Source organism: Mya arenaria, chromosome 6 (assembly GCF_026914265.1).
Source record: "Mya arenaria isolate MELC-2E11 chromosome 6, ASM2691426v1".
Taxonomy (NCBI): domain Eukaryota; kingdom Metazoa; phylum Mollusca; class Bivalvia; order Myida; family Myidae; genus Mya; species Mya arenaria.
Genome location: NC_069127.1, coordinates 10,702,364 through 10,774,452, shown reverse-complemented (window position 1 = coordinate 10,774,452; position 72,089 = coordinate 10,702,364). Strand labels below are relative to the sequence as shown.

Here is a 72,089-nt window from a genome sequence, read left to right as displayed (position 1 = left end):
ATGCTTATACAAGGCTCTCACTCAATTTCAAATGTTAAATTGACAGTTGTGCACCTTACCACGTAAACAGCGCATGATAGTTAAAGCTTACTTTTGATGAGTGTACAGATTAGTTTGTATATTTTAAATATTTCAACACATTCAAGTATACTTTTAAAATAATATTTATTTTTTTAAAGTCGTTGTTATTTTAAGGCTACGTGATATATGAGGAAGAAAAACGACGTATATCTAGTTATGACAAAAAAGTCTATAAAAAAGAACGTCACAGAAAGGGGCGTTCAGTGATACGCTTGCTAACAGCTGGCTAACGTTCCAATGATGCAGAGCCAGATATGGCTCAAGACCACAGTTATCTGCCCCCCGTTGATCCGGATGTGAATACAGAAAAAAGAGTGCTTGTGTTCTAGTATCAATATTTTATTAAAATTGAATTAAAAAGAAGCAAAAAATGTTCTTTTTGCAGATAATTTGACTGAATTTGACACTCTATTGCAGAAATTGATAGTCTTCAGTGTAAATATTGGGAAAATCGTAGCTTGTGGAAGTCTGAAAAATAGTTGTTTGTAGCCGATTGACTCCTTGGCGGAAGGGTTATGTATTTGAACTTAATTTTGACAGTCGGGTCAATGGTCAACATGGTGTTTTCTTGTGATTATATTTTGTGTCTTGAATTGTTCTAGAAATGCCATGTCCTTGTTTTTCAATTGGGATGTGTATAAAGTCAAAAGCCAGGTTAGTGTCTATATGAAACATAAAGTAAAAATAACTGTGGTCTCACGCCATATATCTGAAATAGTTCGTCTCTGTCATATTAATCAATCGCTAATTGAATATTGTTAACACTGTAGCGGATACATTTTGTTTTTTATCACTTCCGCGCACAGTTTAATACGGTGTTTTGTATAACAACATAGCTCGATTGATATTGATCGTTCTATGCAATATGCCAGTCAACATGTTCGTAAACGATTCCCGTTATGTAAAAACCATGCGAAAAAGGCGAGCTATGCCCTGGGCGAGGGTTTGGATGAACCTATCTTACACTCTTTGCAATAGAAGGCACTTATTTTTCAAATACGGTTATTTTTTATCTTTGCCTGTGGACAAGATAAGGTTTTCAAGCACGGCCAAATACTGGGATCTACTTATATTAGGTGGGAGAAAAAGTATCTACTATGGTTGCCCGCTAAACACCCTACGCTCGGGTAGGGTTGAACCTATATTACACTCATGGCCATGGAATATACTTAGTATTAGTCGGCCCTAGTATATGCTTTTTCTTCCACCTAAGTGAAACAAAATATAGTAAAATTAGTGTGTGTTTTTTTTCACATCCGTGTTTTTCTTTATTATAGCCCTTGGGCAAGCTATGCATTTCCAGCATGGCCAAATATTTAGATCTACATATCTGGTGTGGGAAAAAAGGAACGCAAGTAAAAAGAGAAGGACGAAGAAACGCGCTTTCTTCGCATATTGTCGCAACAAAATGATCAAATGGAAATCGGTTTTGAATGACTGCAATTTGCAATATTGCTTTTTATTTTTACTTGTTCTCGCTGATTGTTGTATTCATTTGGTTGTTAAAATTAACGCATGTCATTCACAAACTTTGTGGACTATAGTCAATTTTTTTATCATTTTTATGAAAACACGCGTTCTATAAATAGGTATGAAGGCCACAAAACTCCCACATCTAAGTATACTTTAACATTTTAGAAATGAGGCTACTGTCAACAGTTTTTAATCATCCAATTTAATGTCCCTACGGCCGTCGACTTTTGTGGAAATGAACTACTAATTACGTCATGAAAATGAATTAAATAGCTTGTTTATTCTTCTGTTTTTGCTATCTTGAGAACACAGGATGATGAATGCCAACGACGTAAGCATCGGGAATACATCATTCAGTTTACTGTCATGCGTATTTAGTTTGCCTCGCAATCAATCAGTTCATTTTAAACAGTGGGAACAGAACGAGAAAAAATCCTAAACGCCACATTTGAACATTTTTTAACGCTAAATCCAGGTACACAAGACAACACACATTTCACACAAATATCAGTGTCGATGGCTACCACATTTGAACGGAAAATGGAAACAAAAGAACTCACTCACAATTAAACCGGTTTTTTATCAATCAAAAACACCCACCTAATAAATGTTTAAAACTATGCACCGTTAAAAGGGCAAAAAGTCGGATAACAATTGCATCAAAGAGCACAATAAGAGGGGGACAAGCCCCCGCATACGTTTGTGACTGGAAAAAAACACCCATGCGATAAACACGTGATGAGAAATTGACGTGTCCAATACTGTGTTTTCCAGGCGAAGCGCTGAGTGGAACGCTATCCCACTTTCTAGTAATGCGAATCCAGGAGGTCTTAAATAGTTTGTATGTGTTCAATTCAGCAGTCGCTAAGTGAATATTATGAAAAAATGTTGGTATTTAATTCCATGTTTTATCACAGAATACACCCATTTATATACAAATATAGTCATGTTCTGTATTACACTTGATTTTCAACGTTGTCACATTTCTATTGGTAGTTTTGTAACTCAACTTATTGGTCAACCGTTCCTGTAATTCAAAATAGATGTTAGAGCACACATGCGAACTGTTCAACGCTAATAAAGAAGGGTGAGAAACATATGACAGAATCAGCATCAGAGTAAACAAGCTAATAATAATAATAATAATAATAATAATAATAACAAAAATGATAAGAAAATATTTTCAAGGCCAAACATGAATGGAATATGATCATAAATCCCAAAAACTTAAATATAAACCAAAGTTTCTACACAAAAAAGCCCAATTTATTGTATTTACAAAATTATTGACAAATACTTATACATGAATGAAAAAATGAGGCTTTTCCCCATTAATTACTGATGTGTTATTGACCCGAATCAAACAAATATCAAACAAATATTGCGCATACAGCATCATTCAACAGTAGCAAACATTTTATTTAAGGTTCACTTACATAGTTTTATTTACTTATTACACTTGGCGTAAGCTTCGTTAATTCATGTTCAGTAGTGAAGTATTAGTAGTAGCTCCGGACGGGCAGGCGGACGGACGGACGGACGGACAACTCTAAATCTATATCCCTCTGTAGGAACCTACGGTACTCTGGGCCCTATTTCGATATGAATTATTTAAATCGTCAACCTTACGCTGCCTGTGAATGCTCGTTGACAACCGTAAAGTTTAAAACGTCACACTTAATTGGCTGTAAATATGTATGACGGCTCCTACACAGCTTAATATTTTCTCATGGAACGTCCGCGGTATAATGTCATCAGCTTTCTCGCTCTCATGCATGCTTGACGAGCACAATGTTGACATCGCTATAATATCTGAGCACAAGCTAAAGCCTGGTAACAAGCTGTTCTTAGACAGTATTCATGCTGATTTTAGTTATCTGTCTATGGAACATAATGATACACCTTGCGAAACTAATGCAGTATCCTGCGGGAGAGCTGGCATCGCTTTCATGTTTCGTAAAAGACTGCTTGTTAATATATCGCAAGTGCATGCGTGCCTCAATAACAGAGTAATTGGTATCGAGGTATGCAATGTTCTAGATATACCAACGTACATTTTTGGTGTATATTTACCGGCTGAAAACGACAGAACATTTTATTGTGAAGTTATTGGCGAATTAGAAGCTGTACCCAGGGCCATCTAATAGTTGCTGGTGATTTTAATGCTAAATTATACGACTATAGCCCAAAATCTGTGGCATTGACAAGAATCGTAAAAAGCTATAACCTTATACCTGTTAACCTTCGCCCATATAGCAACTCACACGACTATAGCTACGTAACTAACCGAACAATGATGGATCATATGTTGGTATCCTCCTATTTATATATACGTGTTACATCGTTTGAAGTCATTGACGAAAGTAAAATACTTACGTCTGATCACTTGCCATTTGTCATGACCCTTACGGCAGATACTCAAAGTCGAAATGCCGTTAACGATACAAATGTAAGGTGAACTCATGTCGCTTGGGATAAAATTACACCTGACGACATTTGCATGTATCAAACAATGTAAGATAAAGCGTTTATAAACGAGGAGTTATCTATACTCCCAGACGTTAATACATTAAATGAGACCATTGTATCAGTACTAGTATCAACGTGTGGCAAATATCTACCAACACACAGACCGATACACAAACCAAAGACTTACTGGAATGATGAAATAAAACAATTATATCTAACTGCTAAACACGAACGATTACAATGGATGCGAAATGGTCGTCCGCGCAATCCAAGCGATGATTCATTTAAAAGATTTAAGCGAGCAAAATTCCTTTTTAGAGCTACACAGCGGAGGCTCGCCGAAACATATGTGCATAATGTTTTTGATAAAATCGATAACGTGGCAGGAACAGATGACAAGTTATTCTGGCGCCTTCTTAGAAAGTTAAAAAATAAAAACCCTAACAGTGTTTCAAAACTTGAGGTTGATGGCGTAAAGTACGAGGGTGAGATGATAAATGATGGTTTTGCTAGTTTTTACCGTTCCGTATTTGATGTTAGCTATAATGTGCCGCTTTCAGAATTTGAGCGCGAAGTTAAAGACAGAATTAATGAAAAGATTCGCGAATCTTTACCAGATAACACTACATTTAAAGAAATCTCAGAACATGAAATTAGGATCGCGATTAAAAGATTAAAACGTAAAAAAGCACCCGGTCCAGACTCGGTTTTAAATGAACACGTTTTATACGGTGGGCAACCAGTTATTATGGCCCTTAAGGTTCTGTTCAATGATATAGTACGCTACGAAGAGTATCCAGCGTCATGGAAACGTAGTTACATAATCCCTATTTACAAAGGAAATGGCAAGCCACGGTCAAGTCCTAGTAGCTACAGGCCGATTTCACTTATTTCTACGTTTTGCAAAATATTCGAGCGTGTTATCGTAAATAGATTTGATAAAATGTCATTTTCCAAATTTCCGAATAAACAACAACAAGGATTCCAAAAAGGACTGAGTTGTATAACTGCAGCCTTTAATCTACAGGAAGTAATTACACATAATCTCGATAGTGGAAGTAATGTATATGTAGCTCAGTTAGATATGAAAGGCGCCTTTGATGTTGTCTGGCACGACTCCCTATTTTTGAAATTGCACGATCTTGGCACTCAAGGGAAGCTATGGAAACTCTACTTAATGGTTACCAAAACCTTACCACATACGTGAGGTGGTCTGGTTCAACGTCTGACTCTATAAATGTACGTAGATCTGTCCGCCAAGGTGGCGTATTATCAGGTTTTTATTATTTAGTGCACATTAACGACCTGCTGAATCGATTAGAAACATCCGGATATTGCACCAAAGTTGGTACAATTGCTGCAGGTAATCCTACTCTCGCAGATGACATTACACTCGTTGCTTTAACGCCCTCCGGTCTTCAACATATGCTTGATATCGTACAAGACTATGCAGTTCTTCAAAAATTTGAAATCAATACTACAAAATCTTGTTGCTTGTCGTTCTCCACAAAACGCTTGTCAGTTCCACTAATAGTAACATTTGCCGGACAACCGCTTAGTAACGTCGAATCGTCCACTCATTTAGGAATACTAGTTAACTCTAAGTATGGGATGCGGTCTATAACACGTATTGAAGAACGGTGCCAAAAGGGCAAAAACTCATTCCATGCTATGAAAGGTTATGGACTACATGGCGAAGGTCTTAGTCCATTAACTGCCACTAGCATATATAAAAAAGTCATTATTCCAACTATTTTGTATGGAAGCGAATTGTGGAATAACCTCAAGTCATCGGATCTCGATATTATCAATAGGACTCAACATTATGTTGTTAAAATGATTCAAGGCTTTAATAAATACACTCGTTCCGACATGTGTGAGTCAATGGTGGGACTTTATCGTCTAATAAGCTTAGTCGAGATCCGCAAATTATCTTTTCTGCAAAAGATAATGACGTTGCCTTCCGATAGTTTAACGCGACAACTTTTTATAAGGAAATATATAACATTTCTTAATCGCCGAACAAGTAATCCAATGCTTGGCTTTATACCTGACATATGCGCTTTGGTAAACAAATACCGCTTACAAGATAGCCTTAACAATTTCATATTGCATAATGTCGCGCTTTCAAAGTCGAGCTGGAAAAGCTCTATTCATAAAACCGTGAAACAGACAGAACTTACTTTATGGCGTGAAAGACTTATTAGCGACAGGGATTTTTTACTATTCAAAAATCTCCATAAACAAATTGAGCCATGTGTTGTGTGGCAGTCCGCAAATAATCGCTCGGACTTAAAACTTGCGCATTTTATTGCTAACTTGTGGCTAGACAAGCCATCTTTACTGCACTCCGTCTGCTTAATTTGCAAACGCGTGTTCTTTAACAAAACCGAGCATATCGTGTTTGCTTGTCCGTGTACAGCAGCTGTACGCGATAGTTTTTATTATGATATAAACATGGTATTTTGTCAATATGTCGGATCCGACTTAGCTAAAAAAGATTCGACAAATTTCAGAGATTTTGTTTTAGGGAGCAAGTACATACAAAATGAAGACTATAATCAATTGCTGTTATGCAAGCTCAGTTTTCGTTATGTACAAGATGCGTTCAATGTATACAATATTTTCGATAGTGTTTAAATAATACTGAAACAGTGGCATTTGTGCATATATTGCGTAATGTGATTATGTCTATATTGTATGATCATACAATTGCTGTTAGTATGTCATAAATATTGTGTTTGACTTGAACCCATTGTATACATGTATGTATTACTCTCATGCTACTTCTTGCATGAATTAACTTTTTTTACTGACATATTTAAACATGCTTATATATATTACATTGTGTTCTAATCTCCCACGCGGAGGATATATTGAAATAAATGAATGAATGAATTATCACTCTAAAGCTTTTTTAATTTTTTTTTCAAAAAAGTTGATCGAGCACTTCAGCGGCCTAGCGGCCTAGCGGCGTGAAGTTAGCGGCCTAGCGGCCTAAAATGGTTTCCTATTTCAAAGCATGTATACATGCATTTTCTTCTAAAGCAATGACATATTAACTGTTTTTATGCACAAATTAACACTTTGAAGCTATTAGCGATAATCAACATCTTTTTTTTTCAAAAAAGTCGATTAAGCAGTCAGCTATTTCAAAGCATTAAACATGCCTGATCTTCTTAATCAATGATATATTTACTGTTTATATGCACAAATTATCACTCTGAAGCGTTTTTCAACTTTTTTTCAAAAAAGTCGATCGAGCACTTCAGCGGCCTAGCGGCCTAGCGGCCTAGCGGCGTGAAGTTAGCGGCCTGGCGGCCTAGCGGCCTAAAATGGTATCCTATTTCAAAGCATGTATACATGCATTTTCTTCTAAAACAATGACATATTAACTGTTTTTATGCACAAATTAACACTTTAAAGCTCTGAGCGATTATCAACATTTTTTTTTTAAAAGCGTCGATAAAGCAGTTAGCTATTTCAAAGCATTAAACATGCCTGATCTTCTAAAACAATGATATATTTACTGTTGATATGCACAAATTATAACTCTGAAGCGTTTTTCAACTTTTTTTCAAAAAAGTCGATCGAGCACTTCAGCGGCCTAGCGGCCTAGCGGCGTGAAGTTAGCGGCCTGGCGGCCTAGCGGCCTGGCGGCCTAGCGGCCTGGCGGCCTAAAATGGTATCCTATTTCAAAGCATGTATACATGCATTTTCTTCTAAAACAATGACATATTAACTGTTTTTATGCACAAATTAATACTTTGAAGCAATTAGCGATTATCAACATCTTTTTTTTTAAAAGCGTCGATAAAGCAGTCAGCTATTTCAAAGCATTAAACATGCCTGATCTTCTAAAACAATGATATATTTACTGTTTTATGCACAAATTATCACTCTAAAGCTTTTTTTATTTTTTTTCAAAAAAGTTGATCGAGCACTTCAGCGGCCTAGCGGCCTAGCGGCCTAGCGGCCTAGCGGCGTGAAAAACGCTTCAGAGTGATAACTTGTGCATAAAAACAATAAATACATCATTGTTTTAGAAGAACAGGCATGTTTAATGCTTTGAAATAGCTGACTGCTTTATCGACGCTTTTAAAAAAAAAGTTGATAATCGCTTATAGCTTCAAAGTGTTAATTTGTGCATAAAAACAGTTAATATGTCATTGTTTTAGAAGAAAATGCATGTATACATGCTTTGAAATAGGATACCATTTTAGGCCGCTAGGCCGCTAGGCCGCCAGGCCGCTAACTTCACGCCGCTAGGCCGCTAGGCCGCTAGGCCGCTGAAGTGCTCGATCGACTTTTTTTGAAAAAAAGTTGAAAAACGCTTCAGAGTGATAATTTGTGCATATAAACAGTTAATATATCATTGATTAAGAAGAACAGGTATGTTTAATGCTTTGAAATAGCTGACTGCTTTATCGACGTTTTTGGAAAAAAACTGTTGATAATCGCTTCAATGTGCTAATTTGTGCATAAAAACAGTTAAAATGTTATTGTTTTAGAAGAAAATGCATGTATACATGCTTTGAAATAGGATTCAATTGAGGCCGCAGGCCGCTTGGCCGCTAATTTCAGGCTTCTATGCCGCTAAGTCGCTGAAGTGCTTGATCGACTTTTTTGAAAAAAGTTTGAAAAACGCTTCAGAGTGATAATTTGTGCATAAAACAGTTAATTTAAAATTGTTTTAGAATAAAAGGTAAAGAAAAATATTCTGAATATATAACAATTTAAGGCCGCTATGTAACTATATGAATAAAAAAACCTTGATTTATCATTGTTTTAAAAAAAACGCATTAACAATTGCTTGGAAATAGAAAAAATAATTAGGCCGCCAGGCCGCTAGGCCGCCAACTTCACGCCGCTAGGCCGCTAGGCCGCCAGGCCGCTAACTTCACGCCGCTAGGCCGCTAGGCCGCTAGGCCGCTAACTTCACGCCGCTAGGCCGCTAGGCCGCTAGGCCGCTAGGCCGCTAACTTCACGTACATCCATTCTTGCAAACATTTTATTGACTGTCTAAGGGGATAACTCTTCTATACTTTCCAGCACTTACTTCTTATAGTGATGTCCCTTTCACTCTAGACCGCTTCTTTAAGAAAATTGTTGACATCTTCGTAATGGTTAGACTGTAAGGCAAGCTGTTCTCAATTCTATAAAATAGTTTGCCTTGCTGACGAGGTTAAGTGCAAAACCGCAGTTTCTAATGAGGCACCCAAATTTCATTTATTTTGATAATAACCTTTATTTCCACCCAATGAAATCAGTCGCCGATCAAGTACCACACTTAATCGTTAAGATTGGTAACGTTGTCACTTAAAACATGATGTCATTATTTAGTTTAACCAGTATTTATTGAGACTGGAACAATAACACAAAACACATATATGCAAGTGGAAACACAAACATACCATATAAACGCGAAAGCATTAAGGCGTACTGCAATTTAGAATTTTAGATTACAGAATTAAGAAGTCAGAATAATTAAGATAATTCTCTCTTATGCGGTCATAATATGGTAAAACACGTTACAATCTAATTCGCTGTGAATATGCACCGAAACAAGAACGATACATTTCAATCAATCATTTGAATATCAGAACAGAACAGAACATTTATTGTTAACTTAAACATATACAGTTCATCGTTGTTACAATAACATAACACATGGCATGGCAATAGTTGATAAATGCGAGAGTGCATTATATACATATACATGTATAAACTATCAATGATTTCAACGTTAAAAGTTAAACATTATTATTCAAAGCAGCATTTCGTACCTTAAAAGCATGTTTGCAATACAAAGCTAGTTTTCGTAGACACGCAGCATTTTCCGAGTTTAATAATTGAATGAATTTAAACATGCTTGGTCTTGCATAGTAAAATTTAGTTATGTATTGTTTCCTAATGTTATTATATTTCGGACAAATCAAAACAAAGTGATATTGATCTTCGATATCATTATGAACACATAAAACACATTTACGTTGATTTCTTTCAATATTAACATATCTGCCATTTTCAACATGTAACATATGAGAGGACAATCTTAATCTAGCAATAATATTCCTAAGTCTATAGCTATACAATTTATCTATATACGATGGCATATGAATATTACATTTTAGTTCTCTGTATAACACTAGTGAACTTAATGAGTTTATATCATTTTTCCAATGAAAGATATATTTGAAAAAAACACACACACTATTTTGCAGTTTATTTTAGATACACCCATTCTGTACTCAACGTTGCAATCATTGCCCTGATGCTGGTGGTCTCTATGGCGTAAAAGTAAAAGTATGAGTTTACGATCCGTTAAAATCCGATGACACATAGTCAAATTCCTCAATGTTGTATTTCAAATTTCCTTCTTCATGTATTCTGTCAGATATTTGCAAACTATCGGTATTCAACTACACACAAAAAATATGTATAATTTCTAAATCAAACGGACCAATTGTAAATGCAAGTTGTCTGATTATCTCCCTTAGATTTTTCTCAACATGAACGTGATTTTAATGAATAGGTTGACATATCGGTATTCATCCTACACGATCACAGTTTTTGTACAAATATTGCAAAAATGAACGCGTTAAAAGTTAAAATACATTGCATCAGTCTGACGTTATGTCATCATTTTTAAAAGCATTTGTTCTATATGTTGTCCGGCGTCAACGTCAGCGTATTTACCGTTATATTTGGCGCCAATCTGACGTCAGCGTTTGAGATAAACAACTTTGACGCTACGTCAATACACAAGCTACGACAAATGATATATTACCAGAAACAGAGAAAATGGCGAATAAGGGCGAAACATTGTTGAAGTCTTCAAACCAGGTTATACAAGTAATTGTTCTTGGCAAGGGAGAGTCTGAAACTGTCATTCAGAGCGCAAACGCCTTCGAGAACGAACCAGCAATGCCTGCAAAAGCTGTACTGGATGTACCAAAAAAACTGTTGATGAATTGTTCATCGCTTCAGACTCCGCTTCTTGGACCGAGTTTGGGCGAAGGCGACTTCCAAAATTCCGCTGATAACAATAGTGGTTCACATGTAATATATAGACAGTGTCGTCCTGCGATGAGCTCGGCTACACAAACCGGAGGTATTGCAGTGTCACAAGGAAGACAAACTGGCACTATATCCATACCTCTACCTAGAAGTGGACATCAAGTAGTGTCGTCGGGCGCAGTGGCCGTGCAGCCGGCGGCAGCTGCCCCCGGTCCTGACGTGTTGGCGGAAATGAAACGGCGCCTGTCAATGACTTTCCTGAAGGAGGTGATGGCACGTCGAAAGAGGGAGGAAGAGCAGAAGTCGCAGCTGGTTCCCGGTACGATATGCATTAATTCAGAATGTCTGGGACCTTTACTTCAGCATTAGTGCAAATGGAATTCTAGAAAGTGTACTTCTGTGTATTTTTCTCGAATTAATAATTGAAATGACAATTGATTGATAATACTCAAAAATAGAATTTTAAAAGCAAAGTGATTCAAGCAGTTTCTTTTAATAAATATTTTATGAAAGAACCACATGACATGAACGTGCAATATCATGAATATGCTGAGTTTTTCATATATCTCAGATCCAAGTTTCTAATTTTTTCTGGATTATTGAATACTATAAATTTAAAATAACTGAGTATTTTGGATCTCGCTACTGAATCTGTATGAATTTTAAAATTAAAATAGTTTCAATCCTAAAAGGCTTTCAGGTAAACATTTCAAAGTAATGCAGTTATTAAAAGATGCACTATTATTCCTGAATAAGATTCACCACAATTGATAAAATTGTTAAAATATATTAGAAAAGATGAATAAATGTCCAAATCAATGGCTTTTATGAAATATTCCGAGTTTAGTTTGAAAGAATTATGCAGATAACACCTTATGAGACTATAGTAGATTACTGTAAATCTTTAGCATTCACCAATCATTTCATAGTTTTGGGTTTTCAATTATTAAATACACTATTACAATCTTGTTATCGGTATTTAATATTTTCCATAAATGCATTATTTAGTAAGTAGTTCAAGATTTATCACTCAAAATGTATGTTTGTTATACATGTGTATGTGTTGATTTTGAATAAGAGTGTCACTTTAACAAGAAATGTTTGGCGCGAGAAAACAAAACGACAGTTTTCACCGGATGTATATACAATTATTTTTTTAAAAGTCGTCACATTTAATGGTTATTTTATGTTTACCAAAATGCAAAAACAAAATATTTTCTTCGTTAAAATAATTGCAATCATTTGAATATCCAGGAACGAATGAGGAGTACCGGACGCCCGGCGCCAACTACCGGAACAAAAGTGGCAGGGTCAAGCGTCCAATGAACGCATTCATGGTATGGGCACGTGAGTTCCGGGGAAAACTAGCGGCGTCCATGCCACACGCAACGAACGCTGAAATTAGCGTGACACTCGGGCGCGTCTGGGCGTCTCTACCGCCGGAACAGAAGCAGGGCTACTACAATATGGCAGAGAGAATCAAGCAGAAACACAGGCAAGACTTCCCGAGTAAGGCCACTGTTATTGTTTGTAATGATTTCATTTATTTCTGTACAACGATTAAGAAATAAGAAAGAAATATTATCTGCCCTGTATTGTGTAAAATTTAGGACAAATAATAACGAAATTGCTTCAAATTCGGGATTGATTTTGGGTAAAATACGGTTTAAAAACCCTTTGGGAATTTTGCCTTTTTATAATGTTGACGATTTGGTTGTTTTAAGACTGGGTATACCAGCCGACATTTCGCCCAAGAGAGGAGATCCCACAATTTAAACCACGAGATAGCATTTCCTTGACAGGCGTCCATACTGTAACCTCGGCAACGACGAACTGTTCTCAAACAAAACAGACATCAACACAAACTAAGGAACAAGTGATAACTTTAGAGCAAGTGGTTGTGAATGACGCTCAAGCTCAGAAGAAGCCGCTAAACAAACAGGAAAATCTTACTGACAACGCCACAGTTGTTGAAGAAATGAAAAATACTCAACTTGCAAACGAGTCTCAAAACAGGCAATGTTTAGCCACAGTTGAGCGAATTCCTGTAGTGCTACATCGAGTTGCCTATCCGCCGCCAAAAACGCCCGCCATTGGACACGAGATGCGCCCGGTCTCCTCCCACACAAAGGAACTCCTTGCTAGTAAGATATCCGGCAACCGACCGAACCAGCCCACCGGAATTTTCCTGACCCCGACAATCCAGAATGCAATAGCGCGACATCATGTGACGTCAGAAGAAGTGGGTCCACTTCGGAGACATGCACACATCATCACCACCCACCCTCACTTTACAGACATCCGCCCTGCTCTGCGCCCCAGTCAACACGCTATGGTCCGTCCCGCTTCAGGTAAGTTAACTGACAACTGAACTGAATTACCATTCGGACGCACGATGGACTGAAGTACTGCCAAAATGACATACACAATTATCAGTGATTTTTTTTATTAATTTTACCGCCTGTGCCTTTTAAATTGGGAAAAAATCGACTTTGGGAAAAATACAAAATCAGGCCAAATCAGCTAATATAATGGTAAGTATACATGTTTGAACTTTTTATGTATACATTATGCTCTGAAACAGTAAGTCTTGTCAAGATTTTGTTTATATTTCAAGAAATACATTGCTTTTTATTCAGTAATGTAATCTGCATTTATCATTTTGGGGAAAAATATAACATTTTGGGAAGAATGGACAGTTCTTCGCAAGGTGAAACAGCCTTTAGAAGGCAGTAAATTGCACCAAATAAATCACTGATTATGAAAGTTTTATGTTAAATAATAAGAAGGCAAAGATGTGGTTTCTCACCGTTGATTGGTGATATATTGCAGGTTATGGTCACAGTCACATACAAGGTCATGTTCCAGTCGTCCGCTCACAATTAAGCCGCTCAACTACACCGCAATATACCATGCTCGGCAGTCCAGTCCTGCCAAAATCTGAATCAGAAGGTTCCAATAGAATCAACAGTAATGTGTCTATCACGGGAGCAGATAGCAGTTCGCCGATATCGTCAAGCTGTACGACAAAGAGCTCAAGTAAATCGGTCGTAGTCTATTCCAAGTTGGAAAACGGCGCTGGTACAGACAAAGTCGTGGATGAAACTGATCTCACTGCAAAGGGAAGCGACCAATCCCATGACGACCCGGATGAAGACGACATGGAAAAAATAATGGCCGAAGCGCGCGCGTGCGTAAGTGCGATTTTTCGGCCCATGCTAGCGAAGCTGTCGGTCTTGGACAAATTTGAACCGATAGCGGATGTATCATCACCATTATTGACAGCAACAGCAACAAAAGCAGGACAAATATCTGCATCTGAACTTGTAATACCAGACGATGACGACAACTGGCCGTTTCCGTTCTCTCAGAATCCACAGGATTGGAGTTTCGAAGGTAATACAAACTAATTATTAAGTGCAACTGGTCGTATGGAAATGTTTCGATTTAAATATAATGCACACACCCCTATCCACATTTTGAAATACAAAATATTTGCTATTTCTGCGTTTAGGAGGGGGCGGAGGTCGTGACACCACCCCCACAACCTATAACCGTCCGTTAAATGTTTATTAAGAAATTATAATGCACTGAAACCAATTAACGATTATGAATCCTTTCTTCATGAAATTTAATCCGAAATGTCAGGACGCCGATACTATAGCATTTATAGACAGCATTTTAAGTACTACATGTGCATGTATATCGCTTTACTAAGTATATAATGCGGAATATCAATTTAATAATAACGGCTGTTCACCAGATTCGAGTTCCGGAGGACGTTTTCTGGAGCTGGTTGACCCTTGTGACCCCTTCCTGGTGGAGGACACGCCCCTCGAGGACGTTTTCCCCGGTGCACTCAGCCTTGACATGCAGAGGTACAGCTGGGTTTAGTTACTAATTCACTTATTTATATCCATAATCGATCAAGCTTTAGGACGTTTGCTTGGTATGAAACAGTCTGGGCGTCTATTAAAAGAGGTATTCTGAAAGTGCTTATTCCGAGGATATGACCCGGTACATCTTGTATGAGAGTCAGACACAGTCGATGCCATTTAGACTAACGCACCGTACAGACATTAGTACCATTGAATAGTGTTTTCTCCAACCCAGATAATAGGATCCAAAGTTATGACCATGCTCGTAATTCTTATCTTGCACAAGGGCAAAGGTAAAAAGCACCTATGTCTAAAAAATAGTTCAAGATACATTTGTACTATATTTTGTTTGACTGAGGTGGGATCTACTCTGGCCGCTCGGTCAACCTCGCATGGGCACGTAGCGTCACAGCCATAAAATATACATATATCTAACGTAGCTCTGCCTTATGTGTACTAGTATTGCATTTCTGCTATCTGACATACGCGTAACATGCGATACCATTATGAATACTTCATGGTTTCAGATGGAATAAATACCTCTACGAAGATGACGACAATTCAGATGAGCCCCTCTCACAACTGGTGCCGCCTGTGACTGACCAGGACGTCACAATCAGCCCACTTCCGCTCAAGGGCACCCTGAAGCGTCTTTTGGGGGCAAGTGTACACGAGAGTGATAGCGGTGACGTCATAACAGGTGACTTGGTTATAGAAAGCGGATATCACGTGGAAAAACACGTTGCCGGAACGTGCGAAGAAAATCCAGATGCAGAGGTTATCTGCACCAAGGCCAAAACAACTGACACAGATGGACCTGAAAAGACTGGAGAAAGTGTCGCAATAAACTCTCGTACGGAGACAAACGTTGGTGAATTTAGTAATACAAGTGAACATAGTAAGGAGCTTTTCCACGATTCAAAAGCACAAAGCGTTTCTCTGTATCTCAGTGGCGGATTAAAACCGGAACATTGTGAACAAACTGGTGTTGGTGAACAAGCTGGTGAATGCGACCAAGCTGGCCAAGAAGCTGATGGTGATGAAGAAGTACTCTCTGTGAGAACGCAGAAAAGTACAGAGCCGTCTCCATCTCTAGCAGGAACTGACGGTGTGTCCATAACCACCACCCAGGACTCTTTGAATGAACCACGTGTCACGCGATCTCGTGTTAAGCAAATGATATGTGACACATGACTGGAATAGACAATAACCGACACAGGTTTACCATATAGCCTAACAGTACATGTTGTGATTATTTTATTCCGCAAATTGGTATTTCCTGCAATATAACCATTATACGGTAAATAACGAAACATTCACGATTTCATCTCCCGAAAAACACGCATTTAAAACATGTGTTTCATAATAGTGTTATGTTTTTATATGTCTTGTTGAGTTCTGATCCTAGACAGCATGATGATCATTATTATACAAATATTGTGTCTTTTGCGCTTATTTTTACAAGGAAACCGACGCTGTCGTGTTCCGTTGATCAAATATTGTATGTAAACTCTAGCGGAAATGGCCTTTGACAGTGGCGCAAGGCATTGACGTCAGCCGATACACATCCCACGTCCCTGCCTAACACGCCTGCTCCATAGAGCTGCTTCCCGGCCTAGCCGCGCATAATTTATTCCTGGGAAACCTATAATCAACATCGCTGCGTTAATGTATTAAATATGGCGTGGTAGGAACTACTGTATTGGAATTAAACAACTGTGAAATGTTTCTGAAATAATTTTCGGTTCTAAGGAAAGTATGGGACAGTTTTAGCTTGTAACATACACTCTTCGTGAACTACTCAATGAAGAAACAAGACATGATATCTTTACAGCGGCCCATCGACAGTGGTGTGACTTTAAGGTAAATCCCATAAACTCCATTACGTCATTTAAATATTCACGTAAGAATCGGCGTATGTTATGTCTAATCATTCATCATATATCCATCTGTTTTAAATTTTAAGACATTTGTTGTTTCACAATTGGTAAAACATCGATGGATGTACCGAAGTATATATTGTATTGTATATTTGATTAACAGCCAAATAGCAGCAACCATGGTTCATAGATAATTTATATGTGGAAATAATAAATGAGAACAGTTGCTTACAAATAAATACATATATTTATTTATGTATTTATTTCAAGGTTTTTTTATTTGCCTGTTTTTGCCCAACCCCATACAAAGTACCCTAATTATGATATATGATATAACAGAGGGTTTATGTCGGAATACGTTTTGTCTGGTTTTCAAGAAATTACCCATTGAATAATTTATGAACCTATGTTTACATCGCAGAAAACCATTAGGAAATGATTATGTGAACAGATCTTGATGCGGAAGGAAGACTAAATGAATCAGTAATATGTCAAAATAAAGGCTAACATGCCGTGTATTTGATATTCAATATGCAACCACTGAATAAAGACAACATAACATGGTATTTTCCTGTTAACATTAGTAAAGACGTCTGCTTCCCGTTGTTATAAGAAGACGTAACCATCTGCTAATGCACATCCTGCACTGAGATGCGTAGTTCAATACTGCAACATGCAGTCAATATTGGAATGTAACTGAATTTGAAAAGAAAAGCGGCGCTCTATGTGTCATCAGGTATCCTTGGTACAATGATGTGATATTTTGATGTAAGCCCCTTTGTAGTTTGGTTTTATTTGATGTAAAGGAAACAAATGTAAATAAACACGCTTTTTGGCATCATTTAACGTCGGATTTCAGTTAAAATGAAGAACAAATATACAACATCAATAACTTTTTCTTCCGCCCCAGATAAGTAGATCCATATTTGGCCATGCTGGAAATCCTTATCTTGCTCACGGGCAAATATAGAAATAATGTATTTTTAGCATAAGGGTACTTTTTTATATTTTGTTTAACTGAGGTGAGAGAAAACAAATCGTCCATGGCCGCTCGGTAAACCTCGTTTCCGCAAGACACCCTTCGCTCGGGTCGGGCTGAACGTATCTTACACGCTCGGCCACGAACAATAACTTATAATATCGTATGTATTTTCGGTCACTTAATACTTGTTAAACGTGTCAGTAATATTAGCAATACTGTTTCAAATGATACCAGGCTTACATGGGGTCATTAGGCACCGTACGTTAAAGATGCACTCTCACTCCCAAATAAGATTTACCACAATTAATACACTTATTTAAATATAACGAAAGGGATGAATATATGTCAAAAACAATGGTTATTATGAAGGATACCGAGTTTAATTTGAAAGAAAGCTAACACGGTATTCCTACATTATGAGACGATAGTAGATAGCACTAAATATTTTAGCACTCACCAATCTTTTTTTTGCGTTTTCTATTATTAAATACACGGTTACAATCTTGTTAGCGGTAATAAATGTTTTCCATAGTTGCATTATTTAATTAGTAGATAAAGGTTTATCTGTCAAAATTAATGGGGGGGGGGGGGGGGGTATACATGTGTATGTATTGACTTTGAATAAGAGTGCCACTCTATCATTAACGCCAATTGAATGTCAAGCTTCTTTGTACAGCTGATGCCTTTTAAAAGTACTCACGCTTTAGATCTATTACACTTGTATGTATGTCTGCTTCTTTAAAGCCCAGATGCCAGCTGTGTATCATAGAATAGAATTATAAATACCACTAAAATGTAGAATTGTCCTTGTAGAAATCTCTGACCAGTGGGTCCGTGTTTGCAGATAAGTTTGTGTGTTCGTACATGTATAAGTTTGAAATTCCTACGTGTTGGAATTTCTGCAGACTGGTGTTCCCATATGAAATCAGACAATAAAGCTCAATTTGTATTGAGTATGGCAGGATATTAGTCTAAACTTAGAACCAGAATTGATTTTGTATTATAACTGGAGAGGCAATAAGATCAGTACGGCAAAACTCTCTGGCCTATTTGATGTATATCGCCACACGAAATATACGAAATACGAACTTTAAACAAACTACAAGAACGTCATGTGCGTATTATATAACGCCCAAATTAGTATTTATGTAGGTATCTAAAGAATAGGATTCTTACAATTGGAGAGTTAAGTTTCTCAAAGGGTTCCGCAACAGCCGTTATGATGGAGGTCCAAAGGAGCCTTATTTGTTATTTGGACAATTTTATACTGACTGATGATGATGATGATGATGATGATGATGATGATGATGATGATGATGATGACAACGACGACGACGATGACGACGATGATGACGATGATGATGATGATGATGATGATGATGATGATGATGATTGATAATGATGATGATGGTCAGTGTGTCCAATTCAACCGAGTTGTTTTGGTAATAAACTACTAGTTTCGTAGGGTGTTATTCGTTGCCAAAAGTCGTCGCTACCACAATACGGCGTAACAAAGCACCCAGAGTTGTGCTCAAATTATATTTGAAATCACGTATATTTGAGCCATGGGTTTATTTTCAGGCTGATGCACGATCTGAGCCCGGATTCCGACGAGTCTGCAGAGGAAGATGACGAGAGTCTCGCGGTTCAACGCGAGAGGTTCTTAATATCATGCCTCGCCCAATCAGCGATCAACAATAACAACAGTATTAGTCACGTTTCACAGACCACGTGTGACTCCTTCTGTGACAGGACTGAAAATATTACAGAAACATTTACGAAACTCGAATGGAAGCAAAACCAGTTTGAGCGTATAAACAATCACATTAACGAGCAACATCTGACCAAAGTACTTGAACGGCCTCTACACAACATAAATTTAATAAACAACAACTTTTTACAGGTAAGATGGTTTCAGAAACTAACTGGAAATAATAAGCATGCACATGGACACGTCTCTCTGCTTTAATGCAAATTAAAACTAACCTGAATAAAATATTAAATGCATTTTAAGTGTGTCAGATTAATATTGTGGCTGATTTCTGCATGCCAGTTCGTGTTTCCGCCTTTTGAGGACAGAAGGTGATAAACATGAAATGGGATAAATCAGCTACCATACATATAAACTTTAACTTTGAGTTTGACTTTATATCACGCGTCTCTTGGATGGAAAGCGGTGGTTGTTACAGGTATTTATAACCAGTACTAAGTCACGGTTCACATACAAGGTACATGTGTAGGTATAGGAATGTATGTACACACGGTTATGTATAACATGTGTGTATTTTGTGAATATCAGTCCCCGGATGACTGTGAGTCAAGTGACAAAGAGAACGTGTGTCCCAGCTCCCAGACTGCCTCCCGGACCGGCCCCATCCCCGGGACCCGGGCCCACAGGAGACCAAGGAAACTCCCCGATATACCAAAGAAAAACACATCAGGTGAGTCCCTTAAATGCCGGTTTTGTAACGAAATTTTAATAAGTAACAGATTGGACACCTATTTGATTTATCTTTATTTCTGCTTATAGCTACAGTATTGGTTGTTTCGAGCGCAAATTAAAATGATCTGTGTCCAAATGGCTTTACTTTCGTATTCCAACAGCATTAATACTCTTTCCGTACATAGTTAAGCAACATCTAAAAGGGTTTTGGTCTTTTACTGCACAATCGTTAATTGCACATGGGCAGCGATGAAGAAAAAAACATCTCACCAGACAAGAAAATTGCTTACAGTAAAAATAAATCGATTTTAAAACCACTGAACGTTTGTTTTCTGCAAGAAACTGTTCCTATCTGTCTAGCTCAGTCTTGCATAAAACATTGAAGGCATCGCAACGTAAACAAATACTACAACTGTCTCTGTGTGCGTATTTCGAAGGTCGATAAATCACATATTCATGTTGCACATTCGCTAATGAATTCAACTTGCATCTGCCTCACCATGCATGTCTATATACAGCGGCGAGCACCCCACTGAAGCCCCGGGCGGAGTACAATGAAAAATGTCTGGCGGATGAGTTACAAGAGGCGCTGGTCAGGAGTGAGCATGACCTTGACCTTGAACACGCTGACGGAGCCGCAAGAACGCCCAAGGCCTACCCGAAATACAGCCGGAAGTTCCTAGAGGAGTTATCATGTGTCAAATTTAATTCTGTGTCAAAAAATACAAGAGCCTACCTGGGCTCTGACAATATGTACTTAAAAGAGGACTCGAGTAATCAGACCGAGCAATGTGACCTTAAGGATCGGACACGTGATATACACGACAAGTCCCGTGATTTTCAAGATCGGACACGTGACCATCACGATGAGTCACCTGATTTTCAAGAGCAACCACGTGTTGCTGCAGTAGCGTGTGGAGGAAAAAGACACAGGGATGGCGGCGATGGTAAGTCCAGCTTGGCCTGTTAAATAGTAGTCATATTTTTGTGAGTTAATATTGTAATTGATTCAATTAAAAAAAGTAGCTGTAAAATAATGTAATCGTTATGTAATCGTTAGATGACATGAAGTAAGGTTTTAATGATTAAGAATGGGCGGAGTGAGCGTAGCGAACGAGCCCTTTTTTAATTTAAATATTACTTCATGTCATCTAGCTGACCTCGAATACAACCTCATTGGATGACACATTGTAAACGCAAAATATGACGAATGGAGTATGTATCGGATGAGTGGCAGGACTTTTGAACAACCGCGAAAGTTCGAAGCGTTAATTATTAAGCGTAGTACTTAATGAGTGCCTACAATGGCTGAGAATGTAGGTTGTATAGACCATTTACCAAATATATACACGAGGCTAAACGATGTAAGTATTCTACAGTAATATTTCTAAATAATATTGATAAAAAGTTATAGCCGCCTGAAAACCCAAATCTCCATCCCCCTTCTCCCGCCGTTTTAGAACCCCACCGCACCAACACGTGCGCAGCGGCAGCGCGCTATTCCGACCTGGTGGTGACGCACAGGGGAATGCACCGGTTCGTGCCTCGCCACGAGGACGAAATCGCCATAGAGATTGGTGACCCCATACACGTGTTCAGCACCGACGATGACCTCTGGTGTGAAGGTAACAGGTCAACTGAAAAAGAATTTAATTTAAAACATATAAAGATTTTTCTTACATTACACAGGTAACATTTGAAAAGTTACATAAAGGTCAATGAGTATAAATAGTAAATTGTGAATAACCTTTTTTTAATGTTTCAGGAATTTTTGACACAAATGGAGTCAATAAAATATTAAAACAGTTGAAATCAATAACAGCTACTACACAATATAGGTTTAATTACCAGGATTTTAATTTTATCATATCTAACATTGTTCCAATTACAATGAGATTTTCAATGGCGGAATCAATTACTAGAGTAACTAGATATTGTCTGTTGAACTGAACTATTAGAGTGGCTGAATGCATCCATCACCTCGATATATGTCAAGTATGGTTTCTAAAGATAAATGGGTTGAACTTTGTTTTCTAAACTTCTACTGTTTAAAACTTTACATTACTTTCCAAACGTGCGTATTGATACTACAGTCATGAACGTTTTCCCTGTAGGAGTCAATATGAGGACCAGCCAGCGGGGCGTGTTCCCCTCCATGTATGCGACTGATCTGGGCTTCCTGGAAGAGGAGGAAGGTAGGTCGCATTGGATTTAATGTTTGTGCTTATAGTTTGTTTTTATGAGGGGGGGGAGGGGGGGGGGGGTGAAGCCAAGGGGTTACCACAGACATGTGATAATAGAAAGAAAGTGTGTGACTTTACGCTGTCAATGAGTTGATGTTGTTGTAGTTATTGTTATACTTGCTCTTGTTGGGGTTATGGTGATAGTGATGATGGTGGTGGTGGTGACGATGATGATGATGATGATGATGGCGTCTACGACGACGACGATGAGGATGATGAGGATGAGGATGTTTGTTTGTTTGGTTTTTCACGGCAACCGGAATATGGGCGAAAAAATCGATGTCCAGTTTTCTTCATAGAAGTTCTTTATAACAACAAACACGCGATTGCGCAATTGTGCACACTTAATAGATAACACTTGTGTTTCTCTCGTCTCTTGTTATCAAGATGTTACCCAATGAGATATATATTTGCCTCTACAGTCCAATTTCACTTAACAAGTACATGGTAGAGGAACGCGACGATGCCGAGGGTTCTGATGAAAGTGCCCGAACGTTCTGATGAGAGTGTACCGATTGATCTGAAGAGATCGTCTTAAAATTTCGGATGAGAGTGCCCAAAAGTTCTGATGAGAATGTCCCTAAAGTTCTGATGAGAATGTCCCCAAAGTCTGGATGAGAATGTTCCCAAAGTTCTAATGAGAATGTTCCCAAAGTTCTAATGAGAATGTTCCCAAAGTTCTTGTGATAATGTCCCCTAAGTGATGAGAATGTCTCCCAAATTCTAATGAGAATGTCCCCAAAGTTCTAATGAGAATGCCCCAAAATTTCTGATGAAAATGTCCCCAAAGTTCTGATGAGAATGTCCCCATAGTTCTGATGATAATGTTCCCAAAGTTTTAATGCGAATGTCCCCAAAGTTCTAATGAGAATGTCCCCAAAGTTCTAATGCGAATGTCCCCAAAGTTCTAATGAGAATGTCCCCAAAGTCTGGATGAGAATGCTCGGAAAGTTCTGATGAGAATGTCCCCAAAGTTCTGATGAGAATGTCCCAAAGTTCTAATGAGAATGTCCCCAAAGTTCTAATGAGAATGTCCCCAAAGTTCTGATGAGAATGTCCCAAAGTTCTAATGAGAATGTCCCCGAAGTTCTGATGAGAATGTCCCCAAAGTTTTGATGAGAATGTCCCCCAAATTCTAATGAGAATGTCCCCAAAGTTCTTATGATAATGACCCCAAAGTTACAATGAGAATGTTTCCATAGTTCTAGTGAGAATGTCCCCAAAGTTTCGATGAGAATGTCCCCAAAGTTTTAATGCGAATGTCTCCCAAATTCTAATGAGAATGTCCCCAAAATTCTAATGAGAATGTCCCCAAAGTTCTGATGAGAATGTCCCCATAGTTCTGATGATAATGTCCCCATAGTTCTGATGATAATGTCCCGAAGTTCAAATGAGAATGTTCTCAAAGTTCTAATGCGAATGTCCCCAAATTTCTAATGAGAATGTCCCCATAGTTCTAATGAGAATGTCCCCAAAGTTCTGATGAGAATGTCCCTAAAGTTCTGATGAGAATGTCCCTAAAGTTCTGATGAGAATGTCCCAAAGTTCTGATGAGAATGTCCCCAAAGTTTTGATGAGAATGTCCCCAAAATTCTAATGAGAATGTCCCCAAAGTTCTGATGAGAATGTCCCCATAGTTCTGATGATAATGTCCCCATAGTTCTGATGATAATGTCCCGAAGTTCAAATGAGAATGTTCTCAAAGTTCTAATGCGAATGTCCCCAAATTTCTAATGAGAATGTCCCCATAGTTCTGATGAGAATGTCCCAAAAGTTCTAATGCGAATGTCCCCAAAGTTCTAATGAGAATGTCCCAAAAGTTCTGATGAGAATGTCCCTAAAGTTCTGATGAGAATGTCCCAAAGTTCTGATGAGAATGACCCCAAAGTTCTAATGAAAATGTCCCCAAAGTTCTGATCTATTTAATTTACCATAGTATGCACGACACTATAATGTTTTTATTGTATGAATATTTCAGAGGAGAACGGTTGTTCGAAGTTCTTCCTGCGGTTCCTGGGCTCGGTTGAAGTGAACTACCACAAGGGGGACGAGGTTCTTTGTCAGGCTATAAATAAGGTATAATAGTATATCATGTCCGAGAGGCATTTAATTTAATATTTGAGATACATTGTAAAGACAGCCATAACCTGATAGGAATCTAGCACGTGTCTGTTTACTGGGTAGACTCAGTAGTAATGCCCTATATAGTGCGGAAAAAAGAGTATGCCCCTGGTTGGGCTCGAAACCACGAATACATGGGTAGGGCTCGAACCCACGAATCCACGGGTGGGGCTCGAACCCACAAATCTTCGGTGGGTCTCGACTCAATGAATCCATGGATGGGCCATGAATCCACAAGTAGGGCTCAAACCCACGAATCTTCGGATGGGATTCGAACCCACAAATCCACTAGTTGGGCTTGAACCCACGAATCTTCGGGTGGGACTCGAAACCACGAATCCACGGCTGGGGCTCGAACCCACGAGTTCACGAGTGGGGCTCGAACCCACGAATTCTTGGGTTAGATACGAACATGTTTATTCTTATTTAAGACACATATATGAAGTATAAAATATGGAATATCTCTTTATTCACGTGAACGAAATCTCTCAGATAGGATTGTTAAAGGTAAATGAGCGTAGATTTTAAGGTTAAACATCACGAGATGTGGTTGCTTGACATGAGAAAGTGGTATCGATTCTGTCTCTCATTGATCGGGGCTCCAGACTGAACCCACATCGTGCATATTACCATTGCACATTCACTGAATCGCCTCCGTGCATATATATATATATATATATATATATATATATGTCCTTCTAGACAACACAAATATTTTGGGTAACAGCGTACTTTCTTTACACTCGTTCTTTCGTCATATCGCCAATAAGCCTCGAAATCATGTGATTATAATCAATTGCGATGAATTTCCATGTAGTGTCATTATATATCTTCTATTCAGATAAACTTCTTTTTATGATGCCAAATGGTTGAATGAAACTTTCTGAAAAATTCCTGACATTTAAAAAACCTTAAGTTTTAACCATAAATAGATTTAGAACAATACAAACGATTTCCAGAGTATTTATAGATCTCCACTCCTTTCACTTTGTTTTATAAGTACATGAAATAGCGCTCCTCAATCCCATCTCACAATCGAGTCAGTATCGATTGTGGACAGACAATATTTCTTTTTCTCTCCCGGGATACGCAAATTACATGATAGTGTTCGGCTTTTTTTCGAGGCATAATAAGATCATATAGATGAATCCAAAAAAGGTTCTAACAAGAGCAGACCACGTCAGAATTTGCTTTCGATGTATGACATAAATCATCATTTACATAACATAATAATTTAGCGGACTCCTGAAATGTGACGGGGATCAATCATTGAACGCTGGATAAGTATCTCAGAGTATCCTTATCAGTGGTCCAGCATAAGTTTGTTAACAGTACAGCATACATTTTTACCAATGAAATTGCAGATAAGCAATCAATAATAGTAGACTTAATCATTACGAATTTCTGCCACTCATCCGATACCCACTCCATATAATATATAGATGAATGAAGTCAATTCTTAATGATTAACAATGGGCGGAGTAAGCGTCACTGAATTAGAATACAACCTCATTGGCTGATACATTGTTAACGTAATTTCTGACTCAGGGCATGCGTATCGGTGAGTAGGCGGACCCGCGAAAGTTGAAATTGTTAATGATTAAGTCTAGTACTCAATGATTGCATATCTGCAATTTCATTGGCTGAACATGTAGGTTGTATTCTGAGTGTAAGATTTAGCGTTGGCAAAGAGTCAACAAATGAGATTGTAGTTGAAGACAGTAAAATCTTCGCTCACTCCGCCCATTCTTAACCATTAAGGGTTTACTTCATGTCATCTAGCTATTACTTAGAAAAAAGCATTTCTCAATTAATTTGAACATTTTCTCAAAGATGTTTAATGAATACGGCCCCTGGTGTCATCCATAAGCCATATATAGCTAGTTCCCGTTCCTGGAGCACAAAGAGAATGTGTCGAAATCCCTGGGTTCGGGAGACTTCCAACAGGCCAAGTCTATATCATTGGGAGTCTCATCGGGTCCTGTTTAGTATATTAGTATTCGTTGTGGAACATCTAGATAGGGGAAATGCGTTATGTATAAATAGAATTCAACAACACCTCTACCATATCCTTATATTTCCAGGTGGCGCTGTCCCGGCGCGCGGTAAAGTCGTCACTTCCGCCTCCTGTGTGTAACGTGGAGATCAGCCAGTACGGCGTTCGCATGTTTGACAAGAGCAGGGCTGGGGTAAGGGCGACCACAGCATGCGTCTTATAACATGTTTGTGACGTCATCAATTGTTCTTTTTGTACTCTATATGGGTTATTGAACTGCGTTCCGTAATTTATTTTTACTAACTGTCCAATATATGGAGAATGAACTGTTCAATATTTTAATAGTGGGCAATCATTGTTGAAATAATGGACAGTCAGTAAAAATAGCAGTATGATGTGATTTACATAATGTAGAATCAAGACGTGCGTTGACAAGTAGTTTTTCTTGCTATCAAAATTGTGTAAAACAATGTACTTTAATATTTGTAAAAAATAACTTTTAAACCTTTTTTTATTTAGATTTAATAAACACTTAGTTTGTCGCATCTCAAAACCCAATTAAGTAATGACTGAGGTTTGTGCAGCCGTTAGGGAAAAGGAAATTGTTTATTTGTTGTTTGTGCAGCCGTTAGGGAAAAGGAAATTGTTTATTTGTTGAATGACCCTTGAAGAGTAGAAAACAAAAACAACAACATATGTTTCTTATTAAGCTGATAATGCATATCACATTTTGCAGTTGTTATATATACGTAGAAGTCTTCTTTTAAAGATGATTATTTAAATTAATAACAATAATAAATATCTTCAATTGATATATTTATATTAATGCAATATCATTTTGATTTGCCTAAGAGATTAGCATGATTGGTATATTTTCAATGGGTTTTGTAGTATTCAATACGATGACAATAACACTATGAAATTCATATTTTGGACCGCGTTGTTTACATGTTTTAAATAAGTGAAACACCTCACACTTTCAATTATGTCAGCGAAAGAAATAGCTTCGGCCTTCCGTGCCAATAAGTGTCCAAAGAGTTGACAATAGCGCCATGTATTTTCTTATTTGGACTGCGTTGTTTACATGTTTTAAACTTTTAAGTAAGTGAAACGCCTCAAACTGTCAATTACGTCGGAGAAAATATAGCCTCGACACTGCGTGCCTCATGTTCTTTCTCTGACATAATGGACAATTTCCGGCCTTTCCAACATAAACATACACGTCATTTAACCTAGAACAGATCGTACTCAAGCTGGTTTAACCCCGAGCACAACTTCACGAAATTACGAAAACTGGTTTAATTTCTAGTTACGCTTTATTGACTATTATACTCAGCAAATATCAAACAGCTTCTCTATTAAGAGTTTGTATATATGACATTTACTTCCCCTCTAGCAGCTGATGATTTTCAACTGTTACAAAGCATTTCATTGCATAACTTGCGACGCATTACTATGAAGTATGTATCAATATTTGCCTGTACGCTAATCGTTTGTATTTCAGCACGAGGACATGGAAACGTTCACACATTTCTTCGCCCTTAAGCACATCACGTTCTGTGGTCACCACCCAAGAAACGAAAGGTCGGTGCACTATACAATGTACAATTTACCACATTTTCTTAAGTCCGTAGTTAATCTGCTCATGGTTTGTTTCTAACCATTTTCAACCACGTCTACATGTGTTTCTTTTAAGCAGTCCTTAGTATATTTCTAACAAAACTGAAAATACACAACACAGTTGCGATTTGCGAGTGACAACAAGATTTGTTGTACAATGTACGTAAGGACAAAAACACTCTGCTGCAGAGTAACATAATTATTGATTTCCTGGAAATACAATGAACAACACATATACCAAAGACAATATCATAAAGATTGAGGAGATAGCTAAAAGCTAATATTATTACCTCTCATTCATGTATTTGGCGCTACAGTATAGGATCAGCGCTGCCCTGTGTCAGTTTTCTGGATGTCTATTATGACTGGCTTTTTTTACTAATAGATAACCTGGTAACATTTGTATTGAATCATCATCATTCATTGTAAGGATATACTAATGTCGCTGTATATGTTGTCAGTTTCACATCAGTGCACGTGTCATTGTTGCAGATATTTCGGGTTCATCACGAAGCACCCGAGCCAGTACCGGTACGCGTGTCATGTGTTCCTAGGGGAGAAGTCCACGCGCTCCGTCACCGACGCCATGGGGTAAGCGGGGCTTATCAGGCAAGAATTTTATCTGATGCTATCATAAATAGCAAAATATATAATATCTGGCATACCGTTGGGATGCCGCAATTTAACCAAGTATAAATAGCATTGTATCGAAAAACGAAAACCACTCAATTTTCACCAAAATACTAATGTTACAAACAAAATCGGTGCTTTTGATAAGACATACTACTTGAGTGTTCCTTCATTTCAGTCAAGCATTTAAGAGATTCTACCAAGAGTACATGGCCTTCACACATCCGACAGAAGATATATACATGGAATAGTAGCTTCACTGTCCTTCCATCATTACAATCATCAATCATAGTGCAGTGTAACAGACCAGCCGGAGATACTGGCTTACATGCAGAGTTCATGCTATATAGGATTTGTCAAGAACATGGTTTCATGGAACGCTTCAACTGTATAGGTCAATATCGGCCGCGGTTGTCAGCTTGTCGGCGAGTCTCTTCCTAATTACGGACAATCAACACAGGGGCAGAATAAGTAAATGTTGCAGAGTTGTTTCCCTGATGCATCGCATATTTATAGCTTCACCATGATAGCATGGGCATAAGTTATTTCAAATGACGTTGCAAAGCCTACGGTGCAATACACTGCAGATTATACAATTGTAATAGTGAACTCACCAAGCAACCCAGATTTATTATTATATGTACATAAACATAAATATAAGAACGTCTCTCACTATGGTAATATTATTTAAAAGGTTACATTTAAAATTAAACATGCCAGCTTTTTAATCTCTTTTTTTCTGTTTGTTACAATCAAGTTCAAATAAATGAGTAAATAAATTCGTTATATTGATTATTGTTCTTGAGAATATATCAAGCGTATTTATCTATTCGAACACTCAAAATGTCCCTATGAGTTTGGCAAGCCCCTGGAATGAAGTGAACAAACATATAATGCATGAAGACCACTGTTGTTTACATTTGTTTTCACTATGCAATTTGTAGAGCCAGTGTGCATATCAGGTTATTTTCACCATGTTGACAGAACAAACAAGCATGCAGAGGATCACTTCTCGTTCTGGTCCATACGTCCACGCGAATTTGTTACATTATATTTCTACTCTATGTTCAGTAGTATTCACGTTTGAAAAGCGCTTGCAAGTGTAAGGAGCCTATATATCTTTAACAAATCACATCCTGGAAGAAGAATAAACAAAGCATTTGCCGTTTGTTTTCAGCTGTTGTTTATCAGTTTTTAATTATTCTTATACATGAACAAACACTTTCGCACATCCGTGATATTGGAAGTATCAGTCAGTACAGGAGTTGCTTGTCACTATGACTTATATAACGACAGAAGTGCATGAAGTGGTCATCATACTGGGCCGCCATGTACAAAGTTGTGTTTAAGTACCCGGCTGCGGCAGAACAAAATCATTGACATATAGGTAAAGTCCCTCAGGCTTTTTTTCATTCCAGGTAAGTATAAACTGACAGTTCATTGTTTCTCTTTGGCAAAATAAACAATACATCTTTTAATGAGAACCCAAATGTCAGTAAGTGTCTGTTACAAAATAATATACAATAATATTTGCCCCATATGTAAAACGGTGCACAAGTTGTTAATAATAGCTGCCCCATATGTAAAACCCTGCACCATTTGTCAATAATAGCTGCCCCATATGTAAAACGATGCACCATTTGTCAATAATAGCTGCCCCATATGTAAAACGATGCACCATTTGTCAATAATAGCTGCCCCATATGTAAAACGATGCACCATTTGTCAATAATAGCTGCCCCATATGTAAAACGATGCACCAATTGTCAATAATAGCTGCCCCATATGTAAAACGCCGGACCATTAATGTCAATAATAGCTGCCCCATATGTAAAACGCCGCACCATTAATGTCAATAATAGCTGCCCCATATGTAAAACGCCGCACTATTAATGTCAATAATAGCTGCCCCATATGTAAAACGCCGCACCATTAATGTCAATAATAGCTGCAGCATATGTAAAACGCCGCACCATTAATGTCATTAATAGCTGCCCCATATGTAAAACGCCGCACCATTAATGTCAATAATAGCTGCCCCATATGTAAAACGCCGCACCATTAATGTCAATGATATCTGCCCCATAAGTTAAAAGATGCGCAATTTGTCATAAAATCTGCCCCATATGTTAAACGAAGTAACATTTGTCATAAACTCTGCCCCATATGTTAAACGAAGTAACATTTGTCATAAACTCTGCCCCATATGTTAAACGAAGCACCATTTGTCATAAACTCTGCCCCATAGGTTAAACGAAGCACCATTTGTCATAAACTCTGCCCCATATGTTAAACGAAGCACCATTTGTCATAAACTCTGCCCCATATGTTAAACGAAGCACCATTTGTCATAAACTCTGCCCCATATGTTAAATGAAGCACCATTTGTCATAAAATCAGCCCCATAGCTCGATCATACGCCGTTTTGTCTTCAAAAATACAATAATGATGTAATATGTGCCTGTCAAAAGCAATAAAAAGTCAAATTAAATAGTAAGCAAGAAACTAGGTTAAACCAACTTTTTAATATTTGACGGAAGAACTTCAGCCTTCGTTGTAAGATTCACTTTCAACTGTGTTTTCTATTTTTATTTACAGTGACCTTGATGCAAATCCCATGGAAGTCCTCCATTAACTCTATCTATATACCAAGTTTGGTCGCAATATGTCAACCATAACCATGGTTATTCATTACCAACCGTTATCAACGGTGACCTTGACCTTAACCATAGGGTCACCAAACCTAATCCCATGAAATGTCTCCATAAACTCTTCTTATGTTCAAAGTTTAGTCGCAATATGTTAACTCTAACTAAAGTCTTCGCAGCACTTGTAAGATCTCAATTAGAATAATACTCAGTTAAATGGGGCTCATACTTGAAGAAAGATATCGATTAACTGGGAAAAAAGTAATACCTAGGAGCACGGTTCATCCTAAACAATCTCAAGAAAAAGAAAGAAGGCTGTGTAACAGATATGCTTATTACACTGGAACTCACCTCCCTACAAGGCCGCCGTGTATTCAACCAACTGGTGATGCTCTTCAAAGTAGCAGGAGGTATGGTGCATCTACAGTCGAGGACTTTAAACAGGCTCTCCCATAGCGCTACTGTAGACCCCCTCCCTCCGTAGATAAATCCTCCACATATTTGAACAGACAGATACAGAAGCAATGATAACCTTGTCCTTTGATGGAACGGACCCAAAAGCAATCCCAAGCGACCCATCCACATGTTCTTATTATACACCAAGTTGTGTGCCCATATGATGAACGGAACTCAAATTAATCGGCGGAAACCAAATTTCTATTTTAGCAACGATGCCTTGACTTTAGACGGAACAGACGAAAAAGCAATCTCACGCAAGCTTTCAACATATTCTCACTATACACCGATCTTGGAGTCCATATGATCCCAAAAACTAAAGTTATTCCTTGGAAACTCCTAGTTTGACGACCGACCGCCCATCCCACCAAGGACTCGCACCATTATTATAATATTTAGTTATTTAGTTTCGGACAAGATTTTTGAAAGATTTGACATAGTGACCTTATTTCTTATCACATGTGACCCAGTTTAAAATGTGTCGAAGAGTTCATCAAGGAAAACATTCTGACAAAGTTTAATGAATATAAGACCATACATATTGCCTCTAATGTGTTTCAAAGATTTTTCTAAGATTTGACCTAGTGGCCTAATTTTTGACCCATGTGACCCACTTTTTTTAAATGGTCCTAAATATCTTCAAGGGGTACATCATGACTAATTTTGAACATAACTTGACCAATCATTACCATGATATGGTTCTGGACAAGATTTTTCTAAGATATGACCTAGTGACCTAATTTTCGATCATATGTGACCCAGTTTTATTAACGACCAAGAGTTCAACAAGGAAAACATTCTGATAAAGTTTCATGAATATTTGACCATGTATAATGCCTCTAATATGCTCAAAAGATTTTTCTAAGATTTGACCTAGTGACCTAGTTTTTGACCCCATGTGACCCACTTTTTAAAACAGGTCGAGATATGATCAAGGGGAACATTCTGACCAAGTTTGAACATTTTCTGATCAATGCCTTTTAAGATATGGTACCGGACGGACGGACGAACGGACGGAAGGACGGACGGACAACGCCAAAACAATATCCCCCTCCTGAAATCTTCGATTCGGTGGGGGATAATAAAGTGAATTGAACAAAGTGTATTGGGAGTTATAAAACTGAAAGTGCAACCTTGCCCTAAACCTTGCACCGAACGCTGAGGCAGACCACGGGACTTTCCCAAATGTTTGATTTTTAAATTTTACAAATGATGCAGTATCCTTTAGCTCGACTATTTGAAAAATAAGGAAGCTACTATACATGGCATGTTTAGTAGCTTCCTTATTCTTCAAATAGTCGAGCTAAAGGATGCTGCATCATTTGTAAAATTTAAAAATCAAACATTTGGAAAAGTTGATTAGATACATATCTACATAACACAGGAAAAAAGACAACTAAAATATCACATTTATTACTCAATTTTAATCAAATAAATTATTTTCATAAATTTGTCATATTTAAACATTCTCATCTTGTTTTTGATAAATGCAGTATTTACAATGACAGTGAAATGAATGCATACCACTTTAGAGTCAGTTGTTACTCAAACTAGGTGTCTATTTCCATGAAGAATGGCAACCATGCACTATGATTGCAATCAAAAACAAACATATAATATATTATATAATCAAGGACATCACGTTTAAAGTGATAGTAACAACAACAGCTACCATTGAGGACTATTCCAGTAAAACATATAACCCACACGTGGAAGGCAATTATTTAAATAGTATATGGGTGGGTTTTTTTTTTCGTTAATTTGGACCCCGAGAGGGTAAATTTGCTCCTGTAGGGTGGTTTATTATAAAAAAAAGCCTTCCCCCTGGGGGTTATATGTGTAAATGGAATAGCCCTGAACTAGAAAGTAACAAGAAGATCTACACTGGGAGGGGTAAGGGGGATATGTTTCAATTAGAGGGACTCTTACATACATTCTATACATGTTAACATAAAATATGAGCAGTCAATGCACAAACACTTTCTATAAAAGTATAAGCCTTTTAAGTGGAACATGGATGAACGGGTGGCTAATGCAGATACATGTGGCTAATGTCAATACGAACAAGTGTTTTTAATATATATTTTTTTTTCCTTTTTATTGAGTGCAGATAATATGGTAAAACCCATCATATATGAACTCTGTTACATAATATTTGAAAAGTTAATCAAAGCCACAAAAGTCTTGGATTATACATTGCAAGAACTACTGAACAAATGTGTATATCTAATTTACCATGCCAACGAGGTACACAGAACTTAACTGGCAGCAAAACTAAAGATTACCTACATATTGAGAGATGAGAGCAATAAAGTTCCAAGTGGCATAATAAAACATAAGCAGATATATCTATTTCACTTATAACTCTCAATATGTAAGCAGAAAGGGACAACTGTTTAAATACTAGTATATAACAAGAGGGTCATGATGGCCCTATATCGCTCACCTGATTGGACAAAGGGTTTTAAAGATATATACATATAGGATGACGCTCTTATCAAATTATTTTAAAAACGGGCCAGCGGATTCTAAGGAGAGTTTTCATATAGACAAATAGAGAAAACTAGCCCCACACCCTGGCGACCATGTTTTTTTTTACAAATCAACATGGTGTGAAGGAATTTGATATAGGGTCACCTAAAGAACATTTCTGTGAAATTATTTTGAAATCGGACCATCAGTTTTTTCTTTAGATTGCCATGGGTTCTTCTTGGAACCACTTTTATTGTAGGAATATGGAATAGGACCATCCAAGGAACATTCCTGTGAAGTTTGGTTGGAATTGTCCCAGTGGTTTTGGAGGAAAAGTTGTTTGAATGAAAAGGATAAACCACAGATGATGATGACGGATGACCACCCTATCACAATAGCTCATGTGTAGCACTTTTTTGTGCTCAGGTGAGCTTATAATGTGAGTTGCAACAATAATGCAATACCTTGCAACAACCACCCATAGGAAATATGCACTGGTGCCATACCTCACAAAAACCACCCATAGCAAATGTGCATTGGTGCCATACCTCACAAAAACCACCCATAGCAAATGTGCACTGGTGCCATACCTCACAAAAAACACTCATAGCGAAGGTGCACTGGTGCCATACCTCACAAAAACCACTCATAGCGAAGGTGCACTGACTATCAAACAATATAGATGATAAAAGCTTGTTTCAGTGTAAGATCAATATTACCAAAGCAACACCAAAATGATGTAGCCATTAGTGAAATATTTACATTTGGTTTATTGCGATCTAACACTGATTTTCTTTTTAAAAATACATGCCTTAAAGGTTAGAAATGACAGATTACTGTAGTTTTTCAGACAGCACTACAAAAAATATGTGAACGTAACATCATTTTGGAAACGACATTGTTGAAATTCTGTCCAAAACCTGTGCATGAAAACTATGGGATTGATACTCATTTTCATAAACCACTGGAAAACATAATAAAATCCTCCTATTCCTACAAACATTTTCTTGACAGAGTCTAACATAGTCGGTTTGTAATGTCAAGGTGAGTAACAAGTTGATATCATGCTATTACAAGTAGTTGAGTATTTACTCCCCTTTTTGTACATAAATATAGATACATTTAAGGGGAGACCACTGCTTGTTTCTTGTTAGGGGAGATCACTGCTTGCAAGAGGAGAACAATGCATATAGGATGTGGCAATTTTTAAGTTCAAGATTTACACTGTATTCTTACATTGCTATGAGATAGTTGGGAAGTATCCCATCATTGTTTTACTCATAATATCACAGATACATATATTCTAGAAAACAATGGAGGGGAGGGAGGGGAATTTCAAACCATAGTAAATTAAAATACAATATATAACATGCATGTACAATATGTATAGTATGTCATGGAACCCTGGATAAAACACTTAATCTTAACTTTGGCAGACACGAAGATCGATGCAAGGTTATTAAAGCTGTTTGAATTGTGAAGCACCAAATGTTGAGGTGATAACATCAAATCTTTGCCAATTTTGATACATTGATAAATGCAAACATTAAAAGAACGTGGAAAAGAATACCTAAAATTCTACATAAATACTTTAGTTTTGGCTGGTCTCATATCTTATCTAGATTGTTTTATGTATAAGAAAAATTAAACATAAAATTGGTACTTCAAGGTAGCTAACATTTTTTAAACATAGTGCAAAAATATATAACTGTACAAACAATGGCAACATATCTTCTATAAAGTCTTTTTTACTTCATACTTTAGATAAGATAAATTTCAATTTGCTTTTCAAAAAATCTAATTTGTCACACTAAAATAATAACTTTAAAGTTAAATTTATTGAGGATATTGAGTCGAAGGCTAGTTGATTAAAATAATTCAATATAGAAGTTTTGAATGAAGTATGATAAAAAAGGAGCTCATGTGGGGACAGATGCAAACTCCAAATAACATTATCTATCCGTGTATCTATGAAGGGTAGGCAGTATATATTAACAGCACTAGCCTTCAAGCAATCATGGACACCAAACACATATCTGTACACTGACTAGCTGAGTTTGAGGTATAAAAACACAAATCAACTGTATTATGTGAACATAGATAATGAATGCTTGTGAATTTGACAACTCTGTTTAAGATTGATATAATAATTGAAACAATTAAGAAATGGATTTAATACGAAATCAATAAATTTTCCCATAAAAAAAAACAATCTCTAATACAAAATCAATGAATTTTCCCATCAAAAAGAAAAATCTGCCAGAATACTTCACTTCATTTCATCAACATGATTTACATTTTTGCTATTAGAATGTACAGGTTAAACTAGGAATTTTGTGATTCATTATGTTATAACATTAGTTTAAGCAAACTCTAAAACAAATTTACAAAGCTGAAATGCAGGCTTGGACCAGCCAAGACAGATTTATAATGCCAGAGATAGCGTTGCTTCTACAAACATACTTTTACCAAACATTTACAGTGACCCATATAAAAAAAATCAAAATGATTTCGTTATCATACAGAATAATACTTATCTCCTTTCGACATAGCCATACTATTATTAATGATACGGTTCCTTAAAATGCATGTATAACAACATATTAAACATTGTCTGAGATAACATGCACAAATAATATAACTTTAGGTACTACACGATTTACTCACATAGAAAACAAACATAGAACTGCTATGTGTTCTAAACAAGATTTTAAAGTTGTTTTTTTCAGAAAATCTACAATATAAATTTTGTACTAGTCATAAAAAATAACATATCATTGCAGTTACCATAACACATTTCTGCACACTTAATTTTTCAAGAATTATTCAAGCTTACCACACAAAATTGATCAAATATCTACCAGACAAAATCTATCAAATATCTACTATACAACATAGATCAAATATCTACCATACAACCTGACAACGTATATGAGCAGTAGTATTTCAATGCTGTAAACAGTGTCCATTCTATAGGAGCATGTATTTTGTGAATAACTGGGTGCAAAAATGAACAATCTCCTTTAGAGAAATTAGAGAAAACTCGGTTTAGTTTTACATAAAAACCACAGAATTACATAAATTTAAAACATAATTTCCCAGGCATCTCACTTTAACAAATGATATGATGCCGATTCTGTATCAAAAACCCATTGGATTCAATATATTCTTTTGTTAAAGGAATTATTTTGTTATCAAGGGCTGTTGTTATCAATTCAACGAAGCCTGAATTCTTCTCAATATCAAATGCTAATTAAACGATATGAATTGTTCCACAACAACGATTTAAATCGGGTGAATTCTGGAAAAACAATCCATAAATAAAAAAGTTAAGCAAACTGAAATAAAATCTGCTAAATGACACTATACGAGGGTTGTCCCAGAAGTCTGTGACAAATGTTATTTCTATCATGATGTCAGATTGCAATGAAACTTGTATAAAATACTTAATTTACATCTTCGAACAAATGAATTGTAATTTTGGCAGTTGAACAATGTAAATTGTATCATTTATGAATAATTCATTATGAACAGGACAAGTAAACACCAGTAATAACCCTAGCACATGTGATAGGAATGACTGTTGGTGGCAATCAACTCTTACAGCCTTGTGTTACACTCTCATACTAAATACAATGAAGGATGACAAATACACATAAAAATAACCGATAATAACTTCACATATTACAAGTATATAGTGGCATACATTTACACACATGGTATACAACATTTATTATGGTAATGGATTTTTCTGAAATACACCTAAGAAGTATTTTGTCACCATCACTTCAATGCTCTAGTATTAACTTGAGAGGTGAAAGTGAAACTGCTTTAAGTGACATTCAAAATAAAGAAGAAGATAAAACCATTTCACTTTCATCTCTCAAACAGCACTTTTCATTTAGTTCCTCTTTGCTTATATTGTCTTCGATACAGCTCTCTAATATTGTCTCCCATTCAGCTCTCTACTTTTGTCTCCAATACAGCTCTCTAATATTATCTCCCAAAACAGCTCTCTAATATTGTCTCCCAATACAGCTCTCTAAAATTGTCTTTCAATACAGCTCTATAATATTGTCTCCAATACAGCTCTCTAAAATTATCTCCCAACACAGCTCTCTAAAAATTGTCTTCAATACAGCTCTCTTATATTGTCTCCAATACAGCTATCCAACATACGGAACAGTTTTAACTTTGGCACTTAAGCATCAACAAATTGAGGTACTAATTAACAAAAACAGTAGCACACTAAAACTAATTGGAGAAGTTGTTTCGAGGCTTTCGTTCTCCACCAAAGCTTGTCAACATAAACATTAACAAATACATTTATATTTTACATTCAGTATTACATTTATATTTTACATTCAGTATTACCAAAACAGTAACTTACTAGCGACTTAATATACAACAATTATACTGTTCAGTTAAAATGTATAACAACAATTGTGAAGAAAGTTAACCTATGAATGCTAAGTCACTCCCATTGGCACAATGTTGCACGAGAGTGTGGTCTTGCTTTGTCGGGGAATAGGAGTGCTCGGAGAAAACTCACTTCTCCGACCTGGTGACCACCAACCAATATCCCATAACCCCATTATACTGTTAACAGTTTATATATTAATAATGAATTATTTCCTAAAAGTATTAAAAACAACAATCAAAATATGTGTTCTTTTCAGTTTTTTATATAATGATAGTATTTTGAATATAAATACAATGTTTCTTAAGGATGATGGAACTCTCAAAACAATGCCTTTTAAAAACACATTGCTTGAGCAGGGATAAAACATGTTTGTGCCTTAAAATTCACTTCAATTCATAAATTTACTCAAAAATGTTATTCTACAAAAGAAATCAAGGATTTTCTTACAAAAAGCCCTATACCAATCAATTAAATATCTTCCTTCAGCGGTCAATTTAAGCCTTAATGATTTACTTACCATCGTGAAAACACTCCTTCTGATATTAAGCACTTTAGCTGATCAACTATGGATTATACTTTGTTCAACTGTTTAAATTAAATAGTATCTGACTTCAAAAGTCATACAATACGTAGTCTCAATGTGTGATAAATGATTCCAGCAAATGATTGAGAAGATGATCTTCAGGTGCAAGTCTGGATTAGTCTTACACACACTGCCGTATAGCAGCAAAGTTTGCACTGGAAGTGCTGTGCTTTTTAACAATATTTGATTGCCTTATCACAATATATCAAACATTAACAAATATTACTATCATTTAGCTTTTCTAAAACACATTAAATATTCTACAAGAATTTCCCAACCTAATCCCAAACTAATTTTCAATAGTTCCGATTGAAAACAAATACGAAAATAACAACCAATGACTTCCCTCACTAGCAATCATGAACCAATATGATTCACTTAAACCCTAAAGTTGTAAAACTCAAATACTTTAACACTAGTTTAACACTCATAAATGTTTCTCATCGTTTTCTGTAACTGTGGCATTCTTTTTGAATACTCTGTGGACAGGGAGGGGGTGGGCCTCTGTGTTCAAGACCCACTTGTCAAGGGGTAGGAGGGAGTCATCGGAGAAGATCAGGTAGAGGTATTTGAGAGTCTCCGCCAGGAAGAAGCTCTGCTGGACGTCATCCTTCTGCGGGTTCACCTGGTAAACATCACGGATACCCGTGTAACCACCATCCGTCCGACAATGGGTCTCCAGAGCCTATTGAGAGGTAGAGGATAATGTTGTATTTCAATGATAATATACAGTTAACAATCTAGCACAAAAAAATGATTGCAAGTCAACCAAAAATATCTTGTGGAAAAGTGTCAATCTATTTTAGATAAGTAAATAACAAGGTTTTTAATAGTATGTTTGGAAATATGTTCAAGGAAAGAAATAAAAATAGCATAATCCAGCAAACATTGACCCTGTCTTACATTCTCTGGAATAATGTTACAGAAATTAAAGTAAAAATACATAATCCAGCTTACATTAACAGCTGGCTAATATGTATTCTCCTTCTCATACCCGGATATCCCATCATGTATATACTCGGATCGGGTGGATACCCTGTCCAATAAATACCCAAATACTCCACCCAATATATACCCTGTCCAATATATACCCAAATACTCCACCAAATATATACCCTGTCACATATATACTCGGAAACGCCGCCCAATATATACACTTGGATACCCTGTCCAATATATACCAAGATACACCACCCAATATATACCCCAATACCCTATCCAATATATACCAGAATACCATGTCCAATATATATCCTGATACCCCGCCCAATATATACCCGGATACACTGTCCAATATATACCAAGATACCCCACCCAATATATACCCTAATACCCTGTCCAATTTATACCTGGATACCCTGTCCAATATATACCCAGATACCTGCCCAATATATACCATGATACACTGTCCAATATATACCCAAATACCCCGCCCAATATACATGTTTACCCAGATACCCTACCAAATATACCCACATAACCAAGATGTTTGCACAACCAACCTGCACAGCCTCCCAAGCCCAATCTCTGTATTTCTGCTCCTTGGTGAAGCGCCACATGTAGAAGTAGGTCTCCAGCACCTCTGGACGCAGAATATAGTACTTCTCGTTCTGACGTACGGCCTTCGCCTCTGTGTTTCCATCAAACCTGAACGCCTCAGGGCCAAGTTTTGTAGCTAACAGGAATTAAAAATCAAAAAATTAATTCACAATATGAACAAGGCAGTGGGTTCTTGTAACTCTTTTCTCAGTTTCATCTGCTACAAATGAGCACATAAAGAGGCTTATCAAGGAATAACGAATGTAATAAGTTCTCTCTGTACTAGGAACATTATACCTGCTTTGTAACACATTTCTAAACTTAATCAACTAAACATCCATCTACAAACATTATGTGAACTGCAATAAGTATGTGTATATATGATCTTCAATAAACCTCAACAAGCTATATGACCCCTTCATTTCTTTTTGTATACATTTTTTACTTTAACCCGCTGTGTTCAAGCAATGAGATGTAGGACTATTTAAATGTTGAACTTCTCCAAGATAAAAGTAGAGAAAAAAAAAATCACAAACTAAAGAAGTACACCAAATCTGTTAGGTATTTAAGTCTAATGTGTGTTCAAATGCTCCCTGATCTCAAAGACCAGCTTGATCCCAGGGCCTGTATGGTCATGTACCTGATCTGTCATAGGACTCATGGCAGGTGTTGGCAATATCCTGCCCCAGCTGCAGATATTTCTCAGGTTCAGCGGAACCTTCAGCCCCAAGTGCAAACATACCACCTGCAAAAATGGAATCAAATTTTTCAAAATCTATGTTGAGAGAAACACAGTTAGTTGTCGATACAATCCTGATATGTACACGTATGAAGTGTAGATGTATGAAACTACATATATATGAATGCAATACCCAAACCCAAACACTCCTCAAATTTTGCTGTGGATCATCAGGCCCCAATTTCTTGAAACTTCTTAAGCTTAACAGGCTTAAGTCGCTTATTTCAATTAGCCAAAATACATGCTGCAAATGGATTTTGATAAATGAAAAATGGTTTATTCTGATAATCATACAGATTATTCCTACATAATTTCTAAAATTTCTTGATAGAAGTAAATATAACCCATTTTATAGAACAACAAAAATAGTGAGATTAGCTTAATCCTGTTAAAAGGGACTTAAGAAGTTTTGAGAAATTGAGGCCTGATTATATGAATCCTGAAATGAACATCTGTCTTTATCAAGGAGTTAATTGGTTCTTAAACATCTTAGACTTCACCCTACTGATCCATTCATGAGTTGTAGTTATTACATCCAAGGCATCAAAAGTTCTTTGTGTACCTGTGCCCTCAAATAACATGCATAATACATTGTTGACATATATATTTTAAAAAGGTTCGTATATTTACTTTTGATTAGAGCAAAATAAATCAAGGGCAAGGACACTCATGTTGCTTCAACGTCACTCGTCCATCTACCACAGAGACAGCCATGAAGTGGCATCAAGTATAAATTGCAAAGACAATGTTCGGCAGTATCACCATGTTTGTCATCAATATATTGACTATACTCACCACAGAAGCAGCCGAGATGGTCCATCTTCAGCTCATTACGACCAGACTTGTACTCAGACACATACTTCAGGCCTCCGGGCGATACCTTGATCATGTGTGTCTCAATTGCCTGAAACATTGGAAGATATTTTTGATATGAAATAACTGTTAAGCCTCAAACATAATATCCACTTGATTTTAAAGCATTATTCTTGCTTACTAGCAAGTCACAGAGAGAAACTCTCAATTATTCTGAAGTTGACAAGTTAATATCTTATGTTTCTTACAATAAAAGCTATATACATTACCGTAATAAGCTTGTACGCCATATAGCTGTACCATTTTACAATTTATCAAGCTCTTTGACAGCAACAACCATTTGTATCAAACTGGTTAAGTCTTTGGTATGGTTAAAGTTGGCCATAATATTTATTGATTGGTCAATATTTATCGAATAATTACTGTTGACCAATCAAATTGCTTTTATGTGCAAACTAACCAACAGATAACCTGTGGATAAATTTTCCAGTTTTATATAAATGGCTGCAGATTACATTTAGCTTTTTTTCTCAAACATTTGGAACACATTAAAAGACAAGAATTAATCTCTAAAACTAATTAATTAGAATTAAGGTTGTCCGGTCAGCGCAGTGGTTAGCGCACTCGCTTCTCACCAAGGCGACCCGGGTTCGATTCCCGGCTTGGGCGCATGTGAGTTTGGTTAGTGGTCACCAAGCCGGACAAGTGGGTTTTCTCCGGGTTCTCCGGTTTCCCCCACAACACAAGACCACACTCTCGCGCAACATCGTGCCAACGAGAGTGATTAATATAAGTTGTTATAGCTTGTTTCACAATCGTTGTAAAATTAAATAAAGTTTAAACTAAACTAAAACTAACTGACAGGCCCTTATGTTTTGAAATATAAGAGGAAGAGGAAGATTTAAGTATCTTATTTTCTTAATGAAATAACATGCTTTGACTTTTATTAGCCAAACTGTTACAAAAAAAATAAATTAATAGTGAGCTTAGCTTTATCCTGGGATAAGGAACTCGATATTGTTAAGCGAGAAATTTGTGCCTGATGATTGCATTGTTATCTTTAACCTGTAATTGCACATCTATAAGTGCACATTTACTGCTCTGCTAGAGGAAACTTACACTGACAGCATCGTCGTACATCTTACGTGACACCGGATCAGTCTTGCCAGATTGTATCCACATCTTAAGCAGGTACTCGTAGAAACTGTCCCCCAGGGCACCAATAGCTACATGGTCTGAAATAGGATAAACCAAGCGGGTATGATAGTCTGCATATACACTTAAGAGTTTTTGCACAAGGCGTAATATTGTGTCCTTGTGCAGCACCCTGTGAAGTTCTATGACCTTGTTTACAATGATAAGTGTTGTTTTATCATCTCAGATGTGCTTAATTGACACTAATTGGCACTAGTTGATAATAAACGGATTGATCATTAATCACAATCACAAGATAAGGGTCGTGCGTTCGATTAAGTGCGACATCGAATGAAGACTGTTGTGAAGTATTCGAACATTTCGGACTTGAAAGTAGTGTGTGTACAGTGTTTAATTAAATTATCAAATATATAAATGATTTATTTGATATTTAGTATTTATTCACGTTTTATTTTGTGTAGTGTATTTTATTTTTCATACGATATGTAAACATGTTTAGTTTATTGATAAATAAAAAAAGTACACGCATGTAAATAAAGAAAAATCAGATCGTCTTATCTTTTCCGCAATTATATCCTTTATTACAAAACACCGTAGAAATTGCAGGTATTGCATTAAATCAAACAATGTAATGAAATAAAATTACAATTTAACATGAAACCTGCTGATAAATAACAAACTCGAAAGCACATGGCAGTAACCAAGCAACCACCTCGGCCGAAGTGACTATCAAATTCCCGAGGTGTTTATGTGGTATTCATCATGAGTTTTATGACGTAAAATGAGTTGTTTAGCTTTGATTTTAACATTATAAATTATTAAGACTGAGAAAGAATGAATGAAAAATTTAAATTGCCATATGACGAATTATAAATTAATTGGACAATTATGTCAAATAACAGAAGGTGGGTGACATATAATAGGAAATTTACTTATTATGAAAACAATTTGATACAAGTATCCGGATAGTATTCGAATACTTGATACGAATATCCGGATACTGATTTGGTATCCGGTTTCCATCCCTATTTCATATCATGCTTTTTGTTGGTTTCTCTACTCAAGCCTGTTTCTCTGTGAAAGACATACATAAACAAGAGATGTTTGTCAAACATTATGCTCCCTTGAGCGCCATGTTGTCAGGATAATATGGGCAATTGAATGAAATATGCATGGACCGAAATGACAGCTGATTTGTCACTGACATTAGATGCCGTTGAGACAGTTTTAAGACAATAACCATTCAAAGTGTGAGGATAGAGTGTGTTATGACCATGACCTTTGACTCTATGACCTCAAAATCCATAGGCGTCATCAGCTGGTCACAAAAAATCTAAATGTCAAGTTTGAGGGCCATGGATGCAGGCATTGACAAGTTATCACACAGACAAGCTTTTTTCGTTCAAGGTCACTGTGACCTTGACCTTTGACCCCTAAAATCATAAGGGTCATCTACAGATCAGACGCAACATCAAGTCAAGTTTGAGAGCCATGGGTGCAGGCATTGTCGAGTTATCACTCGAAACATTTTCGCATTCAAGGTCACTGTAAACTTGGCCTTTGACTCGATGACTCCTAAAATCAATAAGGGTTATCTTCTAGTCAGGCCCAACTTCCATGTCAAGTTTGATGATCATAGGTTCAGGCATTGTTGAGATATCACTGGGAGATATCACTGGGAGAAGATTTGTTAACTTTTTTGTGTTAAATGTTACTGTGACCTTGACCATGGCCCAATGACCCCCAAAGTCAAGAGGGGTCATCTACTGGTCAGCCCCAACCTCCATGTCAAGTTTGATGACCATAGGTCAAGGAATTGTCGAGTTTGCTTTCAATGTCACTGTGACCTTAACCTTTGACCCCTAAATTCAATAGGGGTCATCTACTGGTCAGGCTCAACTTCCAAGTCAAGTTTGAGAGCCCTGGGTGCAGGCATTGTTGAGTTATCACTCAGACAATCTTTTATCATTTAAGATCACTGTGACCTTGTCCTTTGCCAAATGACCCCTAAAATTAATAGGGACCATCTACTGGTCAGGCCCAACCTCAAAGTCAATTTTGAGGACCATGGGTGGAGGCATTGTTGAGTTATCACACAGACAACCTTTTACCTTTCAAGGTCACTGTGACCTTGACCTTTGGCCCAATGGCCCCCAAAACAATAGGGGTCATCTACTGGTCAGGCCCAACCTCCATGTCAAGTATGAGGGCCATGGGTGCAGGCATTGTCAAGTTATCACACGGACAACCTTTTACCATTCAAGGTCACTGTGACCTTGACCTTTGGTCAGATGACCCCCAAAACAATAGGGGTCATCTACTGGTCAGGATTAACCTCCATGTCAAGTATGAAGGCCATGGGTGCAGGCATTGTCAAGTAATCACACGGACAACCTTTTACCTTTCAAGGTCACTGTGAACTTGACCTTTGGCCTGATGACCCCCAAAAACAATAGGGGTCATCTACTGGTCAGGCCCAACCTCCATGTCAAGTATGAGGGCCATTGCTGCAGGCATTTTCGAGTCATCACACGGACAACCTTTTACCATTCGAGGTCAATGTGACCTTTAACTTTGGCCTGATGACCCAAAAAAAACAATAGGGGTCATCTACTGGTCAGGCCCAACTTCCATGTCAAGTATGAGGGCCATGGGTGCTGGCATAGTCAATTTATAACTCAGACAACCTTTTGCAATTCAAGGTCACTGTGACCTTGACCTTTGGTCCGACGACCCCCAAAATCAATAGGGGTCATCTACTGGTCAGGACAAACTTCCATATTAAGTTTGATGACCATAGCTCTAGGCATTGTTGAGTTATCACTCGGACAAGCCTTAAAAAAATTTTACCATTAAAGGTCACTGTGACCTTGATCTTTGACCTGATGAGTCCTTAAATCAATAGGGGTCATCTACTGCTCATGCCCAACCTTCATGTCAAGTTTGATGACCATACGTCCAGGAATTGTTGAGATATCACTCAAACAAGCTTTGGTCTACCAACCGACTGACCAACCGAGACAAGTGCAAAGCAATATACCCCTCTTCTTTGAAGGGGGACATAATAAACAAGGTGCAAGTAAAATATCAATGTCGTCATGAATGGCTAAAATTTGATGAGATTTTCCGATTGATAACAATTAATTGTTATTTTTTGCGAATTATAACCATGAAATAAAACAACTTTTGTTTGTATCAGTGTTTTATTCCAATACATTTCCCCTTGTCAACGCCAAAGTGAATACTTTACTTCTTTCTTTTGAAGAAAGCCACTCATGAAATACAAGTTTTTGCTCACTCATTGAAATATATTGCTATCTTACACTGAAACAAACGATTAGCCTCTATATAATTTTACAAAATTTATGCAACTCAATGAAACAGGAATTCTTGTTTTTTTGAAATTGTCACAAAATAATCACAAAAGTTATAATATATCTTAAAATGACATTTATATTGAAAACAAACTTAGAAATAATGTTTTAATATTACAAACTATTCTGAATAGTTATTTCAATTAAAACAGCACAATATTGCTAGCTTACGTTGTCCCCACTTCCCAGTCTTGGGGTTGATGTAGTTTGGGTAGAGTCCATTGGGTTTCTCAATCTGGTTCATGAAGTCTCGGATACGATACACCTGACGTACAGCATTTTGTAAAAAATAAAGAGCTCACCTCTGTAGTGCATTGTACACTTGATAACATGGGAAACATTCGGAAGAATGATGTCAAACACTTTTTCATTTGGTTTAAAAAGTATTCGTTCATTACATAATGCATCATTTAATATTTATAATATTTTACAGAAGTATGGAGTTTGAGGGTGAATTTATTAGACTAGAGTAACAAAGTTAAAACCTCATGTTGATGTAACCGTATTAAAACTGGACACAGGTGTAAGAAGGCCCCAAAAAACTCACCTTTTCAGCAAAGATGCCATTGCCAGTGACATTAGAAAGGTAATCAAACTCAAGGTGCATGGATCCCAGCTCAGAGAGGATGGAGGAACCCCCTGAAGCCCAGCCCCAGTTACGAGTACTGCCCCTGGGGATGAGATTTAGATATGGGTCACATGGTAGAATAAATATTTGTGACACCAAAATATATGTGAATAAAAGGAGTCAGATAGTAAAAAACTATTTCCATAACTATCTGTAGAATATCAGTAACTCACTAAGTTAATGATACTGCAGATGTCTCACGAATCACCTACAACACCTGTCTCATTTGCATGCACAATAAAAAAATGTATACAAACCAATTGAACGTTAATTAACAGACTTTAAACTTGACAGTGTGTAAATCCAATAACAATACAAACAGTATGAGATATAAAAGGGTTACTGTATTAGTACCGCATTTAGATACGGGAGATTAAATGCCACTAAGGTGAATTTTGCAGAATCAGATTTCAGAAGGTGATAGCCCGGTGGAATCAAAATGTGCAAAAATCCACAAGAGCCAAATACAATATTCCAGATCAAAATGCAGCACTAATAACCCTTTTACTTTATACTTGACTGATTTATATCACTTATATGGCACATGATTTTATTATAAATGTCATTTAAATGAGGCGCGCAAATTGCACAATGATACTTGTTCAGGCGTGACATCAGCAGCATGTAATACAACCATATTGCACTGGAGTGGAATACGGACTATATGTATTGCATGTGGATTTATGATGGGTATATAATAAATATATGCCTCATATAGATGTGGATACAGAGCTGTAGATACCCTTGGAGTTCATAGTGATGTGCTTATTAGGGCAAGCCAGTCTGTTGTATTTCCCAGGACAATCCAATAAGCCAATCAGCTTTAATACTCCATCAAACCAAAGATGCCAATGTTTCCCCTTAGATCAACAAAGTTAATCTTGTAATCAGACGCTTTCTTTCTATTGCTTGCACTCATTTCCTGGTCTGTAATTCAGGAAAATCTCTCAAATATTCCACCACTGTTCTCTGGGGAGGGTAATGTGACAGCCTCACACCACAGCATTAGTAAAGTCAATGCTTCATAAAATAATGCAGAAACATCATTACCAAAATACTTGGAAAAAATGCTAGCTTTACGACTCCTTAAAAAAGGTCTGTTTAGCCTCAGATTTCTTTAAATTGCAGTTGCTATACTCAGTGATCAAAATTAACACAAGCCCGCAAGCCCTGCACTGTTAAAACATCTTCCGGGCTTGCTCAAATTTTTTATAGCAGGGCTTGTTACAATTTTTGATGCCAAGCAATACTATAAGAATTCGGGCTTGATCATCCAAAAGTCTAATTTCGATGACTGTATACTGTAAGTGCATTACCGGTATTTAATACAGTACGTAGCAAAATTACTACTTCTGTATTATTATAACCAATAATCGGAACAACACCATATGAATGTCAAGTGACTGCTCATGATTTTGTTTTTCACAAGTTGCTTAACTTGACAATTAAAAACCTAGCTACAAGCTTAATGGTTTGTATGTTCTATTGAGGTAATTTTAACTTAAGAATGAACTTCTGACTCAAAATATAAATCCTACATCTCATCTGATCTCAACAGCTACGCATACACATTTTCCTACTGGTAACATGTGCACCAAAGTTCATGTGAATATACTAAACATTTTCCATATATAAACCACTGAAGGTGTATACATGTACATGTTTTTGTACAATGCAAACAATCCCCTTTCCAAGGCTGTGACAATACCTCAACACATTTTCTTCGAAAAAAAAAAAATACAAGCAAACATCTGCTGATGTTGATCACTAGTGAGCTATAAAGACATAGCCGAAAAAGAATGAAACTGGCGATACTCACGTCTTAATGTTAACCATTGAGTGCGGTAGGCCCGTTGGTGTGTTGAATGCTGGAAGCAGCTTCTCAGCTACATGATTGGCCTTGTCCTTGAACAACTGTAACATACAAAAACTACCAGTTAAAATATATAGGTCCATCACCCATATGTCACAACTTAATAAGGCATTGAAATAAATAAAAATGCTTCAACCTATATTGTGCCCATTTAAATAAGAATTGTTTTAATGATACTCCCAATAAACTATTTTCATCTATGAAATCAAATTTAGGTTTGTATTTTTAGTAATTGAAACGAGCTACCTAAGCCTGTTTAGCTTAGAAAGTTTTGAGACATTGGGGTCAGCCAGTGCTAAATTCATGCTTCTTAGCCTGCTGTAACAAATTAAGACTCTACAAGGACTTGTCCTACTTTTCATAGGGTCTCAATCAATAACAAAAGATATTCTGCAATAATTAACACTAAGACATGATCCAGTCATACTGTAACTTTGTTTGACAAATGAGTCTCTGACGAACATGTTTATGACATGCATGATTAAAACAATAATCAGTAAAAAAAACATTTAATCAAAAACCGGAGCAGCACGTTTCCTGAGCTTGAATCAATTTTACATTTATATTTGAGCCAAGGGAAATATTTACGATTGAAACTAAAGCTGTTCCATTGGCAATCAATTCTATTTGAAAGAATAAATACATATTAGAGAAGAATGAGGGTTAAATTGCTGTAAATAAGACATTCGAGGAACAGTGAATTCCCGTAATCACCCAGTCAGAGGAGTTGGGGAAATTTATATAACAGGAAATCAATGTCTGATGTTGCAAGATGGGTATTACATCTGTGGCTTGGAGACCTCTTAAAGCCTGCAATTGTGCTTCTCATGTCAATGTATGGGTCATCATTAAAATCTATCAAACTATGTGTTCCACAAACTAACATCTAGTTCCAAAGAATAAACGAATTTAGTTAATTTTAAATATAAGTTAATTTAGTTAACTTTTAAATACATGCCACTATAAGTCAACATCATTTTTGCATTACGCACAATGTTCACATAGAAATGCTCCAGCTAGGCAAAGCAGGGGGAGCACCCTTTTCCGGCACCCTGCTGCTCTTTTCCGGCACCCTTCTGCATTTTTACTTTGTTAATATGCCCTTTTATTTGACAGACCCGCCTTTGATGATTATGAACTATATTTGATAATTATTGGACATATTTTAAGTCAATTTTCAGAAGTAAGTATTAAAATAAAAAAAATACATGTATAATTTTAACAATTAAGTTAAGATAAAAGCTAAGGTATTCATAACAAATGATTATATAGCATTGAAAGTGGTTACAAGTACACAACATGAATTGAACATGGACCCTTGCAAGAGCCCCATTAAAGATCATTCAATGCACATCAAAAGTGCCCTTTCTGACCTAGCACCCTGCCCTTTTCAAATCCTGGCTGGAGCTATGAATAATATAATACAGCACATAGCAAATTGGCAGACTTCTTACAGGTCTCTAATCTGTTATCAGCAGACACTTTTGCAAACCAGACCAAAACAACAAAAACTCACTTTCCTTTAAGGTAATTAATCTTTGCTACGAGACAAATTTATTTCTCCATGTATGAAAAACAATATAACATACATCATGATGGTTGTATCAATTTAATTATTACCAAATTAATCTTATTAAAGGACTGTATTTCGTATGATGAAAAAGCAAAAAAAAAGAAAATTGTCAAAAACTGACATAAACTTGGTATCTATGTGTACAATGTATTGAAACTTACTAACTGAAGTACCACATAGTTTACAATTAATTTATTTTTCACAGTTTTTTCTTAATTTTTTATTAAAAAAGTTTACTAGGTATGTCTACCTAGTAGAATTCATTCCTTATGCGTGATTGGCTGGTCGATGTTATCACATGATATTACCAAGTTGGGTATATAGCTTAAATATTCCAACCGTTTAGGGTAAGCCTTCGGAGCACAGTGGATACAACACTGGACTGCAATTTTGGCGACACTGGTTCGAACCCAGTCTCAGACTCCATTTTTTTTTTTACATTTTGGTATTTTTTTTACAATTACGATATCAAAGAGTAAAACATTTTATTAAATAATTGTCCTGAGATTCATTACAGAAAAAAAACTTTTTTTTGGTGCCAATCTGGTGTACAGTCCCTTTAATGGGTTTACATCACATAAAAATAGGACTTAGAAGTATCATTAGAAATTATTTATATGTATTTGTTTTGATACCAAATGACATTATCCAGGAATAAAATGGATAATAAATTAATAAAGTAAACACATGAAGGATTTTAATTTCCATCTGTCCTCTTCTTGTCAGCCCATTCTCTGACCTTTCACCCCATGATCACATTTTCTGTTCATGGTGAATTCTGGAAAGCTTGTGTACCATGTGAATCATTTAAATCCAGGCCAAAAGAAAAATGGTTTGGTTAGGGTTACATCCTTTTTTAAAAATGGGTAGGGTAGGTAGGCTTCATATTTAAAAAAAAAATTGTTTTAATTGCCATCATTGGAGAATTGTGTTAAAGTCATCTTCTTTTTAAAGCTTTAAAGGTTTTAAACTACATATTAAAACACACACTTGAATATATATATATATATATATTTTTTTTTTTACCAACTGACTATGAAACAGTAGTGTCGGCGCCTAATTCATAAGTAGGGTCTGGTACCATGAACCAAATGTATTTTTACAAAATGTCTGATATATAATTTCTTAGACCAGAGCAAATTTTAAAAGCTATTAAGTATTTATGACACCTTTTTTCATTCTTTTTCTATTGATACTCGTCTGACAAAAGAACGTATGATAAACAATGCATCAACCAAACCACACATACCAGTGTACTACCAATAATAGAACTGGTTCTCAGTCCTACTTAAAACAGTTACTCCTAGATTTTGCTAATCAAAATATCTCAAGCAATAATCTAATCTAGAATAATATAATAAATACATGTATAGTATAAATTTACAATATTAACTTACCAACAGAACAAAAAACTCAAATTGAAAGTCTATCAATTTTTTATTGATATGATCATGGTTAAAGCTTAAAAACTACAATATGTTTGTTTCCTCTTCACTATTATTATCTTAAGAATTATGTATACCATAATCCAGACTTTACCAGAGTCTCAAATCAATAGACAAAATTAATGTTACAGAGGAAGGCTACAAAACTGAATAGTACGGCCAAGATGACTTGAAACAGTGTGGGAAATGGTATGCTTGATAAAAGTGTGACTAAGTATCTCTGAATATCATGTCAGCAATATGCTTGTGATGTTATTACACTAATCAGTTTTAAATGCCAAACTACACTTGAAAACAAAAAGACAAATGTCTCTTCCACCATGCTTGTCTCATTCTAGGCCCCAACATAAGACAGTGGTAGAAATGATGCAGAAGTGTGGGTGTTATGTTGATAAGGCAAACATTTGACCCAAGTTTCATGAAAATCTTTCAATGGATTTAGCAAAATCGAATCTGGCTTGATCCTTTGACATTGAACTGTGACCTTGACATTGAGCCTACAATTTGGGTTATACATATTGTCTACATATGGTGAACATTTGACCAAAGTTTGATGAAAATTTTTCAAGGGGTTATGGAGATACAGAGTGGACACAAAATCTTTGGCCTTTGACCTTGAACTCTGATCTTGTCTTCTCGATGTGGACACAAAAGTGTGACAAGCGGATGGACAGAGATCCATGCTTAAAAAATATGTCTACCCCACATGGCATGGGGTCGACATATTGATTCTGGGCAGAATGTATTTCACGACAATCAAGTTCTCACACCACATACACAATAAATATCAGTACAATATCGGCAAATAGAGAGAATGCCAAGCCACCCTGATTTAAATATTCATAACTGCTAAACAAATTCCTGGGTAAACAAATGTGCGTGAACTTTGATTGAACAGATTATTTGGTAAAACAAACTTTATAATCATCAAGGGATTGACACCAATTTTAACATCACATTAATTGCCTGAAAATCAGAATTCTAATGAACATTAATGTACCACTGCATTGCCATGCAGGTGACTCCATGTGACAAACAACCTACTTTTGGAGTGTGAAAATATATTCTATTGAACACAAATAAAAAAAAAATACATGGAAATCCTATATTTTAGAGAGTGTTGTTTATCTTTTCTGATTGTTTTGCAAACAAAGTAAAAATACTGCATATCTTTGTGCTGAACAAGAATGGTTCATTTGCTATGCATGAGATGACCAGATATATGAATATGAATTGATATTGTCTTATGAATAAAAAATGACTTTGATCAATTTCAAATAATATATCTGTTATGAAAGTAGACACAATGGATGCTTTCAGACATTGACAAACAAACGGATGGTTGAAGAACATACAATAATAAGCTAATGTTTATTAAATGTTTCCTGAGGAGAGTCTAGCTCTGTTTGACCAGACAGTGAATTCCTGAGATCCATATGTTGTTTCCATTTCCAACTTCTAGTATCAATGATCAAAGACCTTTAATGTGTTTTTTAGTGCAAATAGGAAGTTCAAACCCAATATCAAAATATTTTTTTATACTGTCAGGGAAAAACAACATTTAGCCAAAAGAACAAAACTGTTAAATGAAAATGTAAATTATAAGTCAAATTTGTTCATTTCATTTTTTCAAACCAACCACAATTGACACATTTTGAATGGCCTTTCCATTTATTTACACAGTTTAGAGCAGATACCCAAAACAAAGGAAAACAACTCCAACAATCCTTCCTTATGAATTAAAAAGAGAGATGACATTTTCCATGTATTAATTGTGGTTAGTGTAAAAGAACTTGAAACATTTAAATTCAGAACTTACATTTAACAGTTTGGATATTGGCAGTATTCAAAATAAACTGTACAGAGATATACAAGTTTTCTTCAGAGAAAATTTAATAATAAGTTTGTTATTATCAAACAACTTTTTTTTTGTCAGTTTCTAACAGTTATCATTTATCCAGTTTCACAGTAGCGATTTACTGAGAACGGTATACGGACATTTGCCCCCCCGGACATTTGCCCCCCCGGATGTTTGCCCCCCTTTTGGACCATGGCGGACATTTGCCCCCCCTCAATGTTCGAGGGGGCGGACATTTGCCCCCCCTCCATTTTCGATGGGGCGGACATTTGCCCTCCCGGTTATATAAGTAATATTCTAGACAAACCTATACCAAAATTGCTTATTAACCAACATAACTCCAATTTGTGTATTTTGCATGTCTTCAATCAAATAAAAGCCACGACATAAGAGAAGGGAGACTACTCGATAATGCGATAACTTTAATAATCTTACAAACTATCAACACCAAACATGTGTTTGTATTAAAGTGCGATCCAACACTACAATTAAAGCAATCCCGATCGCGCTAATTACCTATGTGTGCATGATATCAAAGAAGTGTTAATTAATGAGAAACAATTAAAGCAATCTCGATCGCGCTATTTACCTCTGTTTGCATGATATCAAAGAAGAGTTAATTAATGAGAAACAATTAAAGCAATCTCGATCGCGCTATTTACCTCTGTTTGCATGATATCAAAGAAGAGATAATTAACGAGAAAAATGTGACATACTTTTGCTCAAAATACAAACTAAGAACACGGGTATCATATAATGGACGTATTTCCTATCACAAATTACAACTCACAATTCACTTCCACGAAGCAACATGGAATTCATTACGAGTAGTAGAGGGGGGGGGCAAATGTCCGCCCCCTCGAAAACGGCCGGGGGGCAAATGTCCGGCCCCTCGAAAACGGCGGGGGGGCAAATGTCCGCCATGGTCCAAAAGGGGGGCAAACATCCGGGGGGGCAAACATCCGGGGGGGCAAATGTCCTAGAATCACTGAGAACCTTTTGAGAACTACCTTATCCCCTGACAGGGCGTAGGCCGACAGCAGTCCTCCCACAAACCGGATATTGGTCTCAAACACAGACAACTCTGTTGACTGAAACATATAATTTAATAAACATGTACATATTTTTAAGTTTTTCTGATGGTTCTATTGAAAAACGTGTATGAAAGAGTTTCTTTCTTAAAAGAGTATATTTTTTTTTAACATATTTTTCAAAATGTTATTGTATATAGATTACTTCACTGTTACATCAGACCTTTCTTATCTTGTTGAAATACATGTATATCCAGATGCACAACATAGTCAAACTGCATTGATCAAAATAAGCATTTATTTTATAAGCATTAATACATCAGGGTTGTCACCTACATGTGGCAGTACTTTAACTCACGCTTCTGCTTTTAAAATCAAACTGTTTGAAAACTTGATACATGGGTAATACATGTAAAGTTTGTTAACTAATTATGATTTAAATAGGGACTGAATATTTAACACTGAAAACTGTTCTGGATTCTGATTGAATGCATCCAGTGAACTGGACTTGCAGATTTCATAAAAATGAATCCTAAGCAAAATACCTTGAGTTTAAGGCGTAGTTTTTATGCACAAACTACATTATTTGTAAGTAAATCCTCCTGTGGATGCACATGTTTTTAAAACATAAAAATCACGAAAAACATTGAGTGTAGGACTCTAAATACAGTACTAGTTATATATCATCATATACCATGCATTCAGAATACACTGTTTTTTTATGACATTGTTTAGTCTGTTACAAGCAATGAAGCATGCATAGAGTACTTACACCTTCAAATTTGAAGTCTGTGGCAACCCAATCTCTACCAATCTTAAATTCTTCATCCATCTCCATAATATACAGTGTGTCCAGGGCATCAATTATGGTGGCCCCGAGAGTTGAGGTCCCGAATATGCTGGCACTGTGTCCCTGCTTGGAGATAGGCCGCAGTTCGTTGGATCCCCAAGCATACTTCTTGTAGCTATCCCATGCATGCTTCATCATCTGTAATGCAAAAGGGACAAATGTTTGAACTCTTCAATAAAAAATTAACCCAAAACAACTTAATTCATAGTATTATCTTATTAAAGGAATCAACTTAAATTCAGAGGCACAAACACAAATATGTAATGATAATAATTCTAATGTTTTGTGTGAATGTACTTGCCTCCTTGACTTTGTCTCTCTTCACCTTCACAGCAGGGTCAGCTGGTTCCCCTCCACGCGTCCCCTCACCACCAGAGTGTTCACGGTGAACTTTGTCCTTTGCCTCTCGCTGCCGCTCCACTTGAATCTCCATCTCTTTTACCTTCTCCTGCTCTTTCAACTTCTCCTTGTCTTGATCAATGGCATCTTTAACTTTCAAGGTATCATCTTTTGGTAATTTTAATTTATTACTAAGCTCATCTATAGCTTTTTGTCTTGCTACATCTTCAGCAATTTTAACACCTAACCTTCCCTTATCTTGAACTTTATGAACGTCGATTATATCACCATGATTGTCAACTTGCAACCCACCTGGACTTTCCTTTCCAGGAACAAATATTTCTGCACCTCCCATCTGAATATGCCGCCTCATTTCTGATACAGTGACTCTGTCTCTGAGATCAGGTAAGAAAAAAAATGCACCAAAACAAACCATACCAAATGTTAGGAAAACTAAGAGAATTATGTATTTTTCTCTCATTCGCAGTGATTTCCTCCCCACGGACACAGGGACCCCGTTCACGTAGCGCTGGTAAGACGGTAACATTCCCGGGACCGGCATATTCAAGATAATAGAGATGGTACTCTCACCTGAACAAACTTTTACTTCGTGTCAAGTCCCTATCCTGTCAACCTCAAAACGCTTGAAAAATATCAATCATTTAATTGAAAGCGCTTGAATGACCAGGTTGCTCGTTCCGCTTCCTTTTCTTATTAGGGGTAATCTCAACATTGTGTTTGCATGTAAAGGGGCTACAAACTACTATTAATTCTTTTGGTCCGGTTTGGTAGCCAAAACTAAAAATAATTTTGTTAATTTAATTAAAAACGAAATATACAGAAAAAGGTTATCGATAGAGCATACTGGCAAGTGAGCGAGTGAGTATAGTTCTGAAGTAAATAGGCACATTGAATGTTATGTTTTGGTATTTTTATGAGAAAACAATGATAAGATTGGTTAGCGTTTGAGAAATACATTTCGAAAGCTTTTCCCCGTCCTTGGTATAGCATCCGAAATCGCCAATATATAACTAAGTAGAGCTCGTGGATTTTTATTATAGTTTGTGAGGCTACATGGGATTTGTTTTACATAATATTCCCACGTAAAACTGATACCACACGTTGATAATAATGAGAGTTATGCCTAATTATAGCAGTGACCTTAAAGCCCCCCCCCCCCCAAAAAAAAAAAAAACAACAACAAAAAAAACACAAACAAACAAACAAAAAAACCAACAACAACAAAACAAACAAAAAAACCGTGTATTTGTACACAACCTCGGTTAATTGATCTTAATCTTATTGCCTAATTGGCTTATCAGATCTCCAATCTGAGTATTCTGTTGTTCAGTTTTCGATGTTTTATTATATTATAAATGGACCCTAAGCCAATAAACAAATACACAGGAAATTGGCCCCTACTTTGACACCAGTGCAATTAGCAGGAGATGCACAGCAAGAAATTATCATGTCAAACATTCCTTAAACTATGCCTTTAAGCGGTACCCGATGTACAAATAAGCTTGTCATTTCATCCATCCATTGGCAACAAAGTTAAATGTTGGTGTCATTTGAAAGGGTATTAATGCTTATACTGACTACTGAATAATGACCGAACTGCGTCACAGCTGGGACCCATAATCCTACTGCCTGATTACAAATAAAGTTAGTGCTTAAACAGACTACTGAATAGCGACCGAACTGCGTTACAGTTATGGCACATTGCATTTTAGCTCTTCGTTTAAACTGAAATCGTAAGTGATATGACCGATTGTTCAATGTTTTAATGACAAAACAGCTAGTGTGTTTGCAGTATTTTTATCGGTATTATGATGATATTTATGCATATATCATTATATGCCATATTTTCCAAGGTTCCCAAGAGAATTTCGTTCAGAATTCCAGGGGATTTGAGTCACATACCAAGGTATTTTCATTAACGCCATTTAGCGCTTTGGTGCGGGTACCATTTCACTTTTTTTCCTTTTGCAACATTCAGAGGTGTTTTATTTACACTTCTTGAAGTCACTTTTATTTTAAGGAGACAAGGTGATCACTGATAAGTGTACGTCATATACAAATACGACTTATTGACTTGCATAGAAAAATATTTCATAGAAAATATATATGTGAGAAAAAATAATGGGCCTACCTTTCTATAATGTCGATAAAGAAATCTAAAATGATAACTCTCAGACTGATAGAGAGAATGGAACGAATATTAGTATTTTTCTTTTCTTCCAATTCCCCAAAAGTCACATTTGTTTGCATTTTATCATTACAAGCAGTAAATACTTCCCTTCATTTTGTCATTTTCTGATAAATGTCAATGTCATGTACGTAGTGAAGCCTTTTCTATCAGTTATTTTAATTTCATTATGTACCGAATAATCTACTGTCGATCACCTATATAATTATAAAGCCCTTTGTTTTAGAACACATACGTATTAAAATAAGTATTTAACACAATATGTAAATGACTCTTAATATTGTACATGCTCTCTGATTGGAACAAAAATATAATTCAACCAATGAAAATCCTCCTTTTATCTGATAAATCTACTTGACACCGGGGCATATGACAACATTGCAGTACAAGTGTACATTGGATACCTCAAGCGTCCCAAAATGTATATATAATTTATGTTGTACAATATATTATACATGTATACAGCAACCGTCAACGTTTATTTAACCTAGACTTTTTACAAAGTAATTCGTTTTTGTTTATGACTAAGTACTCATTTTATTACTTTGGATAAAGATTTAACCATATATACAAACTCACATAATTAAAGCAACTTATGATTTCAATTGACTCAATTGTTAAAACTTGCAATAAGCACGAATATATAGTGTTATGTAACCAAATACAGTGGAAAGCATCCGACAATCATGGCTGACGACGAAAATTACTCATTGAAAATAGAAGCAAAGGAAGTCATTAAAGAAATAGCATATGCCGTAAAACACGTCTCATTATCAGCTAAATTAGAAAGTACGAATGAAAGAGTTTTCTTCAATTTAGAGACCAAAGAATGTGAACGATATTGCGTTGAACTGTCTCTAAATGGCTTTAGGGTAAGTCGAGGGGTCGTCTCAAAATATCTACTAAATGTCAACAATCCAACCACTTTTCAACTATTTGTGAAAGCTAATGATAACTTTTTTACTTTAAATGTATTTTACTCCCTTATGCAATGTAGTTAGGTGTATGGTACACCATGAGGTCATTCATTTATGTGTAATGGCGATTTATAAAGTGTTCTGGTACATTAAATTACAAATCGAATGAATTATTTTATTTATTGAAATTTTATAGTACATAATTATATAAGAACTTATACAAAATTGAAATGTTGCTCAGCAAATTACAAGTCCAGATTTAAACATCTTAAATACTTTGCTTTCTTGGCCGATAGCCTTATGTAAGTCTCTTAGTATAGTGAATCAATTTTAACAAACCGGTTTTACATTTACTGATTTAGTCAAAGCAGCTAACCAGAACGGTGAAGGCTGTTACGCCCTATTTAATTATTTTAATTGTACCGGTACGAACAGCTGTTTGATTTTATGTCGTAATGGGCGATTTTTAAAGGGACTGTACACCAGATTGGCACCAAAAAAAGATTTTTCTGTAACGAATCTCAGGACAATAATTTAATAGAATGAGTTACACTTTGATATCATTATTGTAAAAAAAACTACCAAAATGTTAAAAGAAAATGTGTCAGAGACCGGGTTCGAACCCGTGTCGCCAAAATTGTAGTCCAGCGTCGTATCCACTGAGCTACGACAGCTTACTGTTATCGGGTGACATAATTAAGCTATACACCTAACTCGGTAATATCACGTGATAACACCGACTAGCCGATCATGCATAAGGAATGAATTCTACTAGGTAGACATACCCAGTAATCGTTTTAAATGGAAAAATACGAAATAACTGCTAAACTTTAATAAATTGTAAACCCAGGGTTCAAATTTAACTTTTTTTATACCCGCAAATTTTTGCGAGTGCTAAAATTTTACACTCGCAAAACCAGACTCTCATTCGTATTTTTTGAAGGCATACCATTGTGTTTGCAAGGAAAAGGTTTACATTGTAAGAAAAACAATGGTTTAAGGTATAGTGTAATTGTTTTAATGAATGATCATGTAATTGTACATTAAACAATATCATCATATATGTAACACTGACATTACTTACTGAGGAAGTCTTGATTAGGCCAGTATTGGTATGTGCGAAATCTTTTGAAAACGTTCCTTTCGTCATCTGTGTTGAGGGTCAATATAATGTTCAACTCCCTCTTCCACATCGAAACAGTTTTAACAGACGGATTATTTCATTTTGGCTTCTTTGTTTGGAACTGGTTTATCATTGCCATCAGTTGTCGGCGATTTTAAAATTAACATGTGCAAAAAAACTTATCTTTTTGCTTTTCATCATTATACAGACTGTGTCTAGATACGATTATCGCTAAATACCGCTGCCAAAAATGGAAACGAAAAACCAGTCTACAAAAATATATAGTAAAGAGTACCTGCCACATAGTAACGAGTACCTGCCTGTGCGCGTAACTTTAATCTACGTCATCAATTTCTGTGTGATTATTGGAAAACGAAAGTAGGCATTTCTAAAATTAGTTTTATATCTATTGTGCAGGAATTGATCACCGATAATGTTCAAATCTATTTCAAGGATTGCATATTTTCTGCAAATTTTGAACTCTCAAATTTTTGCGATTGTCTTTAAATTCAACTTGCATTTTTCAATTTTGGCTTGCATTTTGCAAGTGTGAGAGTGCTAATTTCGAACCCTGAAACTATGTGGTACTTCAGTTACCGGGTAGTTAGTTTCAATGCATTGTACACATTAATACCAAGTTTATGACAGTTTTCAACAATTTTCTTTTTTTCTTGCAAATTGATCATCTGGTGCACAGTTGCTTTAAAGTGTATTTACGCCCACTTATGACCCTTATCTGTAGCTCTGATTCAATTCAAATACTAACTCAATATTAAATGGGTTTTTGACGTATTCACACTAAAACTGTTGATGGAAATATTTTGTAAAGCATTTTATTTCTAAATTTTCCAATATTTATACAATTCAGCTTGCTAGTCGTCAGTATGACTCGATAGATGATGGGAGTGGGGCAAGGTACTTCGAGACAATTTATGCCCTGCTGGACTCGATCAGTCTCGGCTACAGGAACACATTCGGTGACACCCTCATACAGCGATTGCAGGGCCTGGAGAATCGGAAATCGCCTTCCCTTGGAGAGGACTCCTGACAGAGGTCTAGTCTAGAAAAGAGATCTGCCTTGTAGCCAACATGGCTTGCTTGCTGTTACGTTGTTTGCTTGCTATGTAGACATGGCTTTGCATGCACATTAGATTGTAAGTTATTATGCCCCCTTTTGAAAAAAGTGGGGTATATTGTTTTGCACATGTCGGTCGGTCGGTCGGTCGGTCTGTCTGTCTGTCGGTCGGTCGGAATACCAAATGGTTTCCGATCAATAACTTGAGAACGCTTTGACCGAGGGACCTCATACTTGGTATGTGTATTGGTCATCACCAGCAGATGAACCCTATTGATTTTGAGGTCAGTGGGTCAAAGGTCAAGGTCAGTGTGACCTTTACATGAAAAACGGTTTCCGATCAATAACTTGAGAACGCTTTGACCCAGGAACCTCATACTTGGTAGGTGTATTGGTCATGACCAGCAGATGAACCCTATTGATTTTGAGGTCAGTGGGTCAAAGGTCAAGGTCAGTGTGACCTTAACATGAAAAACGGTTTCCGATCAATAACTTGAGAACGCTTTGACCCAGGGACCTCATACTAGGTAGGCTTATTGGTCATGACCAGCAGATGAACCCTATTGATTTTGAGGTCAGTGGGTCAAAGGTCAAGGTCAGTGTGACTGTAAGCTGAAAAAAGGTTTTCTGATTGTCCATATTTTATTTAAGTGTCCAAATCCTACTAACAATTTGGCTCCCAAGGGGGCATAAATGTTTCACTAACATCTCTTGTTTGCATTTAAAGAAAATGCAATTCACAATGAGTATGGGGTTTTAGCTCACCTCGGCACAAAATGCTCAGCGTGAATTATTGTGAAAGGGTGTTTGTCCATTGTCAACATTTTCCTTCAAACTACTTCTCCTAAACCACTGGGTCAATTTCAGCCACTTCAATAATCACAGAGATGTACCTTAGGTGGCTCTTTTTCCAGATTCCTTCAATAAAAGTGGTTCCATGCAGAACTCTGGTTGCCATGGCACCCAAAAGGATTTACTTTGAAAATCTTCTTCTCAGAAACAGCTCGCCCGATTTCAACATAATTTCACGGAGAAGGTCCTTAGATAACCCTGTATCAAATTCCTTCACCCCATGTTGATTCTTAAAAAAACATGGCCGCCAGGGAGATGGGCTATTTTTTACTAATAGTCTACACATGTCTACATGGAAAACTTCGAAAATCTTTTCTTTAGAAACTTTTGGCGTCATTTAAAAATAATGTTACAGAAATGTTCCTTGGTGACCCTCTATCAATTTTTTAAACTCCATTTTGATTCATAAAAAATATGGTTGCCAGGGGTAGGGGCTACTTTTCATTATATGTCCTAATGGATAACTTGAAAATGTTCTTCTCAGAGTTTGCTGGCCCACTTAATATAATTCCACAGAAATGTTCCTTAGATGGAAAATATGGCTACCAGGGGCATGGCTACTCTTCACTGTATGTAAAAGTTTAAAAATCTTCTCTTCAGAAACCCAGTTTTAGAATAATTTTACAGAAATGATCCTAAGGTGAACCTCTGCCAAATTCCCACACTGCATGTTGAATCATAAAAAACATGGCTGGCAAGGGCAGGACTAGCTACCACTATACGTCTATATGGGGAACTTCTTCTCTTCAAAAATTATTGGGTCAGTTTTCAAAATGATTTTACAGAAGTGTTCTTATGGTGACCCTCTGTCAAATTCCATCACCCCATGTTGATTCATAAAAAAACAACAACATTGACCTGATTTTAAAATAAGAAATTGTCCCTAGGCGATCATCTATAAAATATCTTCACCCCATGTTGATTCACAAAAAAACATTGCTGCCAGGGATGGGGCTAGTTTTCACTATCTGTCTTTATGGAAAACCTGAGAAACAAATCTTCAGAAATCATTAGCCCAATTTAAAAATATTTTCACAGAAATATTCCTTTTATCATTTTTTTTTTATTTTATTCTCATTTTTTATGATATAATTATCTAACTTTTTTAAAATCATTTAAGATATCAACTTCAAACCTATTAAAATTATTCACAGTATCAATGTACTTTTTTGTGACAAGGTATATAAATCCAACATAAATAGTGAAAGAGTAATCATTATTGTTTTTATCGGCGGGCGTTTGAGCAGGCGACTTCCAGTATGTTGTCCGATCAATAACTTTAGAAACCTTTGTCCAATCTGGTGAGCAATATAGGGCCATCTTGGCCCTCTTGTTTTTTAATATTTTGAAAAAGGTTTCTACAGTACTGTACATCGATTCCTTCATAAGTCGGTGTCTACTTTTAATTATGCCCCCCTTCGAAGAACCAGGGCCTGACCAGCAGATGACCCCTATTGATTTTAGAGCTCATCGGGTCAAAGGTCAAGGTCACAGTGACCTTTAATGGTGTAAGAATTTTAAAGCTTGTCTGAGTGATAACTCAACAATACCTAGACTTATGGTCATCAAACTTGATATGGAAGTTGGGCCTGACCAGTAGATGACCCCTTTTTTTGGGGGGGGGAGGGCATTCGGGCCAAAGGTCATGGTCACAGTGACCTTAAATGGTAAAAGGTTGTCCGAGTGATTACTCAACAATGCCTGCACCCACGGCACTCAAACTTGTCTTGGAGGTTGGGCCTGTAGATGACCCCTAATGATTTAAGGGATCATTGGGCCAAACCTTGTCTGAGTGATAACTCAATAATGCCTGCACCCATGGCCCTCAAACTTGACTTGGATATTGGGCCTGACCAGTAGATGACCCCTATTGATTTTAGGGGTCAAAGGTAGGTCATGGTCACAGTGACCTTGAAAGCAAACTTGACAATTCCTTGACCTATGGTCATCAAACTTGACGTGAAGGTTGGACCTGACCATTAGATGACCCCTTTGACTTTTGGGGTCAGCGGGCCAAGGTCAAAGTCACAGTAACCTTTAACGCAAAAAAAAGTTAACAAATATTTTCCCAGTGATATCTCAACAATGCCTGAACCTATGATCATTAAACTTCACATGGAAGTTGGGCCTGACCAGTAGATGACCCTTATTGATTATAGGAGTCATCGGGTCCAAGGTCACAGTAACCTTGAATGCGAAAATGATGTTCAAGTGATAACTCGACAATGCCTGCACCCATGGCCCTCACACTTGACTTGGGGTTTGCGTCTGACCTGTAGATGACCCCTTATGATTTTAGGGGTCATCTGGTCAAAGGTCAAGGTCACAGTGACCTTGATAGAAAAAAGCTTGTCTGTCTGATAACTTGACAAAGCCTGCACCCATGGCCCTCAATCTTGACATTTAGATTTTTGGTGACCAGCTGATGACTCCTATTGATTTTGAGGTCATAGAGTCAAAGGTTATGGTTATAACACACTCTATCCTCACACTTTGAATGGTCATAATCTTAAAACTGCCTCAACGGCATCCAATGTCAGTGACAAATCAGCTGTCATTTCGGTCCATGCATATTTCATTCAATTGTCCATATAATCCTGACAACATGGCTCTCAGGGGGGAGGGGGGCATAATGTTTGACAAACATCTCTTGTTTGAGCTTGTTTTGTATGTGTTCTGTTTTGGCTTTAAACTAATGCTTGTCTGATACCAAATACCAGTTTGTCTGGATTTTAATAACTATTTTTAACTGCTGAGGTGTACCTAAATGCAGTCTTACTAAAAGGTTTCCTGGAATTTTGAGCGAGAATGAGTTGATACTTTACTCTTTAAATATCTACATGAAGACTTACATGTAAGTACCATGTTTGCAAGTGTCTTCTTTAATTTTGTCTACATATTAAATCTCATTTTAGAATGGTAATTGAAAAGGTCTGAACTGTTCTTTAACTACCTTATGGATAAATTACAACACTATTCACTTACACAACATGCTGTTTATTGAACATTGACCTCGACAACATGGTAAAAAACGTTATGTCAGCTGCATTCTCATTATTGAATTGATGCACACGCACTTATCCACTCCATGATGTCTGAATGACTTGGGTTGTGAATGCTGTAACTATGACATAACAATTCTCTGTAAAAGATAAAACACATGCCCTCAGTAGAAGGAATTACAGGCATACCTACATTCACATGCAAAACAACTAATAATTATTCCAAAAAAGGTAGTAAGATACATAATACATGTACATATCATTGCATTAACTTTTTAAAAATATATACAAAATAATAAACAGTTTTTCATTTTTATTCTTGCCGGAGCTTATAAGTGCTTGTATGCATATAGTGAAAGCATGTCATTGGTCTATATTACATTATGTAGAGTTATACCTTTTACAAAGTACCGGTAACTTGTGTGTATCTTAATTATCTATCACATGTAATAAATTTAAACTTTAAAGCTCTAAGCACCGAAATCTGGTAGAATTTATCTAAAAGAATAACTATATTTCAGATGGTGTTCAGTGTTCTTGCTGCATAAGTGTATAATGGAAGGCCATCACATCATGTGTTAGACGATAATGACACCATTGTTCATAAAGATTGAAGAGCTAAATAATGGCTGATCATAGTATGTTATGAGGACATTAGTTACTAGCCACCATCAGAAACAGTGATAGTGTGTAAACATTTTTCGTCACACGTAACTAGTTTTTAGATTGATATTTAATTAACCAAATATTGTGTTCATAATGTGTATTCTTTGCTTGCTGTTTAATTATTTAACAGTTCAATATTAACTTCATTATTTGTATAAAGTTTATATGATTTAACTGCCTCAAAGAAAACTCTGTTTGCATAATGTTTAAAGAACAAGTGCCTTTTAATAGTTTTGCATTTAATTTATGAAGTGCACATTAGGTTTCTGTTGTCATCAAAATGGGGTCTTGAAAATGCAAAATCTAATTTTTTATGCATTTTTTTTTGCACCCCTTCAAGGTCAATGTACAAGATCAAAGATTTGAGCGTCTGCCCCATAACTGGAGAAGGGGCTCAACTGCTGATGTTAGGTGCTGAAGAATGATTTCCAAAAAATGAAGAATTTCTAAAATTCAAAATAGCTTGGCTCAAATGTCCAGCTAATCAAATCACCTTCAACATTCAAGGTCACTCATAGGGTTCAAACATAAAAAAAAATCATACCCGCTCCATAGCTCCTCAATGGATACAAGGATTTGGACAATCCTTGGCAAATTGTTTAAGCAAATTACACTTAAGTCAAGATGACCATACATCTTAATCATGAAAGGACTTAAAAGTTATTTAGTACAAATATTCAGGTGTGACATTATAATAAACAAACACTTCTCTTATACTCACCACATTGAAGTCACTGTACAAAGTGGAGGATTTCTGCATTGCATTTGTGCCTGCCTCCATATTTCCTACATTCATGGAAGGATTTTTATGAATTTTGCCAGTGACTTGTTAAACAACTGTCATAATACCATACAAAGGTACATTAAACATATTCATTTTTATAATCTAATATTATTGAGGAAATACCATGTTTTGTGTAAAATGATTATCATGACTGCAGTAACATTCATTTTGTTTCTATTTAATATTGCAATGTTGCTCGAAGATTACATTTTTGCTTGTATTTCAGGCATTTACAATTGTGCTAACTGCTGTGATCTGTGTACTTGCTGTTTTTACATGATAGTATAATAATTTTTTAAGTATTTATATATATTTGTAGTTGTTAAAGTACCATATTTAAGACTTACATTTTTCTGCATTATGATTTTGCATGCTATGTGTACCTGCTGAATTAGTTACACGTGTACGTATAGTAATTTTACAATGTAATAAAATCTAATATTCATATTTGTTCTTTCTGCGAGTTACTTTGAGAATAAGTGCCAAGTTGTGTTGGTTGTATTCATGATAAATCAATAGCTAAGGTGCCTGTTTGAAGTCACTTAATTTCGAGACCAATAAAAAAAAATCACAATATTAAATATGTGAATTAAATTATAAAATGTGACCGAAGAAAAATGGTGTCACCATAACTTCTTGGGTATAGAGCTGCACTTCTCCAAAACGCTCTACCACTGAGCTTTCAGAGATGTTCCTAAAGCTTGAAATAAAAATACATCGAAAACATGAGTCTTAAACGTCTCTAGATATATTAAAAATACAGATACAGTACATGTGTATGCTACTTATTATTTTACCCCCACAAAACAAAGCTTGGTGGGGTATATAGGAGTTGGTTTGATGGTCTGTTGTTGTTTTTTAAAAATGTAAAATAATTGTTTGTACACATAATTAACACAATGAGGTACAGGTCATATTCAACTTGGTTACAAACCACCAACATTTTAAGGATTTCTGCTTCTGTTTATTTAAGTTTATCATGGTCTGCCCCCGCCCATTGGCTGCATTATGGCTTGACCCCACCGTGAAGCCATCACGATTTAAATTGTGTTTAAATGCCATAAGTGACATTAAATAGAAGTGACAGCAATTCGCAGTCAAATCCAGACATTGGATGACTTGAAGAAACAGAGTGAGATACAAGCAACCTAGCCTACCCTAGCTCTTTACGAAGAGATCTCTTGGTTCTTTAACGTGCTCGGTGTAAAGCACCGATACACGGGATACAACTTTCCTGGGTTGAACCAGTACTGAGTACACCATGTTTCCAAGTACTACCCTTTAAATGCAGAGCGCCAGGCAAGGGAGCTTCTTGTACCAACTTTTAACGTCTTTCGGTATGACACGGTGAGGGATCGAACCCCCTCTGTAGGCGTATGCCTTAACCACTAGTCCACGGAGACGTTCTTGATTTTAATCTATTGCCTTGTGCCCTCTTATAAGATCTCTGATCTGAGTATCCTGCTGTGCAGTTTTGGAGGTTTTATTGTAAAAATATGTACCCTAAATGGCCCTTAGCCAATAAACAAATACGCAGGGAATTGGCCCCTTCTGTGACACCAGTGCAATTAGCAGGAGATGCACAGCAGGTGATTATCATGCCAAACATTCCTTAAACTAGGCCATAAAATGACAGGAACGATGGATTAAAAAGAATTTTAGTACACATATTCAATAACATAGGCCCGGTATGTATCAAACTACGTTGTTATATATGACATCATCTAGTTGATGTGAACGATTTAAATATCTGATTATTTGTTAATGAATTATTTAGTAGAGTTATTGCCCCTTTTCAACTTAAAATTTGTCAAATTGTATTTGGCACGTCAGGAACAAAAAGAATAAAGAATACTTTTGGTTAGAATTGTGTCACATATTTTAAGAGAATACGTGCCAGAACTTCAATGTACGATATTAGAACCGGTGTGTCATGACAGGATTTGAATGCATTAATTTGTTCGTTAGCAGTTAAAGTGAAAATGGGAAATCTGCTGTGCTGTGCTAAGACATAGAACATGTATCATTGGTCATAAATGCGTGTATCTTGGCTTGCCCGGACTGAAACCTGCATTGAAACTGATGTGTTACATACAGAAACCCATATCAAAAAGGTAAAAGTCAAAGTCACACGATAAGGTCTTTCCATATTCATTAAACACTTCGATTTGTAATAAGCTACCTTTCACATACTGTAACTGTTAAAACATTTATTTTCAGTTTTGACATTTGATTTTTGAACATACGCCAGCACAGCTCTAGAATACATATAAGAACATATAAGAACTTCCAGCGGACGGAATAAAACCAAAAATGCAAATAATAGAGGATTCATTATACATCAAACTAATTTGCAAAACAAACGTGGAACTCAAGTTAGATAGATCAAAACAGACACGACGGAAGGCATACAACAACATATTGAAAACAAAAAAGGCTGGGCTGTTTAATGGGGTAAACAACGAAGAAGCACAGGGAAAGAATGGTCAAATATCTATGCTGACAGTGTCGCACACAATAAAAAAACAGACACAACACTACGCTGGTAACAGAAGGTTTACGAAATAGGGAAAAAGCTGCATTAGCAAGAAGAGGTAGTTGGATAATGATTAAGGGATTAATGAGACTCGAAATAGCCCGACAACTGCTTGAGATTCTGACGAGTTTGATATGGTTTAAATGCGCTTGATTTCTGTAAAAACATGGCCTGAATATATAGGAGACTAGCTTACTTCTAGAAATCGGGAAAAGATGGCCACTTCCTGTCTGACAGACAAAAAAGCCTTGCGATGAAAATGGTACTGCTAAAGCATAACTACCGAAGCACTACGCCCTTTACGTTTTTAAGATGTATGTCTTAAGAGCAGACCCTTGATCCATTGATTTTAATGTACTTTTATCTAACAAAAATGTCAGCGATCACGTCTTTGATTTTTGGTTTTCTGTGTTTGGCATGTTTGAATGAATACAGTCCTTATAAATGTGTCCTTGAAGAGTTGAGTTTTTTTGCAGTTCGGAATTTCGACAAATCCGGTGAGTTCGCTACACGGGAAATAGACTTGGCCGCATTTCAGGGTCTGGAACATCCCCGACCCCATTCAATATCACATCATTTTCATGCAAAATATGGCAACTATGATCAGCTAGATAGTTTCTTAATGTGTATCCTTTCCTGGATTCAAAAACAAAATATCAAAGATTTTTACCGTCAAATAACAATTTTATTTAAATTTGAATTACCCTACCCCCATTTCAGAAGTGTCGATAAAAACGACATCACACGAGAGACAAGAACAATCCTTCATTTCATTTTTTTTTTTATCATTTGGTAACAATTTGGTATCAGAGTAACAAGAAATATATTTGCTTTCAGAAATAATACATAATTGATCACATCTACAACAAATATGACCATACTGTACTGAAATAGCCATATGGTATTTCAATTTTAATATATACTGTTTTGACCGCGTAAAATTGGAAAATCGATGTTTAAAAGCAAAAATAACAAGTTCTAGAAATACTCATGACGTGTCCTTTATTAATAATTATCTTTAATCTTTTGGGAACATTATGCCAAAAAATCAAAATGTTTTACCCAATCATTTTGAACAAAATAAAGTTTGTAATTCCCAACCACCTATTTCAGCCGTGCCTGCAAGTTGTAAAATCTTCACAGAAGCTAATATTTACGTGTTAAAATGTATTTAATTACTGTTTAATGAAAAAAACAATATTAACTTTTGTAAAAAATGTTAGCTAATGAAAACAAAGAATAAAAAAAGTATTTGTGCTTCCGGGTGGATTCGAACTACTACTATCTTGAAACCCTCAGAAGATTTGTAGTCCTGTGCTTAACAACATAGGCTAAAACATTAAAATTGAAGGGTTTCAAGTGGAGGTTTTCATTAGGGGTGTGCTACCTTAATAAGATGTGAACATTCAGAAAGGTAATGAAATTCAATGTTACTTAAATGTTACTAAGGCATCGGTTGCAAATTTTAAAAGATCATGCGATATTATTAAATCTAACTACCTCAATATAAAGAAGTTTATTTACATGAAGCAGGTGAGTGACAACTTTCCTTTTTCTCTTGGTTTTATCTTCAACCCCCCAAAAATATGCAGAAGTACAAACCAATAACGAAGACCTAAACTCGTCACTTTCCATCAGGTTAATATTGGCAGCGTCATATTTCAGTGTATGGTACCTGACTTGCTTTCATTTGATAAAGGCATATTTCACTCGTATTTCGGTCCAATGCATGAAATATAAACAGTCTGTTTGTTGTGGTCCAAAACTAGGACTCTTCAATGATATGCTGCTGGATCTAGTGGTGACTTTCCATAATCATATACTGCATTGTTCTCTTCCGAGTATTCTTATGATTTATTGCATATCCCTTTTCGATCAACATAGTTATGTTTAAAAACATATTTTCAATTCCAGCACTTGAACTGTGCTGTTAATATTTCCAAAAACTTAAATATATCGGTACCAGAAGTGTTTCAATTTTACGTTTTAAAGTGATTTCAAGTGGTTGATCTTTTCCTGCGTTATTGTGACGTCATTTGAAAAAAATGTAGTCGGGTCGTTCTATTTACAGAATGGGTAAGAACGGATTACTGAAAGGTTTTCTTAAATGAAATGAAGTATTTTTTACAATTCTTGAATGAAATAATGAACTATTGGTGTAAATATAAGGAATGAATTGCGGGGTTGATGTCATTATCGGGGATATGAACGCAATTGGGTTGGTCAAAGTACGCGTGGAGTCCTTCGGACTCCACACACATTGACCAACCCAATTGCGTTCATACCCCGA

General features: G+C 36.5%; 3 protein-coding genes across 6 annotated transcripts; 2 read left to right on the top strand and 1 right to left on the bottom strand.

Moving 5' to 3' along the window:
• Nucleotides 1–16,543: 16,543 nt before the first annotated feature.
• On the top strand, nucleotides 16,544–29,629 carry LOC128236751 (JNK-interacting protein 1-like). Its single transcript, XM_052951848.1, has 11 exons — nucleotides 16,544–16,784; nucleotides 19,365–19,686; nucleotides 20,083–20,224; nucleotides 20,745–21,173; nucleotides 21,687–21,851; nucleotides 22,341–22,421; nucleotides 24,448–24,545; nucleotides 26,675–26,779; nucleotides 28,091–28,170; nucleotides 28,699–28,797; nucleotides 29,015–29,629. The coding sequence occupies exons 1-11, from the start codon at nucleotides 16,726–16,728 to the stop codon at nucleotides 29,085–29,087; spliced, it is 1,653 nt and encodes a 550-aa protein (XP_052807808.1). The 5' UTR covers nucleotides 16,544–16,725; the 3' UTR covers nucleotides 29,088–29,629.
• A 3,708-nt stretch (nucleotides 29,630–33,337) lies between these two features.
• Nucleotides 33,338–57,297, bottom strand: LOC128237490 (mannosyl-oligosaccharide 1,2-alpha-mannosidase IA-like). 4 transcript variants are annotated; one of them, XR_008261616.1, is made up of 13 exons: nucleotides 56,598–57,297; nucleotides 56,219–56,434; nucleotides 55,426–55,506; nucleotides 49,486–49,580; nucleotides 47,586–47,709; nucleotides 47,210–47,303; nucleotides 43,629–43,744; nucleotides 42,492–42,600; nucleotides 41,598–41,702; nucleotides 40,921–41,093; nucleotides 35,080–40,103; nucleotides 34,961–35,032; nucleotides 33,338–34,918 (listed from the first exon to the last, which is right to left on the bottom strand). XR_008261616.1 is itself a non-coding variant. In XM_052953068.1 (11 exons), the coding sequence occupies exons 1-11, from the start codon at nucleotides 57,195–57,197 to the stop codon at nucleotides 39,846–39,848; spliced, it is 1,971 nt and encodes a 656-aa protein (XP_052809028.1). In that variant the 5' UTR covers nucleotides 57,198–57,297; the 3' UTR covers nucleotides 33,338–39,845. The 4 variants fall into 4 exon arrangements, 1 of the variants encoding a protein (XP_052809028.1); XR_008261615.1 differs by having other exon boundaries at nucleotides 34,961–40,103; XR_008261614.1 differs by having other exon boundaries at nucleotides 33,338–35,032.
• A 2,225-nt stretch (nucleotides 57,298–59,522) lies between these two features.
• On the top strand, nucleotides 59,523–67,708 carry LOC128239281 (GSK3-beta interaction protein-like). The gene is made up of 3 exons (XM_052955856.1): nucleotides 59,523–59,716; nucleotides 61,753–61,937; nucleotides 66,335–67,708. The coding sequence occupies exons 1-2, from the start codon at nucleotides 59,531–59,533 to the stop codon at nucleotides 61,930–61,932; spliced, it is 366 nt and encodes a 121-aa protein (XP_052811816.1). The 5' UTR covers nucleotides 59,523–59,530; the 3' UTR covers nucleotides 61,933–61,937; nucleotides 66,335–67,708.
• Nucleotides 67,709–72,089: the final 4,381 nt, after the last annotated feature.

What these genes read in the sequence shown, in the direction of transcription:
- LOC128236751 (XM_052951848.1), top strand. Translation starts at nt 16,726, where the DNA reads ATGAAGAAACAAGACATGATATCTTTACAGCGGCCCATCGACAGTGGT. An exon ending in ACACAGGGATGGCGGCGATG is followed by an intron (nt 21,174 to 21,686) that starts GTAAGTCCAGCT and finishes CCGCCGTTTTAG; the next exon opens with AACCCCACCGCACCAACACG. An exon ending in CTTCCTGGAAGAGGAGGAAG is followed by an intron (nt 22,422 to 24,447) that starts GTAGGTCGCATT and finishes TGAATATTTCAG; the next exon opens with AGGAGAACGGTTGTTCGAAG.
- LOC128237490 (XM_052953068.1), bottom strand. Translation starts at nt 57,197, where the DNA reads ATGCCGGTCCCGGGAATGTTACCGTCTTACCAGCGCTACGTGAACGGG. An exon ending in TCAATGGTTAACATTAAGAC is followed by an intron (nt 47,710 to 49,485) that starts GTGAGTATCGCC and finishes TCTCATCCCCAG; the next exon opens with GGGCAGTACTCGTAACTGGG. An exon ending in ATGGCATCTTTGCTGAAAAG is followed by an intron (nt 47,304 to 47,585) that starts GTGAGTTTTTTG and finishes GCTGTACGTCAG; the next exon opens with GTGTATCGTATCCGAGACTT.
- LOC128239281 (XM_052955856.1), top strand. Translation starts at nt 59,531, where the DNA reads ATGGCTGACGACGAAAATTACTCATTGAAAATAGAAGCAAAGGAAGTC. An exon ending in TGTCTCTAAATGGCTTTAGG is followed by an intron (nt 59,717 to 61,752) that starts GTAAGTCGAGGG and finishes TATACAATTCAG; the next exon opens with CTTGCTAGTCGTCAGTATGA.